This window comes from Pelophylax lessonae (genome assembly GCF_965119305.1).
Source record: "Pelophylax lessonae genome assembly, chromosome: 6".
Classification (NCBI taxonomy): Eukaryota; Metazoa; Chordata; class Amphibia; order Anura; family Ranidae; genus Pelophylax; species Pelophylax lessonae.
Genome location: NC_138773.1, coordinates 275087152 through 275159240, shown reverse-complemented (window position 1 = coordinate 275159240; position 72089 = coordinate 275087152).

Here is a 72089-nt window from a genome sequence, read left to right as displayed (position 1 = left end):
CTATGGAAACCTCTCTATTGAAAGCCTAAATCAGTGTTTTATGTCATTTCAAATAGTTTGTTTGGGCCAACCTTACTAAATGATGTGGCTGTTGTGAGTGCTGTTTCATACTGTATATAGTATCACCTACATTTAGCACAGAGCACTGTGTTCCAGCAGCGTCTTCTTAGTTAAAGTGTTTAGAGTGCTTAGAATGCTTCTTAGCTATTTAGAGGAAGCCTCATTTTATCAGCAAATACAATGATTTCCCTGATTGGCCAAGGCCAATATATATAAAAGCAGTGAAGAAAACTATATATAATGTATTTATACATTTATTATATTCTTGTATATGTATTTCAGTGTCAGCTCTTGCACTTTTGGGTTATTAAAGTAAATATAGTTCCACCTTTTCAACTTTACTTAGTGAACAGTCTGAAAGCCTTTGTTTTAATTGGGCCTGAACTCAAAAAGTGAAGATTTGTCATTTGATATGGAAAATCTAAAAATTGTAAGTTTGCATTAGGAGTATCCTGACAAATGTACCTTTTTTTCTTGATTTCCTCTTGAAAATAAAGTAATGCACTTTCTGAGTCTAGTGTACAGGACATCAAGGATGGGTTTTAGATGGGAGGTACAATTTCCCACTATTTGGGTTGTGGACCCTTTAAGGGGGATGATGGGCACACATTTTTATTACTCAGGAGTTGTCAGGACTCTGGAGGTGAGCCTGACGTGCAGAGGGTAGCCTCTAGCTCACCGAGGGATGGAGCACAGACGTGTCACCCAGGCAGTAGACGCAGGCTAACCCGAGGTGCGGAATCTAAGTGCCAACCGGTCTTCACCAGAGCCTCAGATGGTGAGGTTGGATTTTGCTGCGTGTATAGCACCAGGTCGCGGTCCTCGGGGTTGCCCTGCCAGGAGGTGAACAGGTCCGGATCTGGTGGCAGATAAACAGACAAGGATAAGGCAAAAGAGTGGTCACAAACAAGCCGAGGTCAGGGCGGGCAGCAGACAAGCGAGGTGAGGGACAAGCCAGGAGGTCAAACAGGAATCAAACTGGATACAACAGGTTTCAGGTTCAGGAACACAGGAGAAGCTTCAGATCAGACAGCAAAGACACTGTGCTTCTGAGGTGCTTAAATAAGGCAGCCTATTGCCAATTAATGAAATTAGTCTGAGCTAGGTTAACCCTTAGGTGGCAGATTCATGACAGCACTTTAGTGTGCACAGGGAGTGTTCCTGACAGGAGTTCTTACCCATGCAGAGTGAGGGGTTCCAGGGTTGTCTGGTCTTTTAACTGAGGAAGCCAGAGAAAAATAGACAGCATTTCTCACTCCAGAGGGCAACTTCTAGTATAAAAAATGCTGTTTGGGTTACACTCTGCCTTGGCTTCTTTCCAGAAGGCAAATAATAAACGCTATGCCTTCATTGGAAATAAACTTTGGTGTATTTGAACAACATTATTATCTTTAGCACAGACTAGGAGCCATCTTCCTCAAATCCAGGCTTTGTTGAACTCTATAAAGAAAAAGAATATGGAAAAGTGTGCAACTAGGATGGAAAAAAACATATACCTGGGGTTCATTGTGGGTAGAGGTTTGGTGAAATTTCAGATGAACAAGGTAGAGACTATTTGGGCTTGGGCCAGCCCCATCACAAACAAACAGGTCTGAGTCTTTCTCGGCATTGTTTGGTACTATTGTCGGTTTGTCACTTTCCTTACCGTTACTGTGCCACTGACCGACAAGACAAAGGATAAGAAGTCAGTCATGGTCAAGTGGAATGAAGCTGAAAACAGTTTTGTGCCAGCATCTAGGCCTCTCTAAGGATTTTATTGTCCAAGTGGAAGCCTCCAGCAAAGGCTTAGGAGCCATCTTGTCCCAAGAGGTCAATGGGGAGGAACACCCCATAGTCTTTTTTAGTAGAAAGCTGACAGCCACTGAGAAAAAGTACTCCATATTGGAGCGAGAGTACCTGGGCATTAAGTGGTCTCTAGACTCACTAGATTTCACCTTGTGTGGATGTATGATGTATGTAATGTATGATGAGAAATAGCCTCTGACACCTCCACCGAAGGCACATTTCCCCACTATTTGGGTTGTGGTCCCATAAAGGGGGACACTTGGAACACATTTTTAGTATTTAAGGGATCTCACCCTTACAGAGTTAGAGTTTCTGAAATAGTCTGGTAAGAGAGGAGAGGACTAATTTACAGTACTCTCTGAATTGGTAAGTCCTCATTTGAGACCCAGAATTCAGAGGCTAAGAGAGAATTTGGGTAAAAAAAAAATCTTCCAAACCCTGATTACAGGAACTTTGGTCCTAAAAGGGTAAACCTGCAAGGCCTAAAATGCAACAGGAAGAAGTCAGCACCTGTCTGTGAGGTAGAGTGGTTCACAGCTGTGAGCAAGTGTGGACTGTCTGGCTCCTGAGACACTGGTTGCTGAACTCCTCCAGCATTTGCAGCATCCCAAAGCAGACAGGAACCTTAAACCTTGGTCTGGGATTGGTATACTGAGAGTGAGCCAACATGATATTTTCATCATATCAGAATTATGGACTGTTTTTTTTTTTTTTTTGCTGAAGGAAGCCATTTGTTTTCTTGTTTTTGAGTGGACAGTAAGAAATTTTTTAGCCTAATAGCTGTTTATCTGCAGTGTGACATAAACCAAGGCATTGCATGCAACTCACAGAATTTATGCCAGAAACATAATTGACAGCAGATTTACAAAGACATTAACATCATGTTTTTGTGAACTTTTTAGGGTGAGGCTGATGCGGCTATCAATGCTCTAAACTTTGCTCCTTATAGCTTCCTGTCCCACTACTGAATGGCATGAACTTGTCAATATGCCTTTATGATTTTGCATGCCATTTCATGCCATTGGGCAACAAAGCCCATAAGCAGAGGTTTAAAATTGGCTGAAGGGTGATCTGAAAACACCAAAACTTGAGAACAATATTAAAACACACTGAAAGCTATTTCCAACTATATACAGGCTCACAGACCTAACAAAAAACACAAAAACATTAAAATCAATGTAATGAACTTTAACTCTCGCGATGGAAGATGACAGTCCATACAGGAAAGTTCTTAAAGTACCCAGCAATCTCACGGTAAAGCTGTATTAAAGTGGAGTTCCACCCAAAAGTGAAACTTCCGCTTTAAGTGCCCCTTGACCCCCTGACATGCCACATTTCGCATGGGGGGGTTTGCGAGTACCTAGTTTTGACAGGTACCCGCTCCCACTTCTGCTTGGGCCGCCAAGGTGGCTCGAGCAGAAGTTCTCCTCTCCCCCTCCCTCCCTGCAATCTTCTGGGTCACATCGCAGGTCCCAGAAGATTGCCCGGCCACTAAGTGCAACGCGACTCACGCATGCGCAGTGCATACCCAGCTGTCACAGCCAGGTGCCCACACTTGTGATGCTGGCACCATGGGGAGAAGAGGGAGAGAACCGAGGCTCCTGCCAGCCGCATCGCTGAATCATGGGACAGGTGAGTGTGTGTTTATTAAAAGTCAGCAGCTACACTTTTTGTAGCTGCTGACTTTTAATAAACACAAAAATGACTGAAACTCTGCTTTAAAACAATGTACTGTATGTAAATTAAAAGTGCCAAGGGAATCATAAAATTCCAAAAACAGCAAGTTTTACTTGGCTACTGTAGAGGACTTCTATGTATATATTTTTTTTTAAATGACTAAGTTCAGCTACCTCTGCATCCTGATATTTGTTTTGGTGTTATTTGTACAAAATAGTATTGCTTTAGTTAGATGACTTTCTCATACACTGTGGGTGCACAGCGCATATCAGTGGCTTCCTATCAATCATTGTTACTCACTTCCTAAAGACCAACCATCATTGTATGTGGAGGATAGGCTGATGCCTGCCGACATTGGGTTTAAAAATATATGGTTATTTAAATATATATATACATATATATATATGGTTATCTAAATGCAAGACTTTCTCTTGCCTTCCAATCATACTTCCTCCTTAAACACTTCCTTTCTCATAAAATGTTATGAAAATATTGAAGTGGTTTTAATTTAAAACCTATTCTACTCTCTGTCCAGGTTTCTTTGTCAAAAAGACTGACCACACCCCCCCCCCCCCACACACACACACACACTAGTGGACTTATTTTTAAACATTTTCATACAGCTATTGTAACCCTGTCTTAGCGGTCACCTAGAATTGCTCTCTCCTGGCATTTTAAGGTATATGTTAACCAGGCCTTTTTTTCTCAGAGAATAGGTGCAGGAACTCCTCCCTTCTGAGTCACCCCTTAACTCTGTCCCCTACCCACCCCCGAGCAGCATTCCTTGGTTTCACCTCCTACCCACTTCCCAGTACCACCCCTTTTAGAGAATTAACGATAACAAGAAAGGCAATATAATAGATCTAGAAACAATGGGCACCCCAGCGACAATAGATCCACCCCTGCAACAATGGACTTCCAACCTCCAGCATCAATAGACTCTCCAGCAGCATTAGGCCCCTCCCTCAACAGTAGATCCCTCCCAGCAATGATTGATTCCCTACAACATGATACCCCACCAGCAACAACAGACTTCCCCAGCAACAATAGACCCTCTGTGCAAATAGATCCCCTCCAGCAGCAAATAGATCCCCTCCAGCAACAAATAGACCCCCTCCAGCAACACTAGCTTCCCCAGTAGCCAGCATCAATAGACCCTCCAGCAGCCAGCAACAAAGACCCCTCCATCAACAATAAATCCCTCCCAGCAACAACTGACCCACCAGCAGCAAAAGACCCACCCCAGCAACAATAAATCCTTATAAGCAACAGAAGACCCCCCCCCCCCATCCTCTGCAGCAATAGATTCCCTATTAGCCAGCATAAATAGACCCTCCAGCACACCCCAGCACCCCTTGCCATTACATACATTCAGTTCTGGAGGTGCCGGAACTGCGTTCCCCCGCGTTCCCGCTGAAAAAAAGCCCTGATGTTAACACATGAGTAAACAAAAAGATCTGAGCCTCAACATAAGTGGTAGGTAGAGAACATTTCTTAATTATATTTTTTATCATACCCCCTACTCAGCAGGGTGTTGATTTTGAATGTGGGACTTCTCTTTCAAGAATGCTCTGTCCACAAGCAGTTTAACCTGCTTTTATTTTGCAATTATGCAGATTCAATACTTGAATGCTTTTCAAAAACTTTCATGCAGAACCTGGAGAAGACAAGAAAGGATGCAATATCTAACTATTCAACATCTGGGATCCTACAACTTCTTAGGGTTGTCTGTTGTAATTTCACTCCAGGAGCACAAAAAAAACCCTTGCAGTAACTTTCCACAAAGCATGACATTCCTGTTTAGCCCAGTTCAAGTTCACTGAGCGCAACTTTAGGACTCTTACAGGCACTAGTCTACAAGTAGGGCAAAACCTCTAGGCTGGGGCTTTAGCTCTGGAGGATCACAAGGGGCACATAGCCTGCTCATAAGGTGACCTCTCTCCAGCAGAAGGACTGATGTCACCTCAAAGGTGAGGACTAAAGTACCTCTCCCAAAGGTGCCTTTCAAAAGAGCCCTCAGCTATTTTTTTAGAACATGGTTCAACTCCCCCAATGACAAACTTAAAAAAGTTTTTGAACAAACCCTGCAAAATACCAAAAACACAAATACAGCAAAGCTGTTAGGGAACACATCTCTACAAAGATACATTAGTTACTCTCAGATTGCTGTCTACCTTAATAGAAATTAGTTCTTCTTGCTATGTAAAATTTGCACCCCTCCTCCTCAATTATCAAAGTAACTTTTTAACTTTGGCATTTGTTCACTTTCTCTCTCCTCAGTATTCCCACCAACATTTCCTTCTTCAATCTCAGCTTGCATGACATTAACCCCCTTTTTTCAGAACTGAAAAGATGACAATTCTAGCAGAAAAAGTCAACAGGAAACAGTTCAACAGAAGAATGTTAAGATATAATTATAGAATGAAAAGGGCCAATTAAATCTGACTTTGATGTTAATGTACTTCGAGACCAGTACAAAGGAAAACATATATTAAAGAATTTATTAATAATAGCCTAGAGAGTGTGCTCTTGCAAATTTAGATCTTAAGCAATTAGTTTACATATGTCATTAAATAAATGACTATTAATTCCTTTAAGGAGGACTGTACCTGTTAACCATCTCAGCATAATCTAGATTTTAGAAAAGAAAAAAATGAGGCTTGATGTGCACAGCAGGTTCGGGCACTGTACTTGTAGTTCAAAATGAAGTGGATTACAGACCATGACCACCAAGCCTCTCACATGACAAAGTCTTTGTGTAATTAATATGCAGGGGAAAAATGCTCCCTGGACTGCTGCTAAAACGATTTAAATCATGCACATAAAAATGTAATCACAAATTTAGCACGGTGGACATTGTAGTCACACTGTGCTTGATTGCATAGAAGATTCCAAGTGTGTTTTAAATGTCCTTTAAGATTGCGATTACGGCTTGTACTTACAAGATGCATATTAATCTAAAACTCAACATTTTTCAGTGTGGGATCACAGTAGGGGAACATTACGGGCAATAGAGGTTCATTTTGAACCCAGTAGGTAATTACACTTTGAAATAATATTCTTTAATTAAATCTTGTTTGCAGTTGATTGATTTCAACACTAAATCTAAAAACCTAAAATCGAGTTTTTATCAATTTTTGATGCCTACTGCCCAGAACTTGTTTTTTAATTGATGTTTCTGAAGTTTGCTAAGCTTCTGTCCATCCGTATCCAAACTGAATTTAAAGCAATTACCAATAGCTAACTTCCCTAGCACTGAAGCTGGTGGCTAAGCTTTTATCAACTTCTTGTTTAAAATTTTACGTGGGTAAGATAGAGATCACAAGGGTTTATATTTGATTCAGATTACATGTAACAGACTTTTTTCATCTTTTTATAATAAACCATTTTAAAATGGAAATGCATAGACAAAGCCTTTTTCAGATTAGTGTTTACTAGAGGTCAGTGAATATTAAAGCAATACACTCCCCAATTGTCCTAACCTGTTTTTTCAGTCTGGTCAACTTGGTGGGTCTTCCCAACTCTTTTTTTCTTATGGTAAAGCCTTTCTTTTTATTTTGTCACATTTTTATTCTCTAAGTGAGGATACCTCTATAGTGGGAATTCTTTGACTTTTTAATCCAAGGTCCCAAAGAAGAACATTTTTAGCATACTGGAACCCAAGAGGAGAATTATTACCAAAACGTATCAAAGTCAAACAAAGACAAATTACAATAGCCATGTAACACATTAGAGATGCTCTTTACCAGTTTAGTAATCTTTAGTAAAGTCGGGAGAAATATATTTTTCATTATATTTAATTTTGAAACTTTCAACTAGGGGTCTCTTTACCTCACAACTTCCTTACCTTGTCTGTACAATTTCCTACGCCTCTTTCCTTCTATTCTCCATACATGTCTATGCTGTTTGTCCTTTCACAGCTTTTGAGAGAGGTGGTGGTGTTGTGGGAGGAAGTATTTGTTACATTTTAATCTCCAAAAAATTAACAATTTCTGTATTATATTCTGTAAAAATTGGCTGTTATATATACTGTATAGACTACATCTCAAAACCACGGAACAATAAAATTTGAAACAAAAAGTATATCACTGATTTTGTGATTGGACAATCTACACTACATTTTACTACACAGGAGACATTTGATTTTATGCTACCCTATACCGTGTTGAACTGAATCTTAAAAAAGAGGGTATAAACCATTCCCAGTGTACCCAGTGTACATAGCAGTCCAGTGCCCACCATTTGTTTGACTTCCCACAAGATGAGAGACTCAAAGATGTTAAATATTCATGAATAGGTATGCCTGCTCAAAAACCTGGTAAAAGTAAACATTTTAATGTGTAAATCAATTACTTTGACCTTTTACACTAGCTCTAATCTATCACCTAAAATTGCCTCTTAAGGAAATTTGCTTAATGGTGGTTAAAAGACAGTTGTGCCCATTTGTATTGTTTGTCATTTTTTGCAATTGTATTCGCCTGGTGTATAAATATTAAAGGTTACATTTATCAGCACACTTAACTTTTGGTAAGAACTTTTAGTTTCTATCACTATTGGCACATTTTTATATTGGGGCACCTGATAGCTGATGGACAAACCTAACAGATATGGTGGTCTAGTGAAGTACCATGTACCAATTTTTAAGCTGGGGACAATGGGAAATATCATCTGAGTACTGCACATACACACTGATTTAATGTCTGTATGTCAGATGGGTTGGACTACCATTTTTAGAGGTAACAGGTGATTGCACAGGTTTGAAAGGCTGTTTTTGGTGTATCCCTGATGAGCCAGCCTCTGGCAGCATCTGGCTGCCTTCAATGTAACATAAACATGACATTTGGCTAAAATACTTGCTTGGAGTCAATGAGATTGTGACTAAAACTCCAAATATTTTAAGCAACAGACAGCATGCATTCATGAAAGACAGAAGTTGTCAGACAAATCTGATGAGGAGGTACAATGGTGAACGAAAGTTTGGGCACCCCAGGTAAAAATTTGTATTAATGTGCATAAAGAAGCCAAGGAAAGATGGAAAAATCTCCAAAATGCATTAAATTACAGATTAGACATTCTTATAATATGTCAGCAAAAGTTAGATTTTATTTCCATCATTTACATTTTCAAAATAACAGAAAACAAAAAAATGGCGTCTGCAAAAGTTTGGGCACCCTGCAGAGTTAATATCTTGTACTGCCCCCTTTGGCAAGTATCACAGCTTGTAAACGCTTTTTGTAGCCAGCCAAGAGTCTTTCAATTCTTGTTTGAGGTATCTTTGCCCATTCTTCCTTACAAAAGTCTTCCAGTTCTTTGAGATTTCTGGGCTGTCTGTCATGCACTGCTCTTTTAAGGTCTATCCATAGATTTTCAATTATTTTGAGCTCAGGAGTTTGTGAAGGTCATTGCAAAACCTTCAGTTTACGCCTCTTGATGTAATCCCCCATGGATTTCGAGGTGTGTTTAAAATCATTATCCATTTGTAGAAGCCATCCTCTCTTTAATTTCAGCTTTTTCACAGATGGCATCAAGTTACCATCCAAAATTTGCTGAAATTTTATTGAATCCATTTTTCATTCTACTTGTGAGATGTTCCCTGTGCCACTGGCTGCAATACAACCCCAAAGCATGATTGATCCACCCCCATGCTTAACAGTTGGAGAGAGGTTCTTTTCATTCAATTCTGTGCCCCTTCTTCTCCAAACGTACCTTTGCTCATTCCGGCCAAAAAGTTAAATTTTAACCTCATCGGTCCACAGAACTTGTTTCCAAAATGCATCAGGCTTGTCTAAATGTTCATTTGCAAAGTTCAAATGCTGATTTTTGTGGTGAGGACGTAGAAGAGGTTTTCTTCTGAGGACTCTTCCATGAAGACCATATTTGTACAAGTATCTCTTTATAGTGAAATAGTGTACCACAACTCCAGTGTCTGCCAGATCTATCTGGAGGGATCGTGCAGTCAAACGTGGGTTTTGAATTGTTTTTCTCACAATCCTGTGAGCTGTTCTGTCTGATATTTTTCTTGGTCTTCCAGATCTTGCTTTAACTTCCACTGTTCCTGATGACTGCCATTTCTTAAGTGCATTCCGTACAGAGGATATTGACATCTGAAAACGCTTTGCTATCTTCTTATAGCTTTCTCCAGCTTTGTGAGCGTCAACTATTTTCAGTTTCAGTTTTCTAGACAACTGCTTAAAAGATCCCATGGTGCTGATTGTTGGGGCAAGGTCAGATGAGTCTGGACCTTTAAAACCTTTGAGATTGACATCACCTGGTCTTCTCAGACGATGATTGAGAACAATCCATGACACTGGTAGGTCTCAGTCTTGCAAAGGGGGCAGTGCATGCTATAAATTCTGCAGGGTGCCCAAACTTTTGCAGATGCCATTTTTTTGTTTTCTGTAATTTTGAAAGTGTCAGTGATGGAAATAAAATCTAACTTTTGTTGACATATTATAAGAATGTCTAATCTGTAATTTGATGCCTTTTGGAGATTTTTCCATCTTTCCTTGGCTTCTTTATGCACATTAATATAATTTTTTTACCTGGGGTGCCCAAACTTTAGATCACCACTGTCAGTAAAACCTTGGACCAAAGAGTGGCTGTGGACATGATATACTTGGATTGTTCAAAAGTGTTTGACACAGTTCCCCCCACACAGCTAATGTGAAAGGTTAAAGTGTTATTACAGCTTCGTTTTTTTTCTTAATATAACAAACATGCTTTTGTACAGAAAAGCCCTGAACCTCTTCTTCTGGGGTCCCCTGCTGGTGCTCCAGGCCCCTCCTCTTTGGTGAGTTCCCCCACGGAAAGCTGCTTTCCATAGGGGCACCTGTGTATACTCACTCCCAAGCCCTGCTGTTGCATCCATTGACACAGACAGTGAGACTCAGTCCCCCCCCCCCCACTCCCATTTCACAGAATTTGATTGAGAGAAGCGAGAGCCATTGACTCCTGCTATCAATCTGCCCAATAAGGAGCTGCTGCACTCGTGCACATCGCTGGATCAGATATGGATCAGGTAAGAAAAGGGTAAGAAAAAAGAGGGAAGGGGGCTGGGGGAAGCTGAAGCACAGAAAGTTTTTCACCTTAATGCATATAATGCATTAAGGTGAAAAACCCTAAAACGTTAGAATCACTTTAAGTCTGAAGGCCTGGAAAAATCAGTTTGTAAATGGATAGAAAACTGGCTTAAAGACTGTATTCAGAGAGTAGTGGTTAATGATTCATACATTTGATTATCAGTGGTGTGCCCCAAGGTTCAGGGTTGGGACCCTTACTTTTTACAAACCCAATTCCAAAAAAGTTGGGACACTGTACAAATTGTGAATAAAAAGAGAATGCAATGATGTGGAAGTTTCAAATTTCAATATTTTATTCAGAATACAACATAGATGATATACCAAATGTTTAAACAGAGAAAATGTATCATTTTAAGGGAAAAATACATTGATTTTAAATTTCATGGCATCAACACATCTCAAAAAAGTTCAAACAAGGTCATGTGTTACCACTGTGTGGCATCCCCTCTTCTTTTTATAAGAGTCTGCAAACGTCTGGGGACTGAGGAGACAAGTTGCTCAAGTTTAGGAATAGGATTGTTGTCCCATTCTTGTCTAATACAGGCTTCTAGTTGCTGAACTGTCTTAGGTCTTCTTTATCGCATCTTCCTCTTTATGATGCGCCAAATGTTTTATATGGGTGAAAGATCTGGACTGCAGGCTGGCCATTTCAGTACCCGGATCCTTCTTCTACACAGCCATGATGTTGTAATTGATGCAGTATTTGGTCTGGCATTGTCATGTTGAAAAAAGCAAGGTCTTCCCTGAAAGAGACGGCGTCTGGATGGGAGCATATATTGTTGCAAATTGGTCCTCCAGCTGTTCCTTATATGTAAATTTAACTTTTCTGGCATATTATTGCTACCTGTCCCAACTTTTTTGGAATGTGTAGCTCTCATGAAATCCAAAATGAGCCAATATTTGGCATGACATTTCAAAATGTCTCACTTTCAACATTTGCTATGTTATCTATATTATATTGTGAATAAAATAAAAGTTATGAGATTTGTAAATTAGTCCATTCCTTTTTACTCACAATTTGTATAGTGTCCCAACTTTTTTGGAATCTGGTTTGTAATATAGTTATAAATTTTATAGGGTCTGGGATTAAAAGTACCATTTCAGTCTTCACAGATGTCACCAAGCTATGCAGTGGAACAATGTCCTTACAGGGTGTCTCCCACTTACAAGTTGTAATGCTCCTGCGTTTTTATATGGTGTGGATTTTCAGCTGCAGAAATAGTTCCACGTCAGTAGTCATGTAAGAGATATGCTGAGATACCATTCCCAACCTCAATGACTCATCATGTGTGGAAGGTCTTATTTCAGCCAGTAAATACACACAATTAGCAAGCTGGTTCTTAGAGTGACTTTATGCATGTGGTAACACAATGATGAAGGTTGAGGGATAGGTTGAGTGGAGGTGGTAGGTGATAGACACTTGAAGGTGAGACAGTAACAGATGGATGCAGGAAGGTTTAGCAATGTTGTATGATAGCAGATGATAGAATAGCAGGTGGACATACAAAAGAGATCAACCCAGTGCAGAAAAGTAGCAGTAGTCTCAAGAGCTAGCAATCTAGTTTATGCAGATGTGATAAACAGTCTCTACTATGCAGAGCTAGATAGTGTAAGCTTAGTATAAGTTTATAGAGAATTCCCCTGCGGGGTACTTAGCACTATTAGCGATACAGCCGAAGGGTGGTTCAGGAGAGGCGGATGATCCAGTAGCGGGATACAGGGATCAGCGCAGCGAGGTTCCGTCAGCGAAGTAAGCTTGCAAGCATGGAAGCTTCAAGCAAGGTTAGCTTCCAGATAAGGGTGTTTGAACGAACACATGTGAGTGAGAACCGACGCCTTAAATAGCCATCTAGTCCGGCACTGAGTGATGACAGCTCCAGTCTTAAAGGTGTATGCGCACCTTTCCAAAAGTAAATGGTAGGGCGCATACACTTGTGGAAAGTGTAATTTAGGGTACCAGAGGTACCGGAACATTACACAAGCCAACCTCAATGCACTGTTTAATTGGACAACTATATGGCAAACGAGATTTATTCTTGATAAATGTAAACTTATGTACTTGGAGGCTAAGAATATGCATGCATTATACATACAAGGGGGAGTGTAAATGGGGGAATCAATGGTGGAGAGGGATCTGGGTTTTCTGGTAGATCATAAGCTTAATGATGATGCAATGCCAAGCAGTGGTTTCCAAAGCGACCAAAATCCTTTCTTGAAATTAAAGCTTTTATGGACAGCAGAGAGAGAGAGAGAGATATTTTTGCCCTTGTAAGATCTCTTTTGCCATTAGTAAGACCTCATCTGGAATTTGCAGTTCAGTTTTGGGCACCAGTTCACAAAAAGGATATCGGGGAACTAGGGAAAGTGCAGAGAGGGTAACCAATAAGAGGCATGGAGGAGCTCAGCTATGAGGATAGATTAGAGGAAACAAATGTATTCTCTCTTGAGAAGAGGAGATTAGGGAGATATGATCAACATGTATAAATATATAAGTGGTCCATATAGTGAACTTGTTATTCACTTTAAGGTCATCACAGAGGACAAGGGGGCACTCTTTACATCTGGAGGAAAAGAGATTTAATCTCCAAATTCAGAACGGCTTCTTCACAGTAAGAGCTGTGAAAATGTGGAATAGACTCCTTCAAGAGCTGGTTCTGTCCAGTTCACTAGATTGTTTTAAAAATGCCCGGAATCCTTTCCTAAATGTACATAATATAAATGGATAGTAATATTTATAGGGTAAACTTGATCTAGGGAATATTCAATTGCCTCTTGGGGATCAAGAAGGATTTTTTTCCCTGCTGGATCAACTTGGACCATGCTTTAACGGTTATTTTTTTTTTTTGCCTTCCTCTGGATTAACTGAGTATATATAGGATTGTAAAGCCAAAACGTTTTTTTTTGGGGGGGTTTTTTGGATAGAATTGTAAGGGGGCAGGTTAGGTAGTCTTGTTAGTTTATTTTTCCTTTCCCCATTGAGGATAGTTCAGTTAACTTTCTGTCCTATAGATATAGCAGAAAGTAAGGGTAAATCTCTCCAAAGTGAAAAACTGCCCTCCTGGATGTCATTACAACAAGTTTCTATTGGAAGATGTTCCCTCTGTTCCTGTTCTGGTAATGACTCAATATATATTTTTTTCCTAATTGTCAGTACCGGTGAAACTGGTCCCGAAAGCAAGCCTCTAGCTATGGGGGCACTAGTGTGTGCTTGCTCCCGAGCCTTGCTCTATGCGTCCATAAGACACATAGAGCCGCCCCACCCCACCCCACTCACTCCTCATTGGCTCACTGGCAGTGACTGACAGCAGTGGGGACCAATGGCTCCCACTGTCATCTCAGCCAATGAGGAGAGGGAGTCCCGGGGCAGCTGAGGCTCTCGTACACATTGCTGGACCGAAAGGGCGTTTGTTAAGGAGGTCCAGCACACAGAAGATTTTTTTACCTTCATGCATTCTATTACAGCCTTTACAACTACTTTAATTCAGAAAGGGGATAGGATGTCTCTTCTGCATTCAAAATTCTGTCTGTTTGCAATTTTTAATTTAATGAGTAACGTTCCACTTTAAGTTAGAAACTTGTCTCAAAAATATACAGTATAGAAAATGTATTAATTTTTCTTGTTTTTAAATTGGCTAATGTGTCTTTAACAACAACTAAATCCGAGAACAAAGATTTACATTTTAGATGCTGTGGCTTATCAGTCCTTCGATGTGATGGCTCCATTCATTTTTTTTTTTTCAGGCTCAGATAATTTTCAGTATGTACAGAACATATCAGTTAATCTTGCCAGAAATGCAGTGTCATTGTCACTTCCTGTGAGATGAACTAGAAGCATAAACAACAATCTTTCTTCTGTATACTAACGATCCCCATCCCTATTTGATGGAGATTAACAAAGTAAGACATTTGTAGTTCACCAGATAGTCAGAAACACTGCCTTCCTGCTCCTCTGTCTGCAATGATTAATAGTAAAAAAAAAAAATAACGGTGGAACTTCAAGAAGAAACAAAATACATTAATCTTTTTACGACCACCCGCCGCAGATGTACTGCGGCAGACAGCTGCTCCAGCACAAACCGCCGTAACTGTACGGCGGTCACAAGCAGGAGGCTAGGGGGCAAATTCGCGCCGCCAGCAGCGTGCTCTGGCCCCCGCTCATCAGCAGGGAAGCCGCCTGACACCCACGATCATTCTGAGTGAAAAGAACAGTCAGCTGTTGTAAACACAGCTGACCGTTCTTCTCCCTGGAATGGTCATAGAGCCCCTGTGATCCTTCTATATAGGAACACAGGTTTCTATGGTCATTGCACAAGCCACACCCCCCCACAGATAGATTCACTCCCCCAGGCTCACATTTAACCCCTTGATCACCCACAGTGTTAACCTCTTCCCTGCCAGTGTTATTATTACAGTAACAGTGTAATTTTTTTTAGCACTGATTACTGTAGTAATGTCACTGGTCCCCCCAAAAGTGTCAAAAATGTCAGTCAGGGGTCCAATCTGTCCGCCGCAATGTCGCAGATTGCCGCCATTACTAGTGAAAAAAAATAATAAAAATTACATAAACTTTCCCGTAGTTAGTAGACGCAATAACTTTTGCGCAAAGCAATCAAAATACTCTTATTGTGATTTTTTTTACCAAAAATATGTAGCAGAAACCAAATTATCCTAAAATGTTAAAAAATTTAGATTTTTTAATTATTTTTTTTGGGAATGTTATAACAGAATGTGAAAAACATTGATTTTTTTCAGAATTGTCGCTCTTTTTTTGTGTATAGTGCAAAAAATCAAAATCGCACAGGTGATCAAATACCATCAAAAGAAAGCGCTATTTGTGGGAAAAAAAGGACGTAAATTTTGTTTGGGTACAGCGTCTCATGACCACGCAATTGTCAGTTAAAGTCATGCAGTGCCAAGTTGAAAAAAAGTGGCCTGGTCATTAAGGGGGCAAATCCTTACGGTCTTAAAGTGGTTAAATGAGGGGCAGACATCCATGCCTAAAATGTCAATTGTAGGTGGATTGACTTTTTAACTCATTAAATAAAAAAAAAGGGGCAAACTGAAACTAAAGACTCCTACACACGCGTCGAAATTCGGCCGATCTGCCGATTTTCGGCTTGTTAGTATGATGCTTCCGACAACAGACTCCGAATTCTGGTGTGCAGGCTATAAAATTTTTGTCCTCCGTCAAAACACGTCCGATTTTCGTGCAGTCAGTACAGATTTCAACAGGGAAAAATCTTATGAGCAAGACTGGGCATGCTCAGAGAAGAAAGAACACAAAGAAAGCAAACCAACACATGACATCACTTCTGAAGTAGAATTTTGTCGTGCGGGAAAATTTGTGTGCAGTCTAGGCACATTCCAACCAACAGACACCACTCTGGACAAAAGACGGACGACCGGCCGGCGGAAATTCGTTGCGTGTGTACTAGGCTTAAGAGTGCACACTGGACCTTTTTAACTTATAGAGCATACAAAAGTGCAAACTGGAGCAAAAAATTAAGAATAGCTAATAGGTTTTATTGTACTTTCTAAAATTGTATCATATTCAATTAAAATATTTGTATCTATTTTTTAAACTCAGCATTGTTCAACATACACAACCCTCAGTAGGCTATGCCTTATAAATTTCAACTCTCTCTACAGAATATGTAATGAAAGCATTCATCATCTATAGAATGATGGCATCTTCTTGGGTTTTTATTTAGTTGCAAACAGCAGGATGCCTTGTTACAGTAAAAAAATGCACCAGGGAGAGCTCTTACTCGAGTCTACAGTTCTAACAACCTTCAAAATAAGTCATAATCTACTCTGTCGTTATATCCAAAAGATCATGACACCCTACACAAAGCATAGAGGAAAGAGATAGAAAATTGCAATCAATTTCAACTCAACCCCGAAAAAGTGCAACTACATTTTTTTTTTTTTTGGTAATTTCAGTCTAGTAAAATTACTGGCAAGACTAATTAGCACTTTTTTTATTTTGTCAGTGGCAATTAATTTTGCACTATGATAGGACAAATTGAGAAAATATGTTAGCCAAAGACAAATGGTAGCCTTGCAGATGGAGAGGCGGAAGTTTCTTCTTTTAAAGCCTAAAATAATTTTAAAACTTTTCTATGTAGATATAGCATGTCTTTCAGTTGATGACAACTAACCAGTACCGAAAATAAAGATGTCTCTTCAATATGCACTTAGAATTAATGTACTTTTTCATTGTTACTACAAATATAAAATATTTACAGGTATAGTCATATTTCATCTGTGTCCATTGTGCATTAGTCATTTGCTATTCATTTTTTTTTTTTTTTTTTTGGAGCTAGACATGATTAACTTGCTAAGGCAGAGAAAATAAGCAAAACCACAGGACCTCTTGCATTGTAATACAAGCATTAATCACACAATAATAATAAAGGCATGAAGCATCGGTTCCCCCCCTTAAATATGCATTACATACCCTAAGGGTAAACAATAGCAAAACAAAATATAAATACATTTGTTAGAGAAACGCTGAGAAAAAGAATGTATTCATGGCAAGATATAGTGATCAATCTGGGAAAAATATTAACATCAGACACTGGGATGGATTTACAGGAACTGTAGGAAAGTGTCTGTGTTAAACATGGCAGCCAATCAAACTTTTGAAGAACAGACTTTGATGCAGCTTCAAATGCTAGGTTAGGTGTGACAGCCACAGAAGTGGCTATCTCCTGACAAGAGACTTTCTCAGGGATTTAAATGTATGTCCAGCTAATTTTTTTTTTTTACTATTGGAAAAGAATGGGTCTGGGTTAGAACCTTTCTTTTTTTACTACTGTGCAGGGCTCTATAAGAGAGTTCTACTCATTTTCTGTCGCAGGGACAATGGTTTTATCAGACAGGAAGTAAAAGAGTCGCATAGAATGTTGGGAGAAAACTTCATGTGTACTTGTTCCTCCACAGAAGTCTGAATGATGTAAGAGGCCACAGTTTTGATTGAGTTAAATTATATGCAAAGGGAAGGGTCCCTGCCTACCCTTACCTTTCAAACAAATAGGAGGTAAATAAAATGTTAACAATAAAGGTTTCACATGAAAAAAAAAAGATATTTCCCTCTGTCCTGGCTTCTGGGAGCTACGGGTGTCCTCACTTTCACCTTACTGCTTTATCTGTCCAAGCGGTACCAATGTAACTAACAAAAATCATACCTAAACTTCACCTTTTATCCTCATGAAATATCTGCCTATATTCAGTGCTGATATCAGACACACAACATACTATCATATAACAAAATATATATATATATACATTATATAGCTAAATATTTTTGAACAATTCACTTATATCAGCTTGTAGGAGATCCTTTTCCATAATCATTGGCATTAACAACATGTCCAAAATATCTGTGTATGCTTAATTCACAATTCCGGGCAATTTTATTTTTTCCTATGCAGTTGGGATTTTTTTCCCACTGCATGGGTCAAATGCATGTTTTGTTCTAGGGGTTAGCACAAAAGTTTATACTCGCCTGATCCCCCAGAAAAGCGTGCTCCCCCAGAGTCCAGTGATGGACTGTTCCTGTCTATGGAATGTGCTCTGAGTCAGCTGACATCAGGAAAAGTACATTTTCAAGAGCGTGGGGGTGCCGAACCAGTCTACTGTAGGAAAGATCAGCGGATCAGGTAAGAAAAATCTCTGCTGTCCTCAACCCTAGAATAAAATGAGCAGTTAACCCATGCAGTGCGGACACAGTCCCACTACACAGGGAAAAACATTTTTGCCTTCAGCTTTAAGCGTTAGCTGTATGTTTCACTAGAACACCAGAACTCAGAAAATTAGGGTAACTAAATAATCAATAATCAGTTATTCCACAAAAGGTGAGGTTGATTTATTTATAACAATGTAACTCCAAACATACAAGCATTTATGATTTCATTTAGTATTTTTTTTCCTATCAATTTACATTAAACCCTTCACGTCAACGGAACGCAAATATGCGGCCTCGGCTTTAGGGGGTTTTACCAGGGTGATGCCTGTAGCTAGAGGCATCATCCCAGTAACATTATTTAGAGGCTTTATAGTTATCACAACTGATGTGGCTGATCAGCGCTCGGTTGTCATTACAAGGAGTGGGAGGGGACTCCCTCCCACCGCCTTCCGTGGCTCACCCGGGTCTCCTTTCCCACCCGCTTGCCGAAGACCAGCACAAAGCCGCATTCAGCTCTGATCGGGTCTCCGATGTAAAAACCCGGAAGTGATGTCCGGGTACTGGAGCCTTAAAGGCACCAGATTTAAGAAAAAATGACAGCATTCAACAGCCAAACTTGGCGTTTTGAATGCTTTTAAGTGCAGAGGAGATCCCTCCATAAAGTGTACCTGTCACTGCCTATTACTGTCACAAGGGATGTTTACATTCCTTGTGACAGCAATAAAAGTTAACAATTTTTTTTTAAATGGATAGTGTAAAAATAAAAAAATAAAATAAAATAATTAATAAATATATAAAATAATTATGAAAAAAATAAAAAGCGAACCAATATGCAAGTCACGCCCGCATATGTAAATGGTGTTTAAACCACAGATGTGAGGTATAGCCATGATTGTTAGAGCGAGACAAATAATTCTAGCACAAGACCTATTCTAGACAAGACTCTAAACAGGTAACCATTAAAAAATGTTAAAGCGTCGCCTATAGAGATTTTTAAGTGCAGAAGTTTGTCGCCATTCCACGAGTGTGCCCAGTTTCAAAGCATGACATATTAGGTATCTATTTACTCAGCGTAACATCATCTTTCACATTATACAAAAAAATTGGGCTAACTTTACTGTTTTTTTTTTTTTAATTCATGAAAGTGCATTTCTTTCCAAAAAATTGCATTTGAAAGACCACTGCCCAAATACTGTGGGACATAAAATATAGCAACGATTTCCATTTTATTCTCTAGGGCCTCCGCTAAAAAAATATATATAATGTTTGGGGGTTCTAAGAAATTTTCTAGCAAAAAATACTGATTTTTAACCCCTCCAAGGGGTTAAAGTAATATCTTGAAGAGGAAGAGAGAGCCAGGAAGACAGACAGTTAAATCAGCACTGTCCCCATACCGTTGCAGGAGCTATTCAGTGTATAGCTGTTTCCACTTGCAAGTCTTTAGACTATTTTGAACATTCAATATACATCTGTGTGACAGACCACATGGCACCAAGCTATACAGCTTCCTCCAGTCTGGAACCAGAAACCAGGTATGACAGGTGAATATTGTACCCAAGGACTAGACGACACTAGCTTAGGTGCAAATTGGAACTTACTTTATTGTAAACTCACACAGAATGTATATACACCCAAAGTCAGATAAGAGCTTGATCATATAATGCAAACTGTAAGATAATTAACATAGCTAAGGAACAGCCAACATAAACAGTAATCTAATTAAACAGTAAGCTACCTAGTCACCTAGACAAACCTAGGTCCACCCAGACCATTCAGCACCAGTTCCCCAGTAAGAAGACCTGCTGTCCAAATCTTTAAAGGATTAGCCGACAGAAACAATAAATTACTCAATTAACAATGTGAATTCACACCTAGGAGGCACACAAATGGGAAATGATACCATGGGAGAAAGACACCTTAGTAAACAGATTATAGCAGAAAACCCCAGCATCAGGTTTTTTTTAGCTGATTATATTACCATCTGCTCTGAGTCTCACAGTCTAAAAGAGGGTGAAAAGAGGGTGAAGCCCCAAATCCGTATACAGATCTTAGGTTCCCAGAGTCTGTGTGTTTCGGGGAGACATGGACCCTAATCAGAAGTAGGGATGATCGAACGGTTCGGGTCCACCATCGGTTCGGCCCGAACATTGGGTGTTCGAGGTTCGGCCGAATTTAGAACTTTTTGCCCAAAAAGTTCGGAATTCGGCAACCAGAACCGCCCAAAATGCAATGCTTCAGGAAATGGGCTTTAAAAGCCCGTGATTGGACCAGAACCATTAGCAAAAGCCAATTGAGGGGGCAGGAGAATGCTAGGAATGTGATTGGAGTGACTAGGGGGTCCCTAGACCAATCATTAGTGAATACGCCCCCCAGTATATAAGATCGCCCCCGCCATATTCCCAGCATTGTTATACTGGACATGGAAGAGAGTGGAAGCAGTTCTGTTAATTTTACTTTAAAAGTGTCATTTAGCTATTTATTAGTGTGAGGAAAGGGATATCTAGTGTAGTTAGAGTGCTCCTTTACACTTAAGTTAGCTTCAAAAATTTAGTTTCTGTAGGGAAAGTGTTAAGTGTCAGGGGACCGTAGTGTAGTGTAGGGTTAACTGACAGTGACTGCTATGGCAGGGTGACAAAACCCTTCCATAGCAGGGTGACCGCTATAGAGAAATGATCATTTCTCTGAGTTGCTTCGGGACAGGTATGTGGCTTCTCACCAGCAAGCATTTTTTATGCTGCAGGGGCTGCCACTGCCAGTGTTTTTTTGAGGACATGTTTGATGTCAGACATGACATCTGAACATGTGTATAGGGGGTATATATAGACATATATGTCTGAATATATACCCCTAGACATATATAGGTGTGATAGTAGCAGAAATAAATGCTTGCGCTAATGAAATCATTTACAGTAATATATTTCTGCTACTATCACACCTATATATGTCTAGGGGTATATATTCAGACATATATGCCTATATATACCCCCTATACACATGTTCAGATGTTTTGCCTGCCTCAAAAGAACCCCAAAAAATGCCAAAAAAACGCTAGCGTCAAAAAAAAAAATGCCCAGGTGTGTTTTTGCTGGCATTTTTTGGGGGGTTTTTGAGGCAGGCAAAACATCAGAACTTGTTATAAGTACCACTATACACAAGTTCAGATGTTTTTCCTGACTGCAAAGAACCCAAAAAAATGCCTGCTATTAAACCGGCAAGGTGTTACAGCAGAGAAGCCATATTCCTGTGCTTAAAGTTTTCTAATACAAACGATCTTTTTTTTTATGGTTCTGGACATGCTACAGAGCTGAAACTTCACAGGTACACCTTTTAGACCCCCCAGACACAAAATCACACAAAAAAAGTTCTTAAAAATTGTCATTTTTGATAAAAAAGCCAATGATTGAAAAATTATAAAAAAAAAAATAAAAAAAATAAAAAGAGATTTTTTGATTTTTACTTTGGATTTAGTATCTGGGGGGTCTAAAAAGTGTACATGTGAAGTTTCAGCTCTGTAGCATGTCCAGAACCCCCCAAAAATTAGCATTTTCTTATAATTTTTATTAGAACAGGTATACGGCTTCTCTACGGCGCTTTTTCTTGCATTTATCGGGCATTTTTGGAGGCAGGCATGACTTTTTTTGGATTTAGTGTCTGGGGGGTCTAAAAAGTGTACCTGTGAAGTTTCAGCTCTGTAGCATGTCCAGAACCAGAAAAAAGATCATTTTTCAGTAGCGCAGGGATGGTGGGACCCCTCTTTTACACCTATATGATCTTTTTTTGGGGTTCTGGACATGCTACAGAGCTGAAACTTCACAGGTACACCTTTTAGACCCCCCAGACACAAAATCACACAAAAAAAGTTCTTAAAAATTGTCATTTTTGATAAAAAAGCCAATGATTGAAAAATTATAAAAAAAAAAAAAAAAAAAAGAGATTTTTTTATTTTTACTTTGGATTTCAGATCTGGGGGGTCTAAAAAGTGTACATTTGAAGTTTCAGCTCTGTAGCATGTCCAGAACCATAAAAAAAAAGATTGTTTGTATTAGAAAACTTTAAGCACAGGAATATGGCTTCTCTGCTGTAACACCTTGCCGGTTTAATAGAAGGCATTTTTTTGGGTTCTTTGCAGTCAGGAAAAACATCTGAACTTGTGTATAGTGGTACTGTGCACAAGTTCTGATGTTTTGCCTGCCTCCAAAACCCCCCAAAAAATGCCAGCAAAAACACACCTGGGCATTTTTTTTTTTGACGCTAGCGTTTTTTTTGGCATTTTTTGGGGTTCTTTTGAGGCAGGCAAAACATCTGAACTTGTGTATAGTGGTACTGTGCACAAGTTCTGATGTTTTGCCTGCCTCCAAAACCCCCCAAAAAATGCCAGCAAAAACACACCTGGGCATTTTTTTTTTTTGACGCTAGCGTTTTTTTTGGCATTTTTTGGGGTTCTTTTGAGGCAGGCAAAACATCTGAACATGTGTATAGGGGGTATATATAGGCATATATGTCTGAATATATACCCCTAGACATATATAGGTGTGATAGTAGCAGAAATATATTACTGTAAATGATTTCATTAGCGCAAGCATTTATTTCTGCTACTATCACACCTATATATGTCTAGGGGTATATATTCAGACATATATGTCTATATATACCCCCTATACACATGTTCAGATGTTTTGCCTGCCTCAAAAGAACCCCAGAAAATGCCAAAAAAAACGCTAGCGTCAAAAAAAAAATGCCCAGGTGTGTTTTTGCTGGCATTTTTTGGGGGGTTTTGGAGGCAGGCAAAACATCAGAACTTGTGCACAGTACCACTATACACAAGTTCAGATGTTTTTCCTGACTGCAAAGAACCCAAAAAAATGCCTGCTATTAAACCGGCAAGGTGTTACAGCAGAGAAGCCATATTCCTGTGCTTAAAGTTTTCTAATACAAACAATCTTTTTTTTTTTATGGTTCTGGACATGCTACAGAGCTGAAACTTCACATGTACACTTTTTAGACCCCCCAGATCTGAAATCCAAAGTAAAAATAAAAAAATCTCTTTTTTTTTTTTTTTTATAATTTTTCAATCATTGGCTTTTTTATCAAAAATGACAATTTTTAAGACCTTTTTTTTGTGTGATTTTGTGTCTGGGGGGTCTAAAAGGTGTACATGTGAAGTTTCAGCTCTGTAGCATGTCCAGAACCAGAAAAAAAGATCATATAGGTGTTAAAGTTAAAGGAGGCTCCCGAACCACATCCCTGTTCTACTGAAAAATTATCTCTTTTTTTTCATGGTTCTGGACATGCTACAGAGCTGAAACTTCACATGCACACCTTTTAGACCCCCCAGATACTAAATCCAAAGTAAAAATCAAAAAATCTCTTTTTTTTTTTTTTTTTTAATTTTTCAATAATTGGCTTTTTTATCAAAAATGACAATTTTTAAGAACTTTTTTTTGTGTGATTAATAGTTAATGGGGCATGACCCAGAACCCTAGGCACTTTTTAGGGGCATTTATTGGGTTTTGGGGCTTCAAAATTGTGTTTTTTGATTACCGAAGTTCGGGTCCCATTGATTTCAATGGGGTTCTGAAATCCGAACCGAACTTTCGTGAAGTTCGGGTGTTCTGGTCGAACCGAACTTTTCAAAAGTTCGATCATCCCTAATCAGAAGCAAGACCACTCCAAGGGTCACCCAGGGAGACATCCAAAGAATAGAGCCCCCTCCAAAAGCCAGGGCCTAGAGTAAGTAAGGAAGAGGCTACCCTGCAGTCCCTTCCAAAAGCCCCTGTCCCCGCTGGGTCTGTCAAAATCTAAATACAGATTTTTTTTTCTAAACAGGTTCCTTTGAATAAATAGAATTCTTTTAAATCTTTAAACGCTGATAAAGGGGAATCATGTGGCCCTAAAACACTTGGCTGTTTTTATGTTGCTATTAAAGTATTTTGTACTCTTAATCTTTGGCTTGGTGCTGCTATTGGCTGTAGGGTTGATTTACAAAAGGCAAATAGGCAGTTGACTGTGCTAGGGAAGTTTCCCAAGAGCTTAGTAAATGTGGTTAAATTTTACTTTGCAAAGAATACCCAATCAAATCCAAAAAAAAATAAACAAACAGCATGTTTTGCTTGTAGGTGATTGAATAATGGAAGTCATCAGAGTTTCACCTCATTCACTAAGCTCAGAAGAAAATTTCCTTGTGAAGTGCAACATCCGTAGCAAAGGGATCTGTCTATTTGCCTTTAGTAAATCAATCCAAGCGCCTCTGCATAGACCCCTCTTCCCCCAACTCCCTTAAACTCAAGCCCTCCCTTGCCATTCCTTCTTCCTTTTAAACTGTCCACAACACTTGGCACAGCAAGGTATAAAGGATAATGTGACCCCCTCCCCCTTGACAGTGCTGTGACAGTTTACCAACCAATTACTAGGCTTGAGCACTGTCACATGACTGGGGGACTAACCTTACTGCTCTCTGGGTTGCCGAAACTGACTCACTGATATGCTTCCCATTATCAGACAACTCTGCCAATTCACTATTTGAGTCTATTTCACTGCCAAAGTGCATCAGTGCTTCATAGCAAACCTCAGCCCAGAGCATCTCTATGTGTTATTGGTGGCATTAACCACTTTAAGACCGGAAGGATTTGCCCCCTTCCTGACCAGGTCCTATTTTGCAATTCGGCACTGCGTTACTTTAACGGACAATTGCACGTTTGTCCTTATTTTCCCACAAATAGAGCGTGCGCTTGCCTCCTAGCTTCCCACGCGTGCGTGACTGACGTAGGTCTACGTCGGTTTGTGCAGAAGAGCCACCCTGCCGCAGTAAAAAGGCGGTGGGTGGTCGGGAAGTGGTTAAAGGATCATGATCATAAGGAATGCTCACAAGGTGAAAGGGGAGGAGCAAAGTTTGATTTCATCAGGAACTGGTCAAGATTTGCATATAATTTCAGCTGCCTGTATCTCTGCCTTTACTTATCATTTTGACATGAGGGTTTCACTAGACATCGCTTAGGTACTTTTTCATCACATGCTCAGTTTGAATTGCTCAAGGCTGTCAGATTAATTTAAAGAGCAAACAAATAGGTTATAAATTAAACATATTGCTTGTTAGTTACTTGGGTATATCAGAACAACTGAGGGGGAGAAGGAAAAAAGATAGCGGAGTGGATAGTATGATGAAGGCAGGTCAGCGAGAGAGGATGGAGATGATAGAGAGTGTGCGAGAACGAGGACCGAGATGATAGAGGGAAAAAAAAGAAAGAAAATCTGTAAAATAGGACACCAGTTAGAATTGCAGCACTGTCTTTGAAATAACATTAATTGCAGGTTTTATTCCCAGAGAGAACCACTTATTATTAATCTATCAATCACTGTTGCCAATTAATTGGTTTGAAATAACCAGTTTCATAAGCTCCGTACATGTGTCCATTGATGTGAAATGGAACGCAAAGGTAATTGGAAGGCATTATGCTCCTATTAAGGGCTGTTTTCATGATCAGCTGTGTTACGGGCAGGTAATTAGAAATATCATTAGTGATCCCTTATTGCAAAGCGCATACCTTTCTTTTTAAAATTCGCAGGCAATTTTTCAGATCCCGGATTTAATTTCCACATGAAAAATTGACCTTAACAGTATGAAGTATGGTTACAAGTAAAAACTGTGTTTTCATTGAAGAGAATAAATGCATTTCCTGAACTCAGGCTGTTAAAACTAATTGATTTATTGGCTCTGTGTATAGTGAACTATTGTCTTCATACTCATGGGACAAGAAAGTACTTCAGAACAGCACAAAATTCTGTTATACTATCATGACAGCCAGGGGCTTTTTTTTAATCAATGAAGTTTTCCTCCTTTTTTGTCACATGGCTCACCACTGTCTGCTCTGTCTTTATTGCCAGCAAGCAATGAAACTAAAGAAACTTCAGCAATAATACTCAATTAACTAACTAATGTATTTATTTTGATTATCAGGTGGGATAGGCTTTTCTAATGTGGAATTTAATAATTTGAACCTTACAAAATAAATAAAAAAGCTTACAGATATATATTATGTGCTTATGGGTGTTATTACCTATATACCTTAAAGTTTAACTCAGGTCAAAACCTTTTTGGTGTAGTCTTGGATGGAGTGGGGAAGGACTATTACCTCTTCCTGGGACTCTGTTAAAAAGATTTTCCCTACTCTACTAAAAAAAAAGTATTTCTGTCTGTGTTGTTGTTGGGGGGGTCCCCCTCCCACTTCCAGCAATGTCCTATGTCCTACACACAGCAGACATCATTTTTTGGAACATGGCTTTAGTCAGTGATTATATATATGTGTAAAAGGGCGCTCCTACTATGAAAACCTAATATGAGTAAACAGTAACATAAACTCATATACATACATATATATATATATATATAATGATATTTGGGGGTTATTTAGCTTAATGTAGAGCCTACCAGTGAGCTGAGTCCACACCAGTTGTGCCATTCAAGGGCTTGTTGGCCCACTTTTATTAAATAAAAATAACAAACATAGTCCATCCAGGATTCCCACGCAGGGTTTTCAACTTTACACAGCAGTAAAGAAATAATAAGCGAATAATACAAAGCCACCTGGCTCTCTGGTCAGCACTGCTGTTCAGGTTTTGACCTCGGTCCTCTTGGCCCTGTACCAGTGTCCCCGTTTGGTACACACTCTGTACCCCTACTGACACTCTCTTTCACAGCTTCCTTGCTGCTCCAGCCCACAGGCTTGGGCCCTTCGTCTGCTCTGTTGGCCTGCACCGTGCAGACATTCACACTTCTCCCTTGTTTGCCAGGACTCCTCGGGAAGGTGGAGTCCAGAACCCTGGTTCTGTATCAACTAAAAGGCCTAGACCCACTTGCACAATCAGTGTGCTGGCTGTTCCCAAGACCTGGTCCCAGGATTGGAGATTTCATTCCACCCTGATCGCCATGAAATCTCCAGGCTCCAGGTCCCCAACTGGATTTTATCAACCACAGGATAAACTGAAAACACAGTCTCCTCCAAGTTAAACAGTCCTCCTGGAGCCTCTCAACCTGGCTTTTTGAGAATCCTGGGCGACATACCCCCTCACAGCTGACTGCATTGTCACAATATATATATCTATATACATATATATATATATACAGTATATATATATATATACACACACACAATATATTTAGCCTTTGATAACATCCTGTAAGAGGGACGAAACGCGCCAGTAGACCGCAGGTGGTAACGTCAGATTCGGCTGGTGACACGCAAGTTTCTGGTTTTATGCTTGCTTTACCCTGTACAAAAGTGTGTGCAATACTGTGTTTTATAATATCATTTTTTTTAAAAAGGAATTACACTATACATTCATCCTCTTTTCTGGCATTATACTATATACTATACAGGAAGGGAATTCACATTCACAAAGAAGGAGCTCTGTTGGAAGACTACTAATCCCAGCATCTGAGATGTTTTTCAAAGCACACATGACTTCTGTTATGGGAGTCTATGGCAGCTGGTGAGTGAGTGGGCACATAGGAGGGGAGCACAGACTGCACTGATTTTGTTTACAGCATTTGGCACTTCAGCACTTTAATTATGATGGAACTGCAATAAATTTCACCAATATGATGGACTTTTATTGAATTTTATTTTGACTTTTATTGATTTTGAACTGTGATATTGTGTGTATATATATATATATATATATATATATATATATATATATATATAGTGCCTTGCGAAAGTTTTTCGGCCCCCTTAAACTTTGCGATCTTTTGCCACATTTCAGGCTTCAAACATAAAGATATAAAACTGTAATTTTTTTGTGAAGAATCAACAACAAGTGGGAAACAAACATGAAGTGGAATGAAATTTATTGGATATTTCAAACTTTGTTAACAAAGAAAAAACTGAAAGATTGGGAGTGCAAAATTATTCAGCCCCTTTACTTTCAGTGCAGCAAACTCTCTCCAGAAGTTCAGTGAGGATCTCTGAATGATCCAATGTTGACCTAAATGACTAATGATGATAAATAGAATCCACCTGTGTGTAATCAAGTCTCCGTATAAATGCACCTGCACTGTGATAGTCTCAGAGGTCAGTTTAAAGCACAGAGAGCATCATGAAGAACAAAGAACACACCAGGCAGGTCCGAGATACTGTTGTGGAGAAGTTTAAAGTCGGAATTGGATACAAAAAGATTTCCCAAGCTTTAAACATCCCAAGGAGCACTGTGCAAGCGATAATATTGAAATGGAAGGAGTATCAGACCACTGCAAATCTACGAAGTCCTGGCCGTCCCTCTAAACTTTCAGCTCATACAAGCAGAAGACTGATCAGAGATGCAGCCAAGAGGCCCATGATCACTCTGGATGAACTGCAGAGATCTACAGCTGAGGTGGGAGACTCTGTCCAGACTCTGTCCATAGGACAACAATCAGTCATATACTGCACAAATCTGGCCTTTATGGAAGAGTGGCAAGAAGAAAGCCATTTCTTAAAGATATCCATAAAAAGTGTCGTTTAAAGTTTGCCAAAAGCCACCTGGGAGACACACCAAACATGTGGAAGAAGGTGCTCCGGTCAGATGAAACCAAAATCAAACTTTTTGGCAACAATGCAAAACGTTATGTTTTGCGTAAAAGCAACACAGCTCATCACCCTGAACTCACCATCCCCACTGTCAAACATGGTGGTGGCAGCATCATGGTTTGGGCCTGCTTTTCTTCAGCAGGGACAGGGAAGATGGTTAAAATTGATGAGAAGATGGATGGAGCCAAATACAGGACCATTCTAGAAGAAAACCTGATGGAGTCTGCAAAAGACCTGAGACTGGGACGGAGATTTGTCTTCCAACAAGACAATGATCCAAAACATAAAGCAAAATCTACAATGGAATGGTTCACAAATAAACATATCCAGGTGTTAGAATGGTCAAGTCAAAGTCCAGACTTGAATCCAATCGAGAATCTGTGGAAAGAACTGAAAACTGCTGTTACACATATATATATATGATTTAATGCACTACATCCTTTAAAGGAGCAGCAACCTCACTTATAATATTCACTATTTCACTTAGTTTATGTATTATTTCTTACCACACCCATTAGTGTGGGTATATATTCACGTATATATATTTATTTACCATTTAGTCAGTGATTGGTGAGTTTGAGTTGTACCTGACAGGGTGAGTGCAATAGGCAGGGCAAATGTTATTACTTGTAGGGAGTAAAGAAACAGAGAGGGACTTAAAGTTACACTATATTACCAAAAGTATTGGAACACCTGCCTTTACATGCACATGATCTTTAATAACATCTCAGTCTTAGTCTGTAGGGTTCAATATTGAGTTTGCCCACCCTTTGCAACTATAACAGCTTTAAATCTTCTGGGAAGGCTGTCCACAAGTTTTAGATGTGTGTCCATGGGAATGTTTGACCATTCTTCAAGAAGCATATTTGTAAGGTCAGGCACTGATGTGGACGAAAAGTCTTCACTCTAATTTATCCCAGGTTTTTTATCTGGTTGAGGTCAGGACTCTGTGCAGGCCAGTTAAGTTCCTCCACCCCAAACTCACTCATCAATGTCTTTATGGACCTTGCTTTGTGCGCTGGTCCGAATCATTTGGTAGAGGGGGGAATAGGGTGTGGGATTGTTTTTACGGGGTTGGGCTTGGCCCCTTAGTTCCATTGAAGGCAACTCTTAAGTTGTCAGCATACCAAGACATTTAAGACAATTTCATGCTCCCAACTTTGTGGGAACAGTTTGGGGATGGCCCCTTCCTGTTCCAACATGACTGCACACCAGTGCACAAAGCAAGTTCCATAAGGACATGGATGAGCAAGTTTGGGGTGGAGGAACTTGACTGGTCTGCACAGAGTCCTGACCTCAACCCAACAGAACATCTTTGGGATGAATTAGAGCGGAGACTGCAAGCCAGTCCTTCCCAACCACATCAGTGCCTGACCTCACAAATGCGCTTCTGGAAGAATGGTGAAACATTCCCATAGACACACTCCTAAAGCTTGAGGACAGCCTTCCCAGAAGAGTTGAAGCTGTTAAAGCTGCAAAGGGTGGACCAACTCAATACTGAACCCTTCAGAATAAGACTGGAATGTCATTAAAATGAATGTGCGTGTAAAGGCAGACGTCACAATACTTTTGGTAATATAGTGTATGTTATTCCCCTGAAAAACTTGTTTTCCTCAACCATTTGCTGACCGCATAACTTAATTCAGTCGCAGAGCAGCTCTCCTGTGCCAGATCATGTACTAGGTATGTGATCCATGCTCCCTGGTAGGAAGAACGCATGCCCGCGGCCCGGCGGTGCTGTGAATCAACACAGCAACGATCAGTCTTCAGTTCCAGGCCAATCATTTTTGGCCTTGACCTGCTGATCAGTTCTGATCAATTACAGTTCCAGTAAGAGAAGGGAGCACATCTACAGTGAGTAAAAGCAGCACACAGTAACCAAAATTACTTAGTTAGGCACATTTAACCCCTTGATTACTCCCTCCCCCCCCCTGTTAACCCTTTCACTGCCATGTCATCAGTGTCATTAGTACAGTTTACAGATTTTTTTACTGATCACTGTATTAGTGTTACAGGCGACGCCAGATAGCATTAGCATCAGTTAGGCTCAATTCCAGATAGCATCAGATTGCTTTCCACATATTCATTAACACATTTAACACTTTGATTGCTAGCAACACTATTACAGACACACTATAAACCTCCATTACTAGTTAGTGTCTGAATGGATCGGTATCTTTAATCAAATCAGAACTATACTAGCGTCCCAGCCTTAACACCTGACAGCACCTGCGTCTAGCCCCTCAGACCCCCCCACCCTTAACGTGTTCAGTGTCAGTAGATCACTGTCACTTCTAATACATTGCACCCAAAACCGCAGCATTAGCAAGATCAGGACTGAGCTCTGCTAGCAGGCAAATTTTATTTGTAGCATTTCAAGCAGTCCCAGACAGCCAGGTGCCCGTTTACCCCTGAGTAGCACTAGGTACCTGTAAATTTAGTGGCCTAAATGCCCAACGAAAGGTACACAAGTGAAGAGGCCTACAGGATTCTGAGTATGTCAGAGGAGAGCAAAGTCCTCACTGACAGAATCAGTGCCATTACTAGTGCCACACTACCTTTTGGTGAACTGGCAATTACCAGCAGCCTAGGGCATGGATTAAGGTGTGAGCCATACTGGCCCACCTAATAGGAAATGATTAACCAACATATTGAATAAATCCTGGTTTTACTCATTATCTCTTTTTAGAATAATTCATTCATTTTTGTCTGTTTTTTTTAATGTATTTCTTAGTGTATGTTATGTAGAATATTTAATAAAGCTTGTAATTTTATATAAATTTGGCGGTAAATCTTTTGAGTATGATACCAACAAAGTTCCCCTTTTTTCAGCCCTCATATACCAGGTCCCTCTTTCTGGACCTATGGTAAAAAAAACTTTCATGCTACCAACAGCCTAGTACATCCAGGCCTTTTACACACCAGCACTGAAGTATCTCATGGCAACAAGAAGTGCAATCCAAGCTGGTGCTGTGGCAAGCACAAGTAGTATCCCGCAGCCACCAAGAATTAGAGCCCATACTGTCCTTCCTGATGTGCTCACAAATCCTGATTGGCAGCCCAGAGATTCTGCAGCACCCGCACTTTCCCCATTTACTGCCCAAACTGGAATTTAGGTGGAAACAGCAAATTTAAGTACTCCCCTTGTTTTTTTTAGCTGTTTTTAACGGAAGATCTGTATCAATCAATTGTAGACCAAAGCAATTTATATGCCGAGCAAATATATTTCCACCAACCCAAATTCAAACCTTGCCACACAATTGGAATGTAAACCTATAACTTAGGAAATAGTGACCATAGGTCAATTAGTTTTAGTATTAATCATGTTAATAGGAAACACAAGGCTAAAATAAGGACACTAATTTTCAAAAGAGCCAATTTCCCAAAACTGTGCTCTTTGCTAGAAAATATCAAATGGGATAGAACCCTGGGAACAAAGAACATGGAGGAAAAATGGGAGTGCTTCAAGAGCATACTAAACAAAGGGATTGGCCAGTGCATTCCAAAGGGAATACATTTAAAAGAGCAAAAGTAAACCCTGGGTGGCTAAATTCCAACATAAAAATGCATATACATACTAAAGAAAAGGCCTTCAAAAAATACAAGGCTGAGGGGTCATTGGCAGCATTCAAGCATTACAAAGAGTGCAATAAGAAATGTAAAGGCAAAATCAAGGCGGCTTAAATAGAACAAGAGAGACATATAAAAGAGAGTAAAAAAAACCACAAGAAATTCTTTAAGTATATAAACAGTAAGAAAGCGAGGCCAGAACACATTGGCCCCATAAAAGATGACGAAGGGAAGCTGGCCATAGAGGACAGAGAGAAGGCGAAAGTGTTAAATAATTTCTTCTCTTCAGTCTTCACAAAATAATCGGGGGGCTACACTAACCCAGCTTGTAATGATAAATTAAATAATACACCTCAGGAAGTACCCCCATGGCTAACAGAAGATAGACTTAGAACTAAACTAGAGAAACTTAACATTAATAAATCACCGGGACAGGATGGCTTGCACCTGAGTGTACTTAAGGAACTCAGCCAGGTGATAGCCCTGTGGATGTGGTGTATCTGGACTTTGCAAAGGCATTTGACACAGTCCCCCACAAACACTTACTGCTGTACAAACTAAGGTACGTAGGTATGGACCATAGGGTGAGTACCTGGATAGAGAACTGGCTCCAGGGGAGAGTCCAGAGGGTGGTGATAAATGGGGAGTACTCGGATTGGGTGGGTGTGGAAATAATTTATGGTAGAAAAAGTATTTTGTTGGATATGTCAATTAGTTCAGGAGACCTCCAATCCTAATATACAATGAATACAATTATTATATAAGAGGAGCCAGGTTCAGACCTCCAAGGGTACAAGACACTGGTTCCTCTAAATAAAAGGAGGATACTACGTGGTCTTTGAGAAAGCCTCTGGGCGAAACGCGTCAGTCCCATCCCTTCTGGCTGAGACTGCAATGGTTACACTATATGTATATTTTGTATAATGTATTGTGAGTTTTATTCTCTTTTAACAATACTTTTTTGAACATGTTTTTTGTTATTTGAACTCATCCCATCAGGAGCCCTCCTCAACAATCCATTTCCTTTTATTTAGAGGAACCAGTGTCTTGTACCCTTGGGGGGTCTGAACCTGGCTCCTCTTATATAATAATTGTATTCACTGGGTGGGTGTGGAAAGTGGGATCCCCCAAAGTTCTGTCCAGGGGCCAATCCTGTTTAATTTACTAATAAACGGCCTGGAGGAGGGGATATCCAGCACAATCTCGGCATTTGCGGATGATACTAAACAAAGCATGCCAATATCTTCCATGCAAGATGTGGAAACCTTACAAGCAGACCTGAACAAAATAATGGGGTGGGCAACTACATGGCAGATGAGGTTTAATGTTGAAAAATGTAAAGTAATGCACTTGGGCGTCAGAAACACAAAAGCAAGCTTCTCATTGGGGGGGGACCTCTGGGTGAATCTAAGATGGAAAAGGACCTGGGGGTACTAGTGGACAACAGGCTTGGCAGTGGCATGCAATGCCAAGCTGCTGCAAGCAAAGTCAACAAAATACTGGCATGTATAAAAAAGGGGATTCACTCTAGAAATAAAGAGATTATTCTCCCACTCTACAAGACTCTGGTCCGGCCACATCTGGAGTATTCCGTCCAGTTCTGGGCACTGGTCCTCAGAAAGGATGTGATGGAACTGGAGAGAGTCCAGAGAAGGGCACCAAAAATAATTAGGGGAATGGAGGACATCAGCTATGAGGAAAGACTACAAGCATTTAACTTATTCTCTCTGGAGAAGAGACGCTTGAGAGGGGATATGATATCAATGTACAAATACTGTACTGGTGATGACCCTAGCATAAGGAACAAACTTTTCAGAGAAAGGGAATACAATAAGACGCGTGGCCACTCACTAAAACTAGAGGAAAAATGGTTTAACCTTAAAATACGTAAGGGGTTCTTTACTGTCAAAGCAGTAAGGATGTGGAATTCTCTTCCACAAGCAGTGGTACCAGCAGGGAGCATCGATAGTTTCAAAAAACTATTAGATGGGCACCTTAAAGACCACAACATAAAGGGGTATACAATGTACAGTTAGCAGCAAACACACACACACACATCATAGGCTGAACTGGATGGACTGATGTCTTTTTTCAACCTCACAAACTATGTAACTAGGTAAAGACTTTAAAGCATCGCCTATGGATATTAAAAATGTACATAGTTTGGCGGTGTTGCACGGGCGTGAGCAATTTTAAAGCATGCCATGTTTGGTATCTATTTACTTGGCATAAGATTATGTTTTATACCCTACCAAATAATTGGGCAATATATTGTGTTTTTATGCATTAATATTCAAAAAAGTGTATTTTTTCCAAAATTTGGTGCAAATTTGTGCAAAAATGTGTGACATAAAAATTTCAAGACCCCCTATTTTATTCTCCAGAACCGCTGCTTTAAAAAAAATATATAATATTTTTGGGGTTCAAGTAATTTTCTAAAAAAAAATGATTTTTTTTTTAATGTAGACAAAAAGTGTCAAAAAAGGCTTGATCTTCATGTGGTCAAATGTGTGATGCATAAGCTTCATTATAAAGCCAGGACAGTTCAAACATCTCCCAAATGACCCTTTTTGGCAAGTAGACACCCTAAGGTATTTTCTGAGAGGCATGTTGAACCCATGGAAGATTTTATTTTTTTGCCACAAGTTTTTGGAAAATGCAATTTTTTATTTTATTTTTTACCCAAATTTGTCACTTAAATAATATATTGCTCACTCATGCCATGGGTATATGTGGAATTACACCCCAAAACACATTCTGCTACTTCTCCCGAGTATGGGGATACCACATGTGAGAGACTTTTTGGCAGCCTCGCCATGTGCAAAATCCAATTGCCACCTTCAGGTTTTCAAAGGGTGTATTTCCTTATGTCCCTTCCTCACTACCTATCACAGTTTCAGAGGCCCTGAAATGCCAGGATAGTACACACACCCCTCCCCCAAACGGCCCCTTTTTAGAAACTAGACACCCCAAGGAGTTTGATAATTTTTTTGTCACAAGGTTTTGAAAAAAATAAATACATTTTCGTTTTCTTTCTTCATTTTCTAAAAACTTGTGGCAACAAATGAGATCTGTAAAATACTCACCATGCCTCCTAGCACATGCCCTGGAGTGTCTACTTTCCAAAAAAGGGGTAATTTGAGGGGGTTTGTGCTATGGTGGCATTTCAGGGCCTCCAAAACTGTGATAGGTAGTCAGGAAGTGTACTGAGGAAATACCGTCCTTTAAAAGCCTGAAGGTGCTTATTGGATTTTGGGGTCCTGTACGGGGCAAGACTGACAAAAAATTTCTCACCTGTGGTATCCCCATACTCAAGAGAAGTAGTGTATAGTAGCATGTATTTTGGGGTGTTATTCCACATATACCCATGGCAAGTGTGAGCAATAGAGTATGTTTTTTAGGTGACATCATTGAGTGGACGGGGAATCACTCCCGCTGTGCTATTGTGTTCTGATGGTGGGGAGACTTCCCCGATGTCAGAACACACTGATTAGTGTTGCAGGCTATAGGGGCAGCATTGATCATTCAGTAAAAACCCAACAGGCTGTTTTTACAGAAGTTGATCAGTTGATCAACTTCTGTACAACCAGTCTGCCCATACATGGATCGAAACTTGGCTGATGAGTTAGACGAATTTTGATCTATGTATGGCCACCTTTACAGTTGATTATTAGAATGGTCACAATTCTAGATTGGCACCCTACTTGAAGTCCTCAACAGAGCCAGTAGCAGGAACTCTAAGTAGGCCTCTGAGCCTAAACTTTGTGGCCAGAGGAAGAATTGGCTCCTTATTATATATGTGATAAAGTAAAGATGAAGATACAGCATTCAGCACATATTCTGAGTTAAGTCATGTTGTACTTATTACACTAATTGTTTCTTATGATGTTCATTGTTTGAATTTCTCTGTTGTTTTGAGTGATGACTAATACATATTAAAGTATCAACCTAGTCAAAACCAATAAAATTGTCACTCTGGTTATGTCGGAACCTTAAGCCCATTCAGTGGAAGATGAATATTATATATAGCAGGGGCTCCCGCAAAATCCTCAGCAATCAAAGACATCAGAGTGGGCATTTTTTATTAATGATGTCACTCAGCAGACCTCATCCATTTGTTTACATGAGCTGTGCGATGAGACATTGTTCATCATGAATGACATCCCCTGCCTGCAGACCCCAACAAAAACCAGGCCAGGGTTCGTCAAAAACCAGGCCAGGGTTCGTCAAAATGGGGATAAGTTGCTTTGCTAGGGGATCCGCCCTGGCAGGGTATCCCAAGGTACCCTCCACCCATGTTGAGGACATGTGGCCTAGTAAAGTTCAGGAGGGGGGCACACAATTATCAACTTCTTCCCTGGCCTGCCAGACTGCATGCTCAGATAAAGGTCACTTTTTAATTTGTTTTCCTTCCATAGGGTTCCCCCTGAAAATGTATACAAGACCCGATGTGTCTGGTATGGAATTTGGGGGGACTCCATTCCTTTTTTTTTGTTTGTTTTGCATGAGGTCCCCCTTGACATCCATACCAGACCCTCATCAAATGTCTGGTATGTGTTTTTTTTTTGAGTGGCGTTCCCCTATTGACACTCTCAACAAGGATAAGGGTCTAGTATAGATGAAGGGAATCCCCTAACATATGTTTACAAACAGAAATAAGCAGCTGAAGATCTAATTTGCTGGCCAATTAAATGCCATTTGTTTTTCTTTGTAAATGTCAGTTGTGCCGTAGCAAGTTGTGTACATTGTACAGCTGCACCACTTCACAGGCAGGTTAAGGACATCCCCTAGGCATATTATTAAAAGGAATTTTGCATTTTAAATGTTGACCTTAAAGCATTACCAACTATGTTGCCTCTTTGGATGTGTCTGGTATGTCCAAACAGTAAACTGTTTAAATCAAGCTCACAGCTGCAGTAGCAGCTGTGAGCCTGATTTATTTTTATCAGCAGGATCAGGGCTTTTATGTAAAAGTGATCTGGGTGGCTTTGGATCCACTGAATCACTTTTACTTGACCAGTGAGGTCTGCTGTCCCCTGCCAGTGGGTTCCAAGCTCTCTCACTCCACCCAGGAACCTGGGATCACAACAGTTACCGTCATGATGGCAAGCAGGAGGAGATCAGGGAACATCCACTCCCCAATCTCCTCTGCAACACTGTGAACCAGAACTTCCAGTTCAGAGCCATCAAAATCTTGTCTAGAAAGCTGGGTGCACAGCTGATGAATAGGGATGATCGAACGGTTCTGGTCGACCATCGGTTCGACCTGAACATTGACTGTTCGAAATTCGGCCGAATTCCAAACTTTTTGCTGAATAAGTTCGGAATTCGGCAACCAGAACCGACCAAAATGCAATGGGACAGGAACTGGGCTTTAAAAGCCTGTGATTGGACCAGAACCATCAATAAAAGCCAATTGAGGGGGCAGGAGGATGCTAGGAATGTGATTGGAGTGACTAGGGGGTCCAGAGGCCAATCAGTAGTGAATACGCCCCCCAGTATATAAGATAGCCCCGCCAAATCTCTAGCACTTTAATACAGGGCTGTGAAAGAGAGTGGAAGCAGTTCTGTTACTCCTGCTTCAAAAGTGTCATTTAGCAATTATTAGTGTGAGGAAAGGGATATCTAGTGTAGTTAGGGTACTATTTTCCACTATAGTTAGATTTAATCATCTAGTTTCTGTAGGGAAAGTGTTAAGTGTCAGGGTGACTGTAGTGTAGTGTAGTGTAGGGTTAACTGACTCAGTTGTCAGGGTGACCGCCATTAAAAAAAAGATCATTTGTATTAGAATTGTAGTAGAGCAGGATAGTGGCTCCGCTATTTTCACACCTGGCCGTTTTTGTTGCAGGCGTTTTATTGGGCTTTTTTGTGGACGTCTTTGGAGGCAGGCATAACATCTGAACTTCTGTATAGGGGTATATATACACACACACACACATACACACATATAGATGTGAAAGTAGCAGAACCCTATGCCTGCGCTAATGAAATTATTTGTGTATATATATACCCCTATAAAGAAGTTCAGATGTTATGCCTGCCTCCAAAGACGCCCAAAAAAAACGCCTGCAACAACACAACTGGGCGTTTTTACACTAAGAGGGGGGATTTGGGGGGAGGATTTACACTAGGGGTGGGGAATTGGGTGGAGGGTATTTGGGGAAGAGGATTCGTAATAGAAGTGTGAATTTTGGGAGAGGATTTGTGCTAGGAGGGGTGATTTGTGGGGAATTGAGAGGATTTGAGCTTGGAGGTAGAATTGGGGGAAGATATGTACTAGGAGGGGTATTTGGACTGTGAGGATGGGGAATTTTTGCATTTTTGTTTGGGTAGAATCTTAACTTGCAGAAGGAATTAATGCTTAGGGGTGAGCATGTTGATTAGGGCTGTTTTTTTTTTTTTGGAGGAGTGTTTCAGACTTCTCTGCCTATGAGCTCCTGGGATGTAAATCTGGCCCTGACAGCCCATCTCCACTCTTAGGCCTCTTTCACACGGCCGCTCCATTTTTTTCCTCTGCTCCGCCACTTTTTTTTTTTTTTTTACGGACACGGATGACACTTGCGGATGATATACGGACATAATGTATGTCTATGGGGATTGCGGATGTCAGCGGATGACACCGCTGACATCCGATTTTGCATCCGTTCCGTTTTTTAAACGGAAGTAAAATAGGGTTCTGTTCCGTTCCAAAAAACGGAACAGAACTGAAAGGACGCAAATCGGATGTCAGTGGATGGTCATCCGCTGACATCCGCAATCCCATTGACATGCATTATGTCCGTATATCACCCGCAAACGGATGGGGTGATATACGGACATACGGAGCGGCCGTGTGAAAGAGGCCTAAGTCAAAATTAAATATAAGCCGCACTCCAAAACGTAGTTCTTGTTTCTTTTTAATTTGTCAAAACATGAAAAACTTCATACATTAATGTCTGCACCCAGAACCAGCTTCATAATCACCACTGCTGGTTAGCTCACAAGGATAGGGAAAGACTTCAGTTTGGCTGACTGCAACTCTGATCTTAGCTCTCTTGCAGAACTATGCCAGAAAAAGAATGACTGGTGGATGAACCATCAGGCAAATCTGGAAGTGTGTCAAATCATGCTGAAGATTCTTCAGCTGGTGTAGTTTTACCCTGAATTGGAATCACACCCATGGAAATGGTAAACATTATCACTCTTCTTTTACAGAGTGATTGAAAAACAATTCTTGGAACAGAGTTATCATTGGTTGTTTTCATAATATTAAAGCCTTGCTGTCTAATGATGGCTGTATATGCTGCTATTCGATCATATTTTCTCCATGTTGTAGCAGAATATCTAGTGTTAGGCAGTAAGGCCCCAGTAAGCTTGACGTGACGCCTGCATTAGCTCAAGCCTAGGAGTTATTATGGTAAAGCAATCATCACCAAAACCTTTATTTTTCTTTCATGTAATACTAACAGTATGACAGTTTTATGTGTGTCTGTTATCAGCACTGAGCCCAGGCAATAGATATTATTGCCTTACACTTTTCCTCCAATAATCTGAATATCAGCAAATACCTTAAAGTGGTTATAAAGCCCAAACATTTTTTTTTAACTTAGGGCATTTCTTACATTAAGGTAAAAATGGTTAGGCTTCAGTATCCTCCCTCACCCCCTCTTTTACTTACCTGAGCCCTCATTTGATCCAGAGCTGTTCCTGTCTGCAGTTCTTCTTGTCCATCTCTTCCTGGTCTCACTGGCTTTGCTGAAGCAGCGGGAACAATTGGCTGCTGTTACTGTCAATCAAAGCCAGTGATGAAGGTGCGGGGGCAAGTCCTTCCATCAATGTCTATAAAGGCAAACAGCAAGGAGTGGGAGCAAGCCCGCATGAGTGCCCTCATAGAAAGCAGCTTTCTATGGGGGCACTCACTAGAGAGGAGGAGCCAGGAGCACCGGTGGGGAATCCAAGAAGAAGAGGTTTGGGACCATTATGTGCGATTCCATTGCACAGAGCAGGTAAGTATACACCTGCTTACTATATATATATATATATATATATATATATATATATATATATACATTAAAGAATTGATTGGACCTCTGGTCCCAGTTACCAAGAGGATCGTGTAGGGTGGGACTTTACCGGGTAGGTTACATAGTAAGGTAAGCATATGTATAAAAATATAATTTTATTACAAAATCACATAAAAACAAGCATCAATCGATACAACCAATACAATATTTGGGAACATACAAACAATGCATAGATGAATAATAAAATAACTTGATCCACTCATTCAACGCATTTCGCGGGTTGATATACCGGAAGTTGCTTCATCAGGAATGAGTAGGGGATTTTATTCATCTATTGTGCTTATAGATAAAAAAAAGCACAAAGTAAGTCCCACTACTCACATGGTTGTATCCAAGATAAGCAGAAATTTAAAGTTAACAGCTTACCATACATAGTGGATACGTTTTAACACACATTCAAGTTAGAACGGACTCCAAGTCATGGTATAACTCCTATGGGTCAACACACCCAAAATCCGGCCACAACCACCCAACAGGTCCTATTGTACCAGTTGAGAGTTGGCCATAATGGTACAGCCTTGACCAGCCACTTGTAACGGTTCAAATCCGTGGCGGAAAAAGGACCTCCTAACAGGTCAAACAGTAATCTAGTGTGAAATAATTGAAAAGGAGAAAAAAATCTGCAATTTGATCACATTTATCGTATAAATAAATGGATGAAGCCCCTAACGCTGCCGCATATGTGGACATAATTCTATAGTCTCATATGGTAATGATATTAACTGCCCTGTTATGCTTGGAGGGAATATTAGGGCCAGATATTGGCTAGCAATAATAATACGCTCAAAAGATATATAGCAATAGTTAATATCCCCAAGTGGCCAATCAATAAGGCCAAACATACCTATGCCTGAGGTAGACAAGGAGGGTTTTAATGTTTATAGGATAGCCGAGCTTACGACCAAAGCGGGGCTCATCCAAAAGCATATAAAGCTACAATTTCATCCTCTATCCCCTCAGATTTACACAAGGCACAAAAAGAGACTTTAAGCAAAAGTTATTTTCCCAAAAATATGAGTAGTCCACAATATGATGCAGTTGGGGCTAAACGAGGGACAGCGATAGTTACCTGTGGATAGTTAGACATTCATTCCACCGCTAAGCCATGCGGGAGCACGGGAGGAGCCGCTGCCGGCGTCCTCCTCGTGCGCTCCGCTTTTATGGCTGGTCCCACCGGAAGTGACGCCGCATCCGCCCGCGTCACTTCCGGCGCGGGCGCATTACATTGCCGGCCGCAATGACGGAGGGTGGACACACCCCCCAATCACGCGGTCAGCTGTATCCGGTCGGAAGGACCGGAAGAGGCATAGCGTCCAACAAATGGGCGTCTGCCTCTTGCTTTGCGCCCGACACTGCACCTATGGATAGAGGGCCAGCGTGTCCACAACGGGGTCAGCCATGTTGGAGTCCGAGTTACAATAATCAACTAACAATAGAATTGCATACAGTATTAAAAATTGAGATTTTAGATAAATATCAAACGACCAAATCAAACGGAAAAAACAGAATTCAAGTGATAAATACACTCTTCTAGTTGAGTATATATTCCGATATCACCATTGTGTTATATATAGCTTATGAAAAAAAAAAAAAAGGGGGGGAAGACAATAAAGTGCAATATGGGCAAGAAAGAAAATAAATTAGAATAAATTAAAATAAAATCCGAGGCAGACTAAATGAAAGGCTTGAAAGATACGGCCGTGTTTAGGCCTGGCCATGTGGTGGCCTGTAATTTGTAAATCCATTTGGATTCACGTTGCAGAATTCTGTTATCAAAGTCACCCCCGCGTGGATTGCGGGGTATGACCTCGAGCACAGAAAAGCTGATGAAATCAGGATTGAAGCTGCGATAGGTACCCACGTGTTTGCAAATGGGTGTAAAGATTAGGCCTACCTCCAAATAATATAAATGATCTTGGATACGCTTGGAAAACTTCCTCTTTGTTTTTCCCACTTAGAATGCCCCACAGAGGCACGTGGCTAGATACACCACACCCTCCGTGGAGCAGTCCACGTAGAAGCGGCATTTGAGTGTCCCCCCCCCCCCCGAGGGAGGGCGACGGTCCCGCCTTCCCGTACCCAAGGGCAGAAATCACATCCTCCACATCTAAATATTCCTCTTCTAACCTCACCATCACCCTGCTGTGAAGGTGGTTGATAATGACTGTGGACAAGTGTGTCCCTAATCGACCTTGGTCATCTGAACGTGATCTGTGGCTGAGGCGCAACATATCTAGTAACAACTTGGTCATCCCTAAGGAAATGCCAATTGTTAGCCAGAACTTGTCTGATTAAGAGATGGTGGGCATTGTATTTTGTAATTAGTCTAGTTATACCTCCTGGTTCACGTTTCTTTGGGGCAAAGACAAGTTAGTCCCTCTTTTCAAGATTGGCTCTCGAATATGCTCTTTTGAGCTGTTGCCTTCCCCGTGGTGCAATAGGCTGTACACGATCGTGACGCTGGGCTCACCCTGCAAGGCGGCTCTTTGCTTTACATTTACTACCTCACATGGTAATCTGGATTTTACTGTTGCACCTTATTTCTGGTTTTATTCATTCATTCTCTTTCTAATCTTTTTTCTATCTGTCCTTCACTGGTTTGCAATATCACCACCAGCTTGGTTTTTTCATTGTTATACTCAAGGTTTCTCTATCTTTATTTCACACTTGGCTTGGGGCAATGTTATCATCAATTCCCTCTTCACCTACTACCTATCTATGGCATACCTGTCTGGTATTTCCACGGTCCATTCTTTTATACCTCATTCACTTATACTCACCTTCTCCTTTTATCACACTATGTTTATGAGCAATATGACGCCCTTAACTATATACATTTACCTTTATTTATGTTTACAATTATACCTATATGTATAGACACAATATATATTTTTCCTTTACAGATATTGTGTACGTTCATATACTGCGGGCTAGTCATATCTTACAACCTGACACGGCTTCACCATGCTCTACACATGTCCTTTATGCCCGCCTGCTGGTGCGCCCTCAGCTCCCATGGGGGACATACTAGGTTCACACAGTCTCAGTACCAATCTAGTACCATCACGTAAGTGTTGGTGTTAAAATGGGGGTCAATTTTTTCCCCCGTTTCCTCCTCTTCTTTCTTCTCCTCATTCTAATTGGCATTCATCAACATGATCCTTTTTTACTTATACATATATATTATATATTTTTTAGAATTTTACAAAACATCTACTCCTGATGAAGTGGCAATGTGCGTCCACGAAACGCGTCGAGTTTATGATGTTTTCCATACATCCAACTACCTTATCACCTGGAATTACAATATTCTATGTTGTGAACATATCTAATAATATACAAATTTTATATATTTTTTTTGGAATTAGCCCTGTTGTCTGTCTGTATTATGAATTTGGAGTTGCTATACCAGCTTGTCATTATCTGTTCAATATGTATTTATTTCATGTTGTTTATATTGCAATGTTTATCAATCTCCATATGTATGTACCCATGCTCCATACGGATAATTGTATTGCTGATGACCTGTATCATTAAATTGAGCTTTTCTTTTACTATGTTGTTGGACCCACTTTTACAATTATTCTAGCCATGTTACTTATCCCAACCATTTGTATGCACTTCATTTAAAGTCCCAACTGTCCCCCTCTTTTTACCTCTGCCCCTATATTTAGGGAAACTGGGGCATCGGCTCTGTGTACTATATTACTACTATGTTGTGGAAGTATTCACACATTACTTTATATTATGTTACAACTCCCTGCCGATAGCCTCTTTATATTTTATTCATACTCCCTTTTCCCCCAATTTGAACATTTACAATCACTTTAAAATCATGTAATATGAAGTAGTGAAAGGAAAATTATTCATGAATAGAAATGTATTTTTTGGAAAAAAAAAAAGAAATTAAGATTTTTACAATCCCCCCCCCCCCCCCCGGTAACTGTTCTGCTAAAGCAAGTTTGAAACTTGAGACATGAAGAACAGATAGGAGAGATGAGCTATTAGTATATCCTTTGTTGTACCTTTGATTCACGTGTTTGCTTTACCCAAGTGACAGATCTAGTCTGTATAATCTAATTTTTCTCAATTAATTAAGCAGCAGGGAGTTTTACATAGCAACAAACTGAGATTGTGTTCAATGATTGTAAAAGGGTGGAAATGAAGGCGATAGCTAATGACATATGCATTATGCTTATTTACTAATAGTGTAGTTTTCATTTTTCATTTGTGATAACATCAAATATGATTCAGGGGAATTAAAATTAATTATTTTTTTTTTTAGTGGAATCGGACTATGGTGAAATTTACATGTTTAGTAAATCAGTCCCGTATGGGATTATTTAGTAGAAAAAAGTGCTGAACACATAGCATCCAATTAGAATCCAGCAATTTGAAAAACTAGTAAGCCACATCAGCTGAGGAATCTTTGCATGGGTTCTATATAGTATATTTGCTAACAATTGAATATATATTTTTATTTAATGGTTCTTCTCTGAGCCAGCTGCATACTCTGTCTGAACTCTCAGCCATTTAATTCTCATGACTTGTCAATGCAAACAGCAACTTAAAAAATCACAAACACGATTGGGGGCTGCTGCCTGGCTACAACCCCATTCCCCCCTGCGTAAAAGCCTGATCAAGCTAACTACAATAACTGTCCAACTAAAACAACAAGCAACAAGCAAGACGTAACACAATGATGTCCTGCAGCAGCAACATTGCCCATTTACTGAGGCCATGACAATGTCAATATACAACAATCAAGATGTAACACAGAGATGTCCCTCAGCATCAGTGCCCCCTTCATGATGCCATTTCAAAGTCAACGTTCACCAATCAAGATATAACACACATATGTCCTTCTATGTGTACAATGCGGAGCCTTTGTTACAGGTAAGCATACCAATTTGTTTTAAATTAGTTCCAAATATTCCTCACATCCTAAAGTAAAGTTAGGTTAAAATTGTTATTTTTTTTGTATCCTCAGAGGCTGATGCCCTGAACCCAAGTGCTATCACCAGGTCAATAGGCAGCAAGCTGAACATGATGTAGAGAAAAGTAATTTGCCATCTAACAGTACTGTGGTAAGTGCCAAAATTTTTTACAAATTCGCTGCTACACTTGTAGACAAACATTTACAGAGACATTTTAATCAATAGAATTGTAAGTGTCACCAATAGGTTGTGCTCACATGTCTTCTCAAAGAAAGACATCCACAGTTGAAATGTGAAGAGGTGCACCAAAAGCAAAAGTGTAAAACTGGTTTACAAAAGAGATTACAGGTTGTCAAAAAAAGAATTGATTGAAGCAGGATCACCTACAAGTCAACAAAAAGTATGCCTTCAAAATTGTACTGTTTCCAAGTCTGCAATATCAAGTCTGTCTGTGAGTGATTGAACAGGAATGGTTAGCGGAAACTATAGCTGGTGACAGAGAGACATGAAGGTGTGACCAGTTCTGAATATAAAGAAACTATTATTGTATATTCAGCTATATCTCTGACAACTTTAGAAAAAAATCTTTTGTGTAGATTTGCTTTTTTCAAGCTTTGTTTCAACAAAATCTGTAATGCTTTTTTATGTGTCTTCCACACCTGAGGATTCCGTAATTTCTTTCCAAGTTTGTTTTTACACATATGAAGAATCTGTATATCTCTGGTCAGATATGCCTTTTCTTTCTGTAAGTTTAGAATCTGTTGATGCACCCTCAGATATGTTTTACATATCTGTAAATTAATTTTCCACATCTTCTGAAATTCCTACTAAATCAAATTCTAAGCTATTTGTGGCACCAGATCACTTGTCTAGTACAACTTCTTAATTATATTTGAGGGATGCACACCCTATCCAGCCACCATAAGACACATATTGTATTCTGTATTGTATTACCTTTCCATAGGCATAAAGTCTACTTTAAAAAAAAAATAGTTTTTTTTGTGTAGATATATTTTGCTTTATTTGTAGTAACTGACAAAGTCATTTCCTTACTATTAGGAAGGTTGAAAATGCACATGTTTATACATGTAGCATGGATCAGGAGTGATCTGCACATTATTTGGCAACAGAAAATACATATTTTTCTGAAGAAAACAGCGTAGATATTGAAACTCTAATTAATGTTAACCTGAGAAAAAAGCAAACGGAGAAAGTAGGTCAAAACTGTGATATTGTGAAGAAGCTAATTGATATAATTCTTTGCATTGCCAAACTAGGACTTGCTTACAGAGGGAAGGTTAAAGCTGCTAGTACCTTATGTTGCCCTGATCTAAATTGTGATACTTTTGCTGCTTGTTTTGCTTTTTTTCAGCAAATGTAATAACAATCTCCAAATATAGAGTTAGGGCCCTAAGTATTAAAATAAAGGTAAATCACCCCAAGTAGAGGAAGAGTGGGTCTGGTAACATTGTTAAGCAAGACTTCAAGTATAACTAAAGGCAAAATGTTTTTTTTTTTAGTTTTAGTATTTAGTAGAGATAGATTAGAACACTTGTCAATTTTTATTGCTATCTTTGCCCTCGTTAAGGAGATTCAATCTTTCTAATTGTCCTGTTTACCATCATCATTGAAAGTGAAAGTAAAAGAAAATCCCAAAATGTTGAGTTGTCCCCAGAAAAGAAATAGAGGAGAAATGTTCAATTGGGGACACTAGTTCTGGTTAGCCTGGGGGTCCCCAAGAAATTCCCTGAGATTTCTTCTCACTTCCTGTTTGGTTATGGGACAGAAAGTGATAGGAAATCTCTGCAATGGGACACAGATGGTGGAAAAAAATCTGGCAGGAGTTAAACCCACCCCTGCTATATCCAAAATGAAAGAAAAAATACATTTGCCCATAGTTCTACTTTCAGTTAGACACTAGTTCTCCATAATGGGCTGGAAGGTGAAGCTAAAATGGGGTACATGCCCATTGCAAAAGAATGTCATGCATGATAAGCTCTATAAGTTCCTACCGGAGGTTCCAGACAAGTGTTCGAGGTGTAATGCAGCCCCTGGCTTCATGCTTTATATCTGGTGGTCGTGTACCGCCATACAACCCTTCTGGAAAATGGTTCATAGAATCATACTAGCGGTTACTTCCAGGGACCTGCATTACTCTCCCGAACAGTTCCTGCTACCATTCATCAGTCGGGCATCCCGTCCGTAAGACAACTCTAGCTCGACATATGCTGAAGGCTGCTAAGCTGTGTGTGCCTTGCCATTGGCGATCTACCTCTGTTCCCTCAACTCAGGAATGGTTCCGCAGACTGAACCACATTGGAGGAATTGATCAGTATTTCCCGCGATAAAATTGACAAGTTCTCTGATAAATGGCTTGACTGGCTCCGAGTCAAAGACACTGACGCTTACAAGAATGCTATAGGCCTCAATTGACCTTCTCGCGCCTTGCCTGGTTCCTCTTGGGACCCCAACGGTCTGCCCTACCCTTACCTCAATTAGTTAATTGGGCCCAGTTCCCTGGCCACTCCGAGACTTGCCTGACACTCCCCTCTTCCCCTTCATACACCCCCCATCTCTTCCCCTCCCCCACCTTTTTTTTTTTTTTTTCTCTCCCCTCTCTTTCGCCTCATAATTCCCTATCTTCATACTCCTTTGTCTCTGTTTCTTTCCTACCTTTGTCTGAACCCTCCAATCCCCCAATGGCTATACATTTAGAAACATACCAATTTGTGGGGATACCCTCGCCTTCTCGGTCTACTTTTTTGTATTTGCCCCATTCAACCTGGCTAATTTTCACCCTCTCCTAGTACCGCTGTGGTACATGAGTTTGTTTTTATGCATTTTCTTTACTCAGGTTATCGGCCTTTTCTTTAATCTGCATAAGTGTTACTCGACCATTGTTACAATTTTTTGCCTTGATCGTATCTCTTCTTACAAGTACAGGAGTATAGCTATGATTGTTACCATATGTGCTAATCTTCCATGTTCACCTGTATTTTCATTTTTTTTGTTCTCCTATATTGTGGTGCTTGTTATTCATACCGACTCATGTAAAACCCTCTTATTTCTTCAATAAAATGTTTATGGAAAAAAAAAAAAGAATGTCATTCAATTCTGCATACATGTGGTGCTTTTGCTCACATTTTGAATTTGATGATTAGTGATGTCAAATACAGTATAGAGCCACTCAAGTGAAATTATTCTTTGGACTCTTTTGAACAACTATCTGTTCCTCAGACTCATACAAACACTTTTCTGTTTGGACAGAACAGGTCTGCTCTTGGGGTTATGTACAATACAACTTTATAAACTTTAAGTAGAACTAAAGCCATTTCAATCATGTTGGATAGATTAAAGGAGGGTTAAAACCCCTGTTATTTATTTATTTATTTATTTATTTTCTTGCCATCTGTATCCTATCACTTCCTTCCCCTAGACAAAACAGTTAGTGAGAGAAAATCCCTGCAAAGTGAAGGGATTTTGTAGTGTTTCTAGGGTCACCAGAACTAGTGTCCCCCATTGTAAGATTTCCCCTATATTACTGTTCTGGTGTCAACCCAAATTTTGGGATTTTCTTTACTTTCACTTCCATATGTTGAGGCAAGTCAAGCTGCTTTATGACTTCTGTTATTTTGGGCGCTATGTTGTTCTTCCATCGTCTAAGGATGATTAGCATGGCAGCATAAAATATAGGTGCATCTCAAAAAAATGTGAATATAATCAAAAAGTTTATTTTTTTTCAGTAGTTCAATTTAAAAAGTGAAACTCAAATATTTTAAATAGATGCGTTACACACACAGTGATATATTTCAAGCATTTCTTTCTTTTAATTTTGATGATTATGGCTTACAGCTAGTTAAAACCCAAACTTCAGGTATCTCAGAAAATTAGAACATTACATAAGAGCAATAAAAAAAGAATTTTTAATAAAGAAATGTTGGCTTACTGAAAAGTTTGTCCATGTACAGTATAGTATGTACTCAATACTTGTGGCGTGGCATGGAGGCGATCAGCCTGTGGCACTGCTGAGGTGTTATGGAAGCCCAGGTTGCTTTGATAGCAGCCTTCATCTCATCTGCATTGTTGGGTCTGATGTCTCTTATCTTCCTCTTGAAAATACCCCACAGATTCTCTATGGGGTTTAGGTCAGGTGAGTTTTCTGGCCAATCAAGCACAGTGATGCCATGATCATTAAACCAGGTATTGGTACTTTTGACAGTGTGGGCAGGTGCCAAGTGCTGCTGGAAAAATAAATCAGCATCTCCATTAAGCTAGTCAGCATAAGGAAGCAAGTGCTCTAGAATTAGAATTTCCTGCTAGAGGGCTGCGCTAACTTTAGACTTGATAAAACACAGTGGGCCAACACCAGCAGATGACATGTCTCCCCAAATCATAACTGAATGTGGAAATTTCACAGTGGACCTCATGCATCTTGGATTCTGTGCCTCGCCACTCTTCATCCAGAGTCCAGACTCTGGGACCTTGATTTCCAAATGAAATGCAACATTTGCTTTTATCCGAAAAGTAGACTTTGGGCCATGGAGCAATAGCCCAGTTTTTCTTCTCCTTAGCCAAGGTAAGATGCTTCTGACATCTTCTCTGGTTCAGGAGTGGCTTGACACAAGGGATGTGACAGTTGTAGCCCATGTCCTGAATACGTCTGTGTGTGGTGGCTCCTGAAACACTGACACCAACCGTAGCCCACTCCTTGTGAATCTCCCTCAAATTCTTGAATGGCCTTTGCTTCACAATCCTCTCAAGGCTGCGGTTATCCCTGTTGCCTGTGCACCTTTTTCTACCACACTTTCTCCTTTCACTCAACTGTTTGGATACAGAACTCTGTGAACAGCCAGCTTCTTCAGCAATGACCTTTTGTGACTTACCCTCCTTGTGGAGGGTGTCAATGACTGTCTTCTGGACAACTTTTAAGTCAGCAGTCTTCCTTATGACTGTGTTAACTACTGAACCAGACTGATAGACTAATAAAGGCTCAGGAAATGTTTACAGGTGTTTTAGGTTAATTAGCTGATTAAAGTGTGACACCATGAGTCTACAATATTGAACTTTTTCACAATATTATAATTTTCTGAGCCCGTAATTCTAGTATATATTACTGGTATATTCTAGTGGATAGTTGCCATCATAGGGCTTGGTTAAAGTCTGTCCCTTACAGTCAGCTGATTGTTGGGGCAAGGTCAGATGAGTCTGGGCATTTACAACCTTTGAGCTTGACATCACCTGGTCTTCCCAGATGATGATTGAGAACAATCCATGACACTGGCAGGTCTCAGCCATGCAAAGGGGGCAGTGCATGCTATAAATTCTGATGGGTGCCCAAACTTTTGCAGACGCCATTTTTTTGTTTTCTGTAATTTTTAAAGTGTCAATGATGGAAATAAAATCTAACTTTTGTTGACATATTATAAGAATGTCTAATCTGTAATTTGATGCCTTTTGGAGATTTTTCCATCTTTCCTTGGCTTCTTTATGCACATTAATACAAATTTTTACCTGGGGTGCCCAAACTTTCGATCACCACTGTAATATTTTCAGCTCTGTACCACTGGTCATTATTCTCATCATACTTAACGAGACTTGAGTGACCAATTACTGATTATCCTTATCATACTTAGAGACACAAAAGCTTGACCAATTAATATATGATAACTTTCCAGACAGATCATTTCTCTCATTTTATTTGCATGGTTGTGTTATAAATGCAATGTCAATTACTATTCTTTGGTGTTAAAGTGGATCCAAAGGCAGAAGGTTTTTTTTTTTTTGTTTTGTTTTTTTATCCTAATGCATTCTATGCATTAAGATAAAGAAAAAACCTCCTGTGGGCAGCAGCCCTACTCAGCCCCCCTCAGCCTCCCTAATACTTACGTAAGCCATCTCTATCCAGCGATGTTGCAGGACAGACTCGGCTTTCCGTGACTCTCCCTCCTCATTGGCTGAGGCAGCAATGGGCGCCATTGGTGCCCGCTGCTGTCAATCAAAGTCAGTGAGCCAATGAGGAGAGAGAGGGGGTGGGGCCAGGCCACGGCTCCATGTCTTAATGGACACAGGGAGCTGCGGCCTGGCTCATGTGCCCCCATAGCAAGCTGCTAGTTTTTTGGGGAAATTGGCAGGAGGGAGCCCCAGGGAGGGACCCAAGAAGAGGGGGATCTGGGCTGCTCTGAGCAAAACCACTGCATGGCACTGGTAAGTATGAGATTTGTTATTTTTTAACCAAAAAAAATGAGACTAGTATCACCTTAAGCCCTGCAATCAGGAATAAAGACAATGTTGTTGGGTAGAAACTGTAGCTGGGTTGTGTTGAAAAATTTGACAGGTTGGCAAAGGGCCCCAAGACCTAAAATACCCCTGTGAACCCCAGATTTCCAGTCCGCTACAGTCTGTTTTTAAAATAATAATGTGCATTTGATTGCATTTGTTAAAATCTAGCTCCATCTTCCCCCATAAAGAAATCCAATACCCTTTTCCTCCCCTCTTGATACCCCTTCTATCTTTTCAAGTATACAAACTTTAATTTCTGTTTTTTTCCATGCAGTCACACTACAGGTTCTGTCCTTCTTTTAATCTCCAGCATTGGGGTATGGGCAGGCTCCAATGGTGCTAGCACTTTGCATCGCTGCGACATGTGAGCGCCTTTTCGTAGAGCAGTACACTGTAGGTACACGCTGAGTAACGATGCTGAGGCCAGTGGATGGGTCCATGGTGCAAAGGGCTCACAGGAAGGGGCTGAGGGTTATTAGACACGGAAATTGGTTGGTGACTACTATCAGAGGAGAACACGGAAAGCAGTGCTAAAGCACAGGGAAGGCAAGAAGTGCCTATACCAATTTTTTTCTTAGAAGAAGAGGGCAAATTCAATTTATTTAAAAAGAAAAAACAGGCTAAGGTTAAGCTTAGGAAATATGTTTTCTCCTGCTTGAGAGCTTGCTAAGCTCGGTGCTTACTGTATGTATTGTTAGCAGCTCAATGGTTAGGATTATTTTATTGCTCTGGGGCAGTAGCTTAATGGCACTGGAACCTGTAGGTGAAGATAGGTGTGATTTTTGCATTGCATTTGATTGATTGGTAGGCAGCTTCCAAAAGAGTGACCACAGCCAACCTGGGATATTAAGACAAGATTCTGAACTGGAAATTGATGTGCCACACCCAAAGTTTTGAGTCTGAAATGAAGTTTTTCTAAATATTAACTGGGTACAGTAGCCAACATCTCTCTTCTTCAGGGCTCAACACAGGATACAACTTGGATAGATTCAACTCCCATTTTTCAGAGCCAAATGGGTGAAACAATTAGGGGTTCAAAAATTCTGTTTAGTGATTTTCATCCCACGGCAAAGAGTGCTGCTCTTCATGCATAGGTTCCAGCTACAATTTCTCATTGTGGTTTACTTGAGCTTCTGTCTTAAACAACTGTTTGTAACTCTTTGTGCTTTACTAAAATAATAACTTGGATGGGCTCAGAGTAAACAGTGACTTCACAGATGTATAAAAGAATCAGTACTAAGCCTCCATTGCTGCTCAGCAACTGCTATCAAGTTCTAACTTCAGGAGGGGTGTTCATAACTGGTTCTAATATGGATCTGTGTAGTCACAGTTTTCTATGAGTCTATCTAAGTTTTATCCTGTGATGAGCTCAGATGAAGGGGGTGATGTCAAATAACCAAAACACATTGGGTACTGTTAATGTTTGTTGGAAACTTATTTTGAGACTCAAACCTTTGGGCGTGGTGCTTCAATTTCAGTTCAAAATGATTTTATTGACTTGGCGGCCTGTTGTTAGTTTCCCACCTGTCCCATATATGCATGTTTGTGGTTGTATAGGCTGCCATTTTGTACTTTGGTTTAGGACGTCCCTAAGCAGTAAACATAAGAATAAAAATTAAAAAAATAAACTGGAGTTTTTCTTTAATTTTCTTTTACCTAAATCAACCTTAGTGTGTTTGTGTCCACATGACTTTAGTAGAGTGTCTACATTGTCAGCTGCACACAGAGACCTATATAAATTGTTCTACACAATCTGTAAAGTGATACATACTCTGTTGGTTTTATATAAATGAACAACATAAATAAATAAATGCATAAATGCTACCCTGCATTATACCAAGACAACAACGGGTAAGTAACAAATCATGTTCTGTTGAAGCTTTCTTTACATGCCTACTTAACCCTTCAATCCAAACATTGGGATCTAAATTCTTCAGAAGAAAGGTATAAACAGAATTATTTATGCTCATGAAAATGTTGCTTCATTACCCATGCCGCGATGTTTGCTTGTATTCTAAGCTTCTTCTACCACCCACCAGCAGACGTTAAACAGCTGCTAAAAGCAAGCTTTAGTCTTTCCTGTTTGAAATTAGCACACTTGAGCTTTTGAAAAAACTTTGTTTCCAATTTACATATGCATAGAGACTGATATTTAGAATCGCCATATGATAAGTCCCTGAAGAGCTTTTCTTATTGCCTCCATCCTCAGGTCTCAGCCCACAGACTGTAAATCTAGCAGGTGATTAATTTTATACCCTTGAGAAAGTAGCAATTAGCACTAGATACCAGTAAAAGAAAAAAAAAAAAGCCATTTCCTTGCCTGTTTACAATCCGTGTGTATTGTCTAGGAACTTGGCATCAACTGTTAAAAAAAAAAAGAAAAAAGCACCATTGTATAATCCAAAGCCAGTCAACCAATGTATCAATCATTCCATTAAAAAACAGCAAGAATAAAAATGCAATAACAAAAAATACAAAAGAAAATAAGTAAAAAAACTAAAATCTAAAGCTCCCCACTTAGTCACCTCATTAAAAATTCTAGAAAAAAAAGATTAAATAATAAATAACTTGACATAGCTTTCCTGATAATAGCAATGAACAGGAGCAAGCATGGAAATCATGCTTCATATTTTATGATACCAAATAGCAATCAGTTCTTGTCAACGCAATGACTTTGTAGGGTTTACCTGTTCCATGCCCACTCTTATCTCTTATAGCTGAAATTACTGTACTTCCAGATGTTTTAATGCATTATTGAGGTCTGCGGAAGGAGATACTGGGAGAGGTAAGATAAGGTTTTATTTCTTTGTAGTGGTCATAACGCTGAGATCAAAAAACTACAAACTGCAGTGCTTATAGCTGAACAATATTTTAAGCCTAGACTAGCACTCATTCTTCAAGTGCTGTAGCAAATGTTCCTAAGCCCCGTTTGCTGATGTCCAGTAAGCTCTTTAAGCAACAGCACTTTTTTTTTTTTTATTTTCACATCTAACAAACAACAGGGCCAAAATCAAATTAACAGCCGAAGCAATTTTATTATTCTGCAATTAATAAAAAGATGAGATGAAAAGATGAAGTTACACAGAATCTAACACTGCTATGAAAAAAAAAAAAAAAAAAAAACATTGATGCTGCATTATACTGCATTATACAAACTACAAATATTCCTCAGTGTATATTGTTACAGTTATAATACTTACATTTAAAAAAAAAAAAAAAAATTATAAAATGTGTAAAACATCCATTATAAAAAATGTATAATGTGTATTATTCAAATATTTCCCCAATATATTTGTGAAGCACTACAAATATTTTGATGTAAAGTACATGTAATGGTATTAAAGGCACTTTTCATCATATAACATATCATTAGGGAATTGTGCGTGCATGTGTAAAATACCATAGTGTATCTGAATCATATTTTAAAATTTAAAAAAAAAGTATATTACACTCCCATTTATGAAAACAGACATCGAATTCTATCTCCAGAAATGATAGATAGATAGATAGATAGATAGATAGATAGATAGATAGATAGATAGATAGATAGATAGATAGATAGATAGATAGATAGATAGATAGATAGATAGATAGATAGATAGATAGATAGATAGATAGATAGATAGATAGATAGATAGATAGATAGATAGATAGATAGATAGATAGATAGATAGATAGATAGATAGAAATACTGCTTTTGTTTACTGTACATAGCTGCTTTATCCTTTTTATCCTTTTTCATTTTTACAAAGGTTAAAAAATATAAAAAACGAAAATTACACTGTTGTTGCATCTCCTGTTATACCAACCACTAGATTATTCCTCAGTCATTAATTTGCCTTTTGTACGATAGATTTTCAGATTATTGCACTCTACACTAATTACATCATCAGAAGATCATATCGTTAAAATCGGATGCTCTTATACACAGATTAAAAAAAACCCGGCTCCTAATTATTGTTGTACTTTCTTTTTTGCTTCTGACATCTTGGTGATAGATCATTATTTCTTTAGCAATTTGTTCACATTTATGTGGAATATAATTGGATCTGATTAATTATTATGATTAATGACTGCAGGATTTTCTTCCAACACTATTAATATTGGTGGTATCAAATAAGAGGCATAGACAAATTAAAAGCAATGGATTCCTGTTGCTTGCACGGTTTTAGATCGGGGAGACTTGTTTCCTGCTCGTGTGCTGTAGGGAAGATACATGAGATTTTCAATTTGTTCTTTGATTAATAGGCATTAGTTTCCGTTTCCATTTTTGTCAGGAAGGCTTGGTGAGGCTACACAAAAAAGAGCCCAATTTATAAATGGGAGCACATATAAAAAGAGATTTATTAATGGGGAAATAAAACAAACCCTGTATTTTTTTTATTTTTTTTTTATTATTATAACCAATACTATGGAGTAAAAGAGAGCATGATGTTATTTTAATTTATTGATATTTAAAGACAGCTTCAATCAAGGCAAAAGGGTGGATTTACTAAAGTCAAAGACTGCGCACTTTCAACTGCAAATGCTCCAGATCTTAGTAAATAACGAGGAAGCTTCAGTTTGCAAAGAATACCCAATCATATGCAAATAAAAAAATTAAAAAAACAGCATTTTTCTTTCACATGATTGGATGATGGAAGTCTGCAGAGCTTCACCTCATTTACTTTGCTCTTGAGCAGCTGCACTTGCAAAGTGCACGGTCTGTTTAGCAAATCATTGTCAAAGTATCCTTAAACATACCACTTGGCGTATCTTTGTATTTAAACTTAACATGAATTAATGTTTAGTTTAAAACTCCCACACTTCTACTTTCCCACACTCCTGAATCTGGTGAATGCATGTTGGACTCAGATAATGCAATCTACAGTGGTTAGTATGATACAGAAACTCTTGTATCAAAGTAAGTCATTAGGTATATACGGTAATACATTTAAAGTAAAAGAAAGTGATAAGTGTAGCACTATAAATATTAAAACATTTTCAAAAATATAACATGGACACAGAAGAAGTGAAATATTCAAATGTGCTTATACAACCATATGACAAATCTGAAAAAAAAAGTTTGACAAACAATGTGTTCTGTGCAATATCTGGGGAGGCCTAAGGCCTAACATGAAATATCCACATGCAAATATGTCAAAATATCAACACACATATATAAAGTCCCTAAGTGTCCTTAAATGTACTCTCCTTCTGCATTAGCTCACCACATGTTCTCTCCCCTGCCCCTGGTGCCACTAAAAATGCTCACCTTTACCACCTCCCCCTCCCATCCTATAGCAAAACACTGGCCAGGCAGTGGCTTAACTGTTCTGAGTGGACATCAACTGACGTCCTTTCACAAGGCACTGCTCGCACTGGACAGAGCCGATGACTGATCAGTGTACTGGCTCGCTGCCAGTACGATGTGACCACTGTGACCAATCACAGTATTTCACATGACAGTTGTACACAATTGATGGCTTCCTTTCATGCCATTCATTGTGTACAATTGTGTTGCTAGCTGTGATTGGTCAATGTGATCTCATGGTACAGACAGGACCAATCACTGCCCATCTGTACTGTGTGATTAGCTTTGACCAATTGCAGCTAATCCCAACAAAACAAACTGAATGAATCAGTTACATTCAGTAAAATGCTTTCTTATAGCAATGTAATTCACTGCTATAAGCAATCATAATGTGTAAAAAAAAAAAAAAAAAAAAATTCTGATCACTTCAAAGGAGTAGTACAGTGTTACTATGGTAACATTTTATTGCTCTGGTCACAGTGTGAAATAAAATCGTAAAAAAAAAAAAAAAAAAAAAAGAATACAATTGTAAAAAAAAAGAAGTAAATAAGTAAAAGGAAAAAAAGTGTCGTCCCTTATCGACGCCACATCAGTTATATGAGGACACTGTACTGCACTGGTGACAGTACATAAAAAAAAATATATATTTTTTATTTCTTCATTTTCCAAAACATTATGACAAAAAATTACAACTTCAAAAAACCCTCCATGCCTCTTACTAAATACCTTGGACTGTCTGATTTCTAAAAAGGGGTAATTTGGGGGGCATTTCCACTGTTCTGGCATTTTATGGCCTCAACAAAAGAGAGTCTGTCAATACCTCAGGATTGATCAATTTTCAGATATATACCATAGTTTGTGAACTCTATAACTTTCCTACAGACTAAATATTATACACTGATTTGGGTATAAGAAATGTGGCAGAATACATTTTGGCCTAAATTTATGAAGAACAATTATTTATTTGCAAAATGTTATGACAGAAACAAAGAAAAACACATTTTTTTTTCAACAATTTTAGTCTTTTTCGTTTAATTAGCAAAAAAATAAAAAACCCAGTGGTGCTTAAATACCAACAAAAGAAAGCTCTGCTTGTGTGCAAAAATGAAAAAAATTACATATGAGTGCAGTGTTGCATGTTGCTATTGGCATTCAAAATGCGACGGAGCTGAAAAGTAAAAATTGTCCTGGGCAGGAAAGGGGTAAAAGTGCCCGGTATTGAAGTGGTTAAACTGTATGTCCAGCCAAACTTTTGTTAAGCCTGTATTCACTAACAATGGACAGTTTCCAGAGTGGTAAACTGTAAACGTTTCCTCTCTGGAAGCTGTATGTTCTGGCTTTGGTAAGGAGCATGATGCGCTGCTGTACATGTGATCATGTATGGTGTGCTGCGATAAAATGCAGTATGTCTGCATTTTATCGCAGCTTGCTGCAGTGCAGCACCGGGTTGTGTTGCAGTGTGAATGGGACACACAGTAAACAATTAGTTTGTGTGTGTCCTTGAGGTGACTGGTGTTTTATATTGCAATAAAATGCCGGTCACTACACGGTGTGAATTCAGCCTTAGCATTTTGGATAGAGTCAGGAGGGGTAAGCACTTATGTTAGGTTTTTGCCGCTGCTTTTTACTACTAACTGAGGCTTTGTTAGAGAGATTTCCACTATCTTCCTGTCCTGCTGACAACTTTTTTTTCAGACAGAAAGTCTTTTCTTTCATAGAGTAGGGGAAGATTAGAAACTCAGTTTTATTGCACGGACATAAGTAAAGCCACCCCATACATGGATAAAAATTTGGCTGGTTAAGCCGGGACCAGACACATTTCGATCCATGTATGGGCAGGCTGGTTGTACACAAGTCTATCTATCTATCTATCTATCTATCTATCTATCTATCTATCTATCTATCTATCTATCTATCTATCTATCTATCTATCTATCTATCTATCTATCTATCTATCTATCTATCTATCTATCTATCTATCTATCTATCTATCTATCTATCTATCTATCTATCTATCTATCTATCTATCTATCTATCTATCTATCTATCTATCTATCTATCTATCTATCTATCTATCTATCTATCTATCTACTTATATACTATATACAACCAGTCTGTTGGAAAATGTTCTCTCGATTAGTGCTGATCAGTGTGAGATGACAGTGGGGAGGTCCCCCCACTGCGGATATACAGTAGCAGAGCAGGAGGGATTCCCCCATTCACATCGAGTTTGTGGATGGGGGAATTGAGTACTTTTCTTTCATACAACATGCTGGTTGAATGAAAAATAATGATTAATGTATGGCCAGCCTAACAGAGGTGCAAGATCTCATATTTTTAAAAAGGTTTACACTGCTCTACATACTTCATGTTCTTCCAATATCATCCACTTCCCCGCCTCCATATATGGGTGCAAGCCCGGCTCGTCCGCCACACATTAGGAATGAAAGTATGCTTCAGAGAGCTGCACACCTTGTGGACTGTAATTCATCAAAATACAGATATAAAACAGCCTGGTATGATTAAGTGCTAGTATAGCACGAAATGTGTCAATATCTTTCCTTCCCCCACTGTGATTTTATCCTTTTTGAATATGTATTTTAATTCATTAAAACCCACAAGATGTGCAACCATCCAGAGCATGCTTTCATCTTGTAATTTTGAGGCTGGGTTCCTACTGAATTCGGAGTTGCTCACAGCAGGGGGTCCGGTGTATCCCAGTGCACCATTTTAGGTCTGAATTAGGTCCGAATTTCTGACTGAATTCAGTCCTGAAGCAGACCAGAAGACGCACAGGACCTTTGTGCAAGCCGCTCCGCAGCCGACATGGAGCTGTATGAACTGTCTCTATTGAGAGCCGGGTACAATCATGCGAATTGGATGCAGGGAAACCCGCATTCAATTTGCAACACTATAAACCCAGCCCAATACCCATCTATTTGAAATACCGTTTTTTGATTAAGCTGACATGCTTTGCTGAGGCTGTCCACATGTAAGCCCAAAAAAAAGAACATCTATCATTGATTTCTACCAACCATTCAAATAAAAACTTCTGAACCCTGTGATCACTGGAGTGGTGTCCTTATTACTATTGTTCATATTTTTAATGCTGTTTGTGTTCCTGTTGTAGATTTTCGCCCACTTCCTGTCTGGTGATACCACTGTCAACGGGATAGTTAGTAAGTAATGTCAAATCTAACTTATGGATCCCCGAAAGCAGAAAATAACAGCAAGAGTACTAATCCTTCCTTCTCTATCCGAAACTAGAAAAAATGTTTTTAGCTTGATGTACCCTTTTTTTTTCCATCAACACATTTTTAAATTGCTTTTTTGAGTCAGTAACATAAAAAAATAAACAATAATTTAAAGTCACAATTAGCCCCCGTTCACATGCAAGCGACGCTACTTCGCACCGCGACCTCCGAGGTCGCGGCGCGAGCAGCGTGCCGCGACCTCGGAGCGGCCGCCACGGACTTCATAACATTGAAGTCTATGGCGGTCGCCTCCTGGTCGCCCCAAAGAAGCTCCGGACCCTTTTTCTAAGTCGGAGCGACTTGTGTTGCTTATATTAGAATGGGTCCGCAGCTTCCCTATGGGAGGCGACCTACGGCGACCTGTGAGGCGACCAGGTCGCCTCACAGGTCGCCTTAGTGTGAACGGGGGCTTAGGGTACATTGTCAGGCAAAGATAACATAACCATAATGGGTACAATATTTGCTTGTTACAAAGTAAACATGATCATAAGTCATTCCTAAGCAACAGGACAACAGTACTGTCCCCACCTGAAACAGATAGGGGTTGATTTAACAAAACTAGAGATCGAAAAATCTGGTGCAGCTCTGCATAGAAACTAGTGATTGACCGATATCGTTTTTTTATTGCCGATACTGATATTTTGGTCATCGCATATCGGTATCGGCCGATATTTGTCGATATTTTTGGACATTTAAAAAAAATTATTTTTTTATTTTTTTATACAGGCACTCTTGTGGAGGGATCTGGGGGTCTAAAAGACCCCCAAACCAGTCCTTTGCACCTAAAAGCATTAAAAATGCCAAGTTTGGCTGTTTTGAATGCTGTCATTTTTTCGAATTTGGCATCGAGTACCCGGAAGTGACATGACATCACTTCTGGGTTTTTACATGGAGACCTGATCAGAGCCGAATGGGGCTTTGATCGGGTCTTCGGCGGCCGTGCAGGTAGGGTGCCCGGATCTCCCAGTGGGACGGGAGACCAAGGCGGCGGGAGGGGGGACATCTCCTCCGGCTCCTTGTAATGACAGCTGAGCGGCTTCTCAGCCGCATTGGTTGTCATTACAAGACAGCCGACTGTTGGCTATGGACGCCGGTACCGGGGTGATGCCTCTAGCTGCAGGCATCACTCCGGTACAGCACTTTCCCGAAATATTGGCAATATCGGTAATCTCAGGGGCTGATTCCGATATATCGGGGAAAGTGCAGAACAGGCCTTGATATATTGGCTTTGCCAAAAATCAGTCGATCCCTAATAGAAACCAATCAGCTTCAAGGTTTTTTTTTTGTCAAAGCCTAATTAAATAAGCTGAAGTTATAAGCTGATTGGCTACTATGCATAGTTGCTCCAGAATTTGCACCAGAATTTGTACTCTCCAGTTAGTAAATCAACCCCCTAGAGTCCATGCATATACACCTAAAGGCTAGGGTAGGTACAAAGAGAGTAGAAGAAGGTAGGAAAGTGTGTGAAAAAAAGTTAAAGGGAAGGAGTGAGTGAAATGAAGAAGGGAGGGGAAGGGAGGGGAAGGGAGGGCCGAGTAGGAGGCAGCATGGGTCAAAGCCAAAATCAAAAAGTTTCAAGTCAAATTATCCTCACAGAAGGTAGGAAGATGGTGGAACATGGCCTAAATATTTCTGAACTTCTTTATGGTGTCAGTCTAATGCCCGTGAGTTTTTCTCATATGAATTATTTTCTAATAAACTATGCAACCAAACCCACAATGCAGACACAGGCAAGAAGGTTTGGGCTTATGTATTATTGCATTTTTTTCTTGTGTTTGTATTTTTGCTTTAAAGCACCAGTCCATTTAAAACTGAGAAATCAACATTCTGTGGACATTACAGTGTTTGGTATCCTTATGAATAGCACTTCTCACAATAAATCCATTTTGCAGTAAAGTAAATGAGCTGAGTAACACAAAAAATGTAGGCTTGAAATGATAATTCTAAAATTTTCAGTATAAGCATATGTCTGGATTTCTTCAAATTCCCATGAGCTGCAAATCAGAAAAGGTAACTGTTTCAAAATGGTTGAATTGGGCAGTTGTGTCCATTCATCACAATTGCTTTACTAGGTTTGGCATATTTTGGTAAAATACTCTAGTGTGAGCTAGTGTGCTATATTCTGTATACTCAATAAGCTACTTTTTTCACTAAGTCTTGCTGTAAGTGGTCTTTCCTATTTGCATTCTACTGCAGTCAGTCATTGCTTGTAATCTTTGAAAACTTTTGTTTGGAAAAAACATACTAATAGACCAGCTTGCTTAAAGCGTAACTCCACTTTTGTTGAGAAAAAAACATTCCCCTCTGGGCAATCTATGTACATTGCAGGGGTTTTAACAACTTTTGTTGCAGATTCCTAACTTTTGTCATTCTGAAGAAATCATTGTTTGTTCCTCTGTGCCTCTGTGCTGAGTGGGTCAAATGGGAGTGGTTTCATAATTATCTATCAGCTGCGGCAGTTGCAGAGCTCTAATGAGCAAAGTTGATGGGCCTGCATCCCTTTAGACGTGTTCCTATTGGAAGTATCTCACCAAAAATGAAATTTTTGTTGCAAAGGATGCCAGAAATCTGACTTGTATTTTAGGCAGACTTCTGGGAAAATTGGTGAGCCAATCACACAAGCAGGAAATGATGTTTCTGGGGGTGTGGTCAGTATACATTCTGTATACAGAACACCTCCAGGTAGCCATATTGCATTTAATTTTCAGAAAATGACAACAGCTGCAGACTGAAAAGGAAAGGTAATTTTTAATAACATTCAATTACAATACGATTGGTGTCGCAATTGTATAGGCTTTATTGTTTTTTCTTTATTTGCTATTTTTTTCCCCGCGAAAGTATAGTTACCCTTTAGTGCCGGTTCACACTTGTGCGGCTGCGGAGATCGCATGTAATTCGGAGCGCACTGCTCCTTCATTACATGTGATCTCATGTGCGGTGCGAATTTCAGCCATACACTTTGTATGGCTGAATTCGCACTGCATCCGCATCAAAGACGCACAGGAGGCATTTTTTGAGCCGCATCAAAATCGGATTGCACAGTGGTTCACACTTGTGCGATCCGATTCTGTGCGTATTTGCAGATCGCACTGCGATATGCAATCAAACTGCGGGTGTCGTTAACTTTTAATTGACACCCCCTGCGTATCGCATATGGCAGTGTGAACTGCCAGAGGTGCGGATGCGATGCAGGAACAAGCTGCATATCCGCAACGTTCCCGCATCGCACAAGTGTGAACCGAGCCTTAAAGAAGAAATCCAGGTATAGATATTTATACATAGTTACATTGATTCTGTTTGGACCAATGTAACAATGCATACATCACACCTGATTGATCCCCCTGGGGTCAGGAAATCATTGTAGTAGGGACCGATACTATAATGGTCTCCTCTAACTTCTGGATCCTGTGCCAATCAGCTGCCCTTCTGCATTGTGAACACAGGAGATTGCCCACTTGGCACAGACTCCATACAGAGATATCTTTGTATCATCTTAATGAATGCAAAGCATTTTTTAAATAGATGAGACAAAGAGGTGTCATCACAAACTCCGCCTGTCAAAATAGAGAGCGCCTCGCAAAGTCAGTTAACATGAAAAAAAAACCTCTATGGCTAATCTTTATACCTAAATAGTTTAGATACATACAGTAGCTGCCATGAGCTTGTTTCAGTTTTATGTAGCCCCATCTTGACTTTACTGTAAATGGGATCTTTACAGCTGTAGAGCCTCCTGGTCACTTTTATGTGATCCACGGGTGACATCAATTCCCACGATCTCCTCTTCTGACTGTGAACCTTGAAGTGCTCAGCTCTGAGCACGTCTGGTTTAAAACAGTCAAAATCCTGGCTAGAAAGCTAGTTAAACGGCTGGAGCAGAGGGCAGGGGAGACATAGATTGCCTGTTACCTACCCAATGTTATCACATAGGAGGCTTGTTAGCTGCTTGTGAAAGCAATAAAGTAAAGTGCAAAAAGCAGAACAAAATAAATGGTTAAATATGTAAAACATAATAAAAATGATTAAGATGTAAAAAAAAATAAAAATTTTTAAAACACCTCCTTCGCACAAAGTGTACAAATAGAAATGCATGTTTAGGGTATACACATGTAGGAAAATTATTGCAGCACATGTTATACAGAATATAACCATGCATGTCAGAGTGGAAAAAATAGTTATAAGCTTTATAATCATTTAAAACATCTTATTTTGCTAATTTTGGACACCATGGTTTTTTGTCATCTCTAGAGCTAACGTAGTTTTGGGGTTTGACTCATTTTATTTTGTACAAAACAAAATTGGAATTAAATAGTGTTTGTGAGCACTAAAGTTCATTTTAGTGTATTTTTCCTGACAATATACTGTAAATATATTTCATTAACAGTTGCTTTTTCCTGACAATGTACTGTATAAATTTGATAAACAGTTGCACAAATCATGCAACAAAATTGCAACTACAATCTTTTGCTATAGGGCCTTTGAATTTGGAAAATGTATAATGTTTTGGGGGTTTTAATTAATTTTATAGTCAATATGTACATTTTAATGTGTGTGAAAATAAAACAAATGCAACAGAGAGAAACTGGTTAAACACACTACAACACATATACCAAACACAAGGTCCGCCAGGCCTTGTCACATGCCCCTCGCACTCAGTTTTGCAGCTGGAACTTTCTGTGGTTACAAGGGACAGCTTTGCTCTCAGTTGCCCCCAGAACAAACAGGCGGGGATAGATCTCCAGAATGTGAGAGAGAACGATTTCCCTGCAGGGTGAGGCAGAGGGAGGTACTGAAGCCAGGCAAGGTAGGAGAGAAAGATTTGAGAAAGCTTTGGGGAGGGAGAGGGTTGCGGTTGCTCACTGTGCATAGAGCACCTCTGGAACTGCACTATCCTGAACCCTACACTCTGCAGATAGCGAACTTCTGAACTCTCCACTCTGTAAATTATACACTCCTGAACCGTGCCCTCTGTACGTACGTACCGTACCCCAGATACAACCGACCCTTTAAGGGCAACTATACTGCTCGTGCGGCCTGTGATGAAATTAAGTTTAACACTCCTGCACTACAATATAGGACTTTTATTTCATACATGGTTTATTAAAAAAAAAAAACTGCTTTACAGGTAGAGAAAAATGCACCAGCACGCAAATAACATTTTTGTGTTGTTTTCTATTACTGTAATTGTATCTAATAATCACAGTATTAAACAGATGAACACCATTGCATCAGCACCATCTCTAGACTAAATGCTTGTTTTGTCAAATAAAAGGCCAAGCCTGTATGTGAACACTATGTCAAAACTGATATCTGATTTGTTCCTGATTGCCTGTAAGGACCAGACCTGTCAATAACTGCTAAAGATTTAGATCCTGTAAGGACCAGAGCTGTCAATAATAGCTGAGATTAAGATCCACCAGTGTCAACTCTCAAATATTTTGAGGGACCTTTGGAGGGGTGCTGCCAAATAATACACATTTTTTCTTTGTAAATGTCAGTACTTTAAAAAATTACTGCTCCCAGCCACATGGAATTTGTAAAAACATTTTGTTCTGCACTGGTACATGTTTCCCTTGGCAGTACCCACTCAGTGCAATTTTTTTTTTTTACTTTCAATAATTTTTATTCAAGAATAACAAATGTACAGGACATTCAAGTACAATAAAATTGTAAAGAAGGCAACACAACTCCGGGAGTTTAACAATACCAATAGTATAAGGTATAACATGAGTAGAGGACATCCAGGGCATTTGCCAGTAGTCCATAGAAGAGTACCTTTCTGACAACACCAAAGAGTCAATGTGCAATGAGGAAACAAATGTAGCACATGTAAAACAAACAAACCAATGAGATTTCATGGTTGTCAAGCCTGTCATCAAGTATCCTGACCCAAGAGAGGTCTATGTGATCATGGTGAAATAAGAAAATTAGATCAGTAAATAGAGGAATACTCCCGGTACATGTCCAAACCAAATCGGGTTTCAAACTCCCATATAAGGCATAACGTAATGACAACTAGTTGCCTCACAACAACATAGAGAAAGGGCCCTATGGCCCAGGGAAGATTGAAATGACAGAAGATCAGGAGAAGGGAAGGAGGAAAAGGAGAAAAGAAGAGAGAATAGGACAGAAGTAAGGGTTTACAGCCAGTCCCCAGATAACATCAGTAAGACAATCTAATTCATAGTCACTCCTGGAACCAGTGAGATACCTACGTAGGATGCCCAGGGCTCCCAAATCATCTCAAATTTGGGTGCCGTGGTGGTCAGCACGCTGACCATTTTCTCTTGGGTCATAATCCATGTGATTTTATTCCTTATTTTCCTGATGGAGACCCTGGGCAATTTCCAGGATCCCGCTATAGCGAGTTTGGCTCCCAACAGTATGTAGCGAACCAGTGTGTAGGTGTATTTCGGAATGCCCGGGGGTTTTGAATGCAGTAGGGCGATAGGGGCAGTGTTGGGAATCCTATGTCCAGTCACTTTGTATATCATATGAAAAATTCTGTTCCATGTGCCCCTAATTCTAGGACACTCCCACCATATATGCAACATAGAACCAGGCATCTGGCATCCCCTGAAACAGAGAGGTGAGGCAGAGGGATACATCTTGTGTAATTTGACGGGCACAAAATACCAACGGGTCAAGACTTTTATGCCTGCTTCCATTAAAGATATACTGTGGATCCCCTGAAAGGAGCGAAATCCAACCCTATCCCATTCCTCTCTGTCCCATTCGGACGCCAGATCCCGTTCCCAGGCCCGCATATATGGAAGTTTCTCTTGGTCGGATACCAGTGAATTATAGATTATTGAGATGCCCCCTCTCTGCTCCGCTGAATTACAGCACCATACCTCATAGCTTGTGAAAGAGAAGGGAGGGGATTCCCCTTTCGAGATGGATGTGAGAAAGTGCGAGATTTGTAAAAATCTAAACTTTTCCGAAAGTGGCATTTTGAGCTTGTCAGAACAATGTTTGAGGGTGAGAGGTCCCTGGGAGGTGAAGAAGTGTCCTATACGATAAATTCCGTTATCCAGCCACCATTGGAAGGCCCTAATGTCCATACCGGGTTGAAATGCCGGGTTATGGAATAAGTGTGAAAGTGGTCTCATACTGGAGGTGAGAGAGGAGGACTGCCGTAGACCATCCCACAAAGCGAAGGAAGACGACAAAACAGGCGACAGTATGGGAGGTCTGAGCTTAGGTGGACTCCATAGGAGATAATCCAGGGTGTACATAGGAACTGCCTGTCTTTCAATTTGTATCCAGTCTGGTTTCTCAAATCTGGAGTAAACCGCAGAGAGCTGTGCTAATTGCGCAGCCTGGTAATAGAGCCAAAGGTTAGGGACTCCCAACCCCCCTTTCCGTCTGTGTGCGTACAATACCTTGCGAGAGAGTCTATGTCCCATTCCCCCCCAGATAAAGTTGATAATCAGGTTTTGAAATTTCCGCAGCGGTTCCCTGAGGAGTGGAACAGGGAGAGCCCTGAATATGTAGAGAAGCCTAGGAAGCAGATTCATCTTGACAGCATTAATTCTGCCTAGCCATGATAATCGATAAAGAGACCAACTCTGTAGTTCACCCTTCAAGGACTGGTAAATAGCTGGGTAATTTGCTTTATGTAAATCCTCGAACTTGGCCGTAAGGCTAACCCCAAGGTATCTGATATGGGAGTCTTGCCAAAGAAACTCGAAGGAGGATTGCAAGCGTTGAGCCTCCTCTCTTTTTACGGAGATATTTAGGATGGAGGATTTTGATAGGTTAACCCGAAGGCCTAAATATCTGCAAAGTTAGCCAATGTTTTGCATACATTAGGGAGGGAGACTGAAGGAGAAGTGACGAATAAAAGAAGGTCGTCTGCAAATAATGCACATTTATGTTCCTGAGTGCCACAGGAGACCCCCTTAATGTCTGGATTAGACCGAAGTGCAATGGCGAGAGTTTCAATAGCGATTGCGAATATAATAGGTGACAAGGGGCATCCCTGCCTCGTCCCCTTAGAGATTGGGAACGAGTCAGAGTAATATCCCTGATATCTTATTCTTGCTGTGGGGGATGAGTAAAGAGCCCTGATAATGCCCATGAAGTGTGCTCCAAATCCCCATCTTTCTAATATCGAGAACAAATATGGCCATTCAACTGAGTCAAATGCCTTTTGAAGATCTATGGAAAGGAGCAGACCTTCCTGCGGGACACCCCCCGACCAGCCTGACTGTAGTATAGAGATGATGTCGATCGCTCGCCTCACTTGGTCGGGACCCTGTCTGCCAGGGATAAACCCTACCTGATCTTTATGAATGTAAAGATTAATAAAGGACGCCAACCTATTCGCCAGTAGTTTAGTGAGTATCTTTAAATCATTATTTATGAGCGAGATGGGTCTATAATTGCTGACTTCTCCAGGGTCCTTATCAGGTTTAGGGATGACTGAGATGAAAGCCTGATTGTTTTGTTTGTCGACCGGGCTACCGGTTTTAAGGGTGTTAAAGTATCTAGTTAAGTAGGGGGAGAGCAAGTCAGAGAATGTCTTGTAGTAAAGGTTAGGGAACCCATCAGGCCCCGGTGCCGAACCTAATTTAAGATCTTTAATCACGCCTCTGACCTCCGCTTCAGTGAAGCGTGCATCCATGACCTCCGTATGTTTCTCGGAGATACTAGGGATAGGCAGGCTGTCTAGGAAGGATTGTAACGCTTGTGTCTTATCCGAGTGTGCATCTTGATAAAGGTTTCGAAAGTAGGTTGCAAATTCCTGCAGTATGCGTTGTGGGTTCTGGGTCCTGCCTCCCCCCCCCTACAGACATTTTGGGCATTGCATGCAATCCCATTCTGGGCCTAAGCTTCAGGGCCAGCATGGACCCTATTTTGTCCCTCTGGTGATAAAATTTGGCTCCCTGCCATCGGAGGTGTTTCTCCGCCGAGCTGGTCAAAGCCAAATTAAGGTCTGCCCTTGCTGCATCAAGTGCCTTCAAGGACGCCTTGGTAGGTTTACGCTTATGTTCGGTACTTAAGGCTACAAATTCATTTTCCAGGCGGCGTATTTGTGCATTCCGTTCCCGTTTGAGATTGGATGATATTTGTATCAGTTTCCCCCTAATGGTTGATTTATGAGCCGCCCAGAGGACTTCAGGAGAAATCCCATCTAGGTCATTCAAAGAGAAGTATTCCGAAATAGCACGCTCGAGTTCCGACACTCTACAGGGTTCACTAAGAATGGATTCATTAAGTCTCCATTGGAAGGGGCTCTTAGGGGTGCATGTCCTGGCTACCTTAATTTCCACCATCGAGTGGTCCGACCATACCACGTCTTTAATAGAGGCCAATAACAGTGAGGGAAGCACGGCCCGAGAGACTAAAATATGGTCAATGCGTGCAAAAGTCTGGTGAGGATGAGAAAAGTGTGTGTAATCTTTCGATGTCGGGTGCAGTTCCCTCCAGCCATCCACCAGTCCCAGTTGGTTAATCAATTTGGCTATCTGCGAGCTATGTTTGGGAGGTTTAACCTCTCGAGAGCCCAGTGGTTTAGATTTGTCCAAGCCATAGTCAAAAGCTGTGTTAGAGTCCCCTCCAAAAATGACGCGGCCCTCCAGATGCTGCGAAACCCGACTAAACATGTGCTGGAAGAAGTGGGACTGATTCTGATTTGGTGCATAGTACGAGACAAATGTGTACAATTGTTCTGCAATGGTACCCTTGACTAGCAGAAAGCGCCCCCCGGGATCCCGTAGCTCAGAGTGGAGGGTGAAGTTACAAGATTTAGCAAAAAGGATCGCCACACCTCGCGTTTTGTCCTCTGCATTGGCTAAAAAGAAAGTGGGGTACTTAGCGTGCAAAAACGAGGGACAGTATGAGTGGGGGAAGTGAGTCTCCTGGAGCAATAAGACCTCTACCCTTCTGCGGTGGTAATCCTGAAAAGCCTTCCTTCGCTTTATGGGAGAGTTGAGACCCTGAGTATTGTGGGTAGCTATTTTGAGGCATAGGGCTGTAGTTTTAGAAAGAGACATGGAGCAGGTAGTGTAGGTGCATCTGAAAAATCACATCACTCACCCCGTTCCGAGACAAGATACCTGGAGTGCTCAGTCGACCAAATCTGGAAATCCGGTTAGGTGTAGAGATCGTAAGCAACATTCTCCCAGGGACCAGCTGCGAGAAAAGAAGAAAGTAGATGAGAGAGAGAGACAGGAGAAAAAGGGAGAGAAGCGGGTAAGGGTGAAGTCGTGGACCAACGTCCAAATAGGACATCCAATGTCGGGTTGAGGTCCACATCAACCCGACAAGGTCAAGTACAGAGTTCCAACCTCCCATGAAGGGGGGCTGGAGAGAGTCACGTGAGAGAACCTAGATCCTCTCCCGCGACTAGTGGAGGCGTCATCCGACCACTCCGGCAGGGCTCCCGCCCTAAGTAAACAAATGCTGTAAATAAAAAACAAATAAATGCAGGTAAGCATGCAAGTAGAACGGCTGCAGGAAAAGAAAGAAAGAAAAAAAAAAAAAAATGCACTACCCCCAGGTGCTCCGGTGCTACCCAGCTATCCAGCTGGAAGAGCCCCCAAAGGCAGTGACAGAGTTGTCTGCAAAGTTCATAAACAAATGGCAGGCCAGTGTCCGGACTGCGAAACTCCCCGAGCAGGGCCCCTCCAATTGAAGAGGAGCCTGCCCGAGAGATTGGATCAAAAATAGCAGGCAAAAATCAAAAACAAAGAACCGAAAGGTTCTTAATCAAGGAGACAGGTTCATAAGGTGGAACTCCACAGTGAAGGAAATCTTGCTAGGAGCATCCGTGGCTACGATCGGGGGGGCTTGCCATCTTTAGAGCGCTTAAATTTGGATCCGTTCCAGAGCGGGGCAATGGGGCTGGATGGGTTGGGGCGCTTGGATGATCCTGGGCCAGTTGAAGAGGCTTGGTGATCCGGGGGCTGAGGCATTAGTTGCAGATGATGCAGTAATCTTTCTCCTTCCGTGAAGCTGGAAAAGGTATACGTCTTATTCCTGTAGGTGAACTTGAGTGCGAAGGGGAAAGCCCACCAATACTTAAGCTCTTTCTGGGACAGAATGGACAAGAGTGGTTTTAAGGATCTCCGTCGTTGTATTGTAGATGGGGCTAGATCAGTGAAAATCTGAACTGCGTGACCTTGACAAGTAAGATTTTGAACCTTCCTGGCTCTGCTGACAATTTCTTCCTTTATCATATAGAAGTGGGGTTTGACCACTATGTCCCGCGGATTACCGTCCCGCCTTGGGGGACCCAGTGCTCTGTGAGCTCTGTCAAGTTAAAGGTTTGTGCGCTGGTATATCGGGGATAAGATCCTTAATGAGCCCCTGCACAGCGGTCTGGACATCCGCAATTGATTCTGGCAGACCCCGCAGTCTAAAATTGTACCTGCGAGACCTGTTTTCAAGATCTTCCACCTTAAGGAGGGCCGAGTCCAGCTGATCCTGAAGTGATTGTATGAGGGTAGTGTGCTGGTTAGTTTTTGTCACTGTCCTGTCAATTTTATTCTCCATGGCTTCCATCCTGTCACCCAGGTTCTGAAAATACACTTTTAGGTTTGAGGTGACTCTGTCAGCAATTTGTGACATACCCCTCTCCATCATGATGGACATTTTGAGAAGAAGATCCTCATAATCTGAATGGGAGAGCCCTCCGGATCCCTCTGTGGCAGGGGGTCTGATAGTGGGTATGGGTGTATAGCAGGCAGGGGAGAAATCCCCCATCACCCTGCTCAGGAGGGACTCTGTGGAGGCTGGGGAGGGAGTCAGGAGCAGGGGGTTACTCACAGGTCCCTGTGGAGTAGCCAGGCAGTTCCCTTTAGCCAGAGTATCTGGATGTAGCTGAGCGGCGTCCC